General features: G+C 48.8%; 1 protein-coding gene across 2 annotated transcripts; it reads right to left on the bottom strand.

The window, feature by feature from the left end:
* Positions 1 to 6866: 6866 nt before the first annotated feature.
* LOC138102668 (butyrophilin subfamily 3 member A1-like) lies at positions 6867 to 42673 on the bottom strand. 2 transcript variants are annotated; one of them, XM_069000388.1, is made up of 11 exons: positions 42385 to 42673; positions 38794 to 38893; positions 37144 to 37485; positions 36261 to 36536; positions 16885 to 17160; positions 16440 to 16541; positions 11869 to 12036; positions 11381 to 11548; positions 10900 to 10938; positions 8595 to 8621; positions 6867 to 7637 (listed from the first exon to the last, which is right to left on the bottom strand). In XM_069000388.1, exons 2-11 carry the CDS (start codon positions 38852 to 38854, stop codon positions 7069 to 7071), a joined length of 2028 nt encoding a protein of 675 aa, XP_068856489.1. In that variant the 5' UTR covers positions 38855 to 38893; positions 42385 to 42673; the 3' UTR covers positions 6867 to 7068. The 2 variants fall into 2 exon arrangements, with proteins under 2 accessions (XP_068856489.1, XP_068856490.1); XM_069000389.1 differs by lacking the exon at positions 10900 to 10938.
* Between the last annotated feature and the right edge of the window lie 24515 nt (positions 42674 to 67188).

Here is a 67188-nt window from a genome sequence, read left to right as displayed (position 1 = left end):
GGGATCCTTACAATGGATGCATAAGAATGATACTGTTGAGAATTTTAATATCTCAAAACCAAAATTCCAGATCTGGAAATAGTCTCAGGAAATATTTATCAGCTGACAGACTGCACTAATACCCCTTGGGGATGTCAAATACCGAAAAATATGAAACAGCCCTCAAAAAGGACAATGGGAATATATCCAGCCAGTTCAGTGGTGTCTGGACTGGGAAGGGAATCCAGGCCTCCCAGAGGACCCCTTACAGGTCGGTATAAAATATTCTGATTTAATAAGGTCAAGGCAAAAGAATCCAAAGATAAAGGAAAAATGGAATTGCACTCAAGTATACACTTTGTAGTAGTAAAAATCCTGAGATACAGTGACTCATGACTGTGGCTCAAGCTCTAAGGTTATGTTTGTAGAAATTATTCTACCCTTCTTAATGACCCCTGGTCCCACCTAACAAACAACGAGACTTGGAGGGATATGGACTGTCAGCAGGACACGGTAAAATCATCATGACCCACAGTATGGGTGGAAGGAATGGGATTTGGACCACACTTTTGCCTTTAGGAGAATCAAGAGTACGATGGACACTGGGAGTATTAACATTATGTCCCTTGTGGAAGGAGTCACCATTGATGGCCCAACTGTGGGGAAAAGTTAAACGTGATGAAACTTGGAAACACCCCAGTACAGGAACGATAGTGGTGGATTTTAGAATCCATCTTCACTCTGCAAATATCTGCATTCAGAAATAGACCAGCCATTGGCTCTGCAACTGGAAACTTTAACAAGTGCAACTCAACTGGGGTTCACTAGAATAAAGGAACAATAGCAAGCCACAACTAGAATGCCCTTACAGAACAGATTGGCTTTAGACTTACTGCTGTTACATGGAGTATGTGGATACTTGAACAATACTTGCTGTGTGCACACTCCAAATGTGACTGCTAAAGTGGATGATCAAATAGAGACGATAAAATCAGTTGCTGCATCCAGCAGAGAATTAAGGGCACGATTAGGAAGTAACTGGCTAAACAAAATATTTAAAACATTTTGATATTCTCTTAACTGGTTGGTTGGCCTCACTTTTTCAAAGTATAATTGTGATAATAGTAATAATCATGATTATGATGTTTGCTTTAAGATGCATAAAAAACATGATTGCTAATGCAACATGAGAAACTTATATGATGTTAGTAAAAAGACAAAATGAGGCTTATGAAGGCTTGCAAAGACAAGCTTCACAAGCCTCAGAGCTGGGGAATGTTACCAGATTATAAATGGCTTACACCTGGTGAGCTAACACAATGCTTCTTCTCCAAAACTCCTGGCCTATGGAACTGCACAATGCCCATTGTGCAAGAAGAACTGGAAGTTCACCACCCTCTGTGTCCTGCCAACTCAGCCAGGTCAATTGGAACGCTGGGGTACACGACCACCAGGGAGATCCCCAGGACAGAAGAACGCATGCTTAAAGGGGAGGGGAAATATGTTAATGATTTTGGGGAAATTATTATCATACCTCTGTTTAGTCCAGGACAATCAGTGAATATGTATGTAGAATACAGAATACAAACAGAAACTTTCCTGTACTCAGGATGCACGGGTTTGGGAGGAGCTATGCCCCTGTGCATCTGGCTGAACAAAGAACGCTGCTTCTTAATACTACATTGGTGTCAAGGAGCTTTTTATTTTTACTGAATTTTTGGTAACATTTCCATCCATCTAATTGTATATGCTAATTGTGTATATTAATTAGTGTACTAATTGTATAACTTGTATATCAGTACAAGTTCATAATCATCATGTTCCTTCTGAGGCTGAAACCTGAACTGTGAACACTTTGCTCCAGGGTTATTCTGGAAACTTACACGTGTGTTTTGTGTCTGGTTCTTAAAAGAGCTTTTACAAAAATAAGAAATAAGAGAATGCACTGAGAGTGAGAGAGAGAGAGAGAGGCTGCTATTCCTTGTTCCAGGGAGTCTGTGCCTTGCCATCACTTATCACCTGACCATGGCAGGAGCAAGGAATGGGTTTCATAAGAACAACTATGACACTTCATAATAATGCAAAGACTTTAGTGAAAATTTTTAGTATTTTCTCTTCCAGGTGTTAGGGCTGTTCCCTCTCACTGCTGTTGTCAGTCTTTGTGGCCTCTGCCACGTGTTCCCCTTCTGGTTCTGCTGGAACATTGAAGGACATTGGAGAGAGGAGCTGCAGAGCCTGTTAGAGGCAGGAGCCAGGAACCACAGTGAAGAATTGAAGGAAGAGGGTGCAGAGCAGAGAACGGAACAGAAAGTGAAACCATCTCTGCAGAGTGTTAGTGACAATTTCTGGAAAAACATACATTTAAGAAAAACATCAAAACCAAAAACATACAAAGGAAGTGGCAGAGTCTGGTGGTAGAGATCCGTGGGCAGACAGCCAGCAGTGGAACAGGGTGTGCCTCTCCCATCCTGCAGAGATGTGACCACAGCACAAGCGGCTCCAGGAATTAACTCTGATCGCTGAGGAGGCGGCAGCGACTGTGGCCAAAAAGGCCAGAGCGGGTGCTGACATGGCAACACCAGGATGCTGGACCTGCCCTCCCTGGGCTTACTGGGCAAAGCTCCCACTGTTCTCCCAGATCAGCCCTCCTGGCCACTGAAGCAGGTCTGGCTCTTACAGTGTCACCAGAACAGCAAGTTGGGTTTATTCCAGTTCCATGATTTCTTCAACCCCAACCAGAATTAGGGAGTAAAATGGTACGGATTCCAAAAACTTTGGAATCACTTCCTGACTTTTCCTCCCGAGTGCCCAGGACTCTTGCTGGGCTCTCCCTGAACACAGGCAGCTCCCTGCTGCCCTCCAAGGTTCCCCAGGTCCTGTGTCAGGGTTTGGATGAATCCTGGCTGGACCCTGGTGCTCTTCAGTCTGCCCTGGAGCCTCCTCTGGTCTTTGCAGTGGCTCACAAGGGACCCAGTGTGGAATCCCACCCTTAACGGGGAGAGAGCACCCAAGATTTGCAAATGCTCCTGGTCAGAAAGAATGAAAAAGTCAGAGGGTCCACCAAAGCTTATGAAGATTTATTATTAAGTTACACACCTGTCATGGAAACTGGTATAAGTCAGCCCTTGACCTCCTCATATAAGCAATGGCAATGGGTTTTGGATAAAGGGGTGGGGTGAAAAGGGAGGAGAAAAACAGAGAGATTAATTAAAGAGAAAGAAAGGAAGAAATAGAGAAAAACAGATGACCAGTCCTGACTCCAGCGTTGATCCAGCTGATGGGGTGTCCAGGGTCCTGGGGCTCACACACATCTGGGCTTCATGGAGGTACCTTTTTATAGACAAGTTTTCCCCACCCTGGAGATCAGTTTCTTGCTTTCTATGCAAATTGGTTATCACATGAAGTCTGTTCTTCCTGACTTTTCTGGAAATGGGGCAGAGCCTTCAGGGGCCTTTGGTGGTCTTGATACCTCTGTTATGCATCAGGTGAAAACGTTAGACAAGACCTGCCTTAGGTTCAGATTTTTGGCAGCAGCTTTATTCAGGTGACCCACACCTAAACTGCTCTGGCTTGTACGTTCTTAAGATTGGCAGATCAGGTCTATTATAAAATGAGTTATTTATTGAATAAACAGGAGATTAACAGACAAAAAGCCTTAAACAGAATTACTTACTACACAGGTTAAAACCAAGAAGTAGGTTACATAAAACTGCATGGCATAAAGGTACCTAATATTATAGCCAGAAAATAAATACCATAGATTAGGAGTAACTAGGATCAATGTAAATTACCACCAAATTATTGATGGGGTACACAGACTCTTTTCACTCAACTTTTAAGAGAGTAACTTAGAGCTGGTATTCCAAGCCTTGAGTGATCCCCATGCATTTCCAAAGAATGCGCAGAAGAATTCTGCTTTGTGAAAGTTTAGTGTAGCTTTTATAGTTTGTAAAGTGACGTGTCTGTCAGTCAGAAATTCAAGCTTAGCATTCTCTGATCTCGTTCTCAAGGTAAGATGCTTATTGTCAGCTAGGAATGCCACCTCCATGGTCCCAGAAATACCCCACTACCAGACAGATGTCCTGGCTTGAGTTATTTCACAATTAGCAAATTCATGTGAGGGGGAGGATGCCCTGAGCTGTGGAATGAGCTGATTGGCAGAACATAAGCGCTCTTGTGGTAGGGGAACATCCTGCCAAAACCTCCCACAGTCCATTCCCACTTGCTGACCTCATTCTTGCTTCTGCACTGTCCTGTGTTGTGTTTCTCTCCAGGAGCCAGAACAAGGGCTTTTGTTCCAGGAAACTGCTGCCCTAACTTCCACATGACTGCTTCTCCAGCCTCATCCTGTTCTTTCTCAGTTGTGTTCTTACCAACAGTCCCTGCTTGGCTGCACAGCTCTCAGTAATGAGTGTTTGAGACATGCATCAGCCCTGATCTCCTAGGCTTCTGTGTCCAGGTGTCCTTGATGGTGTCCTGGTGCATCCTTTGGGGTTTGCTGGTACAAGAACCGGGCCCTGCTTCCCTCTGATACACCCTGGGTCCTTTGCTGGGCTTTATCAGGGACAAGCCTGCCTGGTGAGAATTCAGGATGACAATGTTGATAACACACTGATGTTTTGTTTGTTGCTCAGCTGTGCTCACTCAAAGTCAAGGAGTTTTCAGTGTCTCTTTCTCTGCCAGTGCAGAGCTGCAGACAAAGCTGTGAGAGAGCACAGCCAGGACAGGTGACCCAAACTGGCAAGAGGGATATTCCAGACCACAGAATGTCATGCCAATATAAACTGGGGGAGTTGACTGGGAGGTGCCAATCCTTACCGAGTACTGGGTGGGACATCCATCGGTCAGTGAGTGATGAGCAATTGCATTGTGCATCACTGCTTTTTCATGGGATTTATTCCTCTTAATCTTTTTCCTTTTCATTAGTATTATTATTACATTTTACTGTATTTCAAGTATGAAACTGTTCTTTTCTTTTACGAAGAGATGAAGAAGCACCAGTGGTGCATGAACTGGTAGGTCAGCTCTGGCAGTACAAAGAAAGTCTCTCTTGACTACAGAGAAGATGGTCCAGCATCTCAAAGAGGACAGATCCTGCTATCAACAGTAAGTGTTGTTTTGCTCGGGAGAGAGGATATAGAGGGTACACACCATGGGGTACCCTGTGCTTTTACCTGTGGGATCACGAAGAAGAAATGAGGAAATGGGATGGAAAATCTACCTCAGCCCCAGAGGCACGAGTGTGTGAATTGCAGGAAAAACTAGTCATGGATGAGGTTCTTCCAGGAAAGCTGCTGCTCCAGTCTCCATCTGGCAGATCTCCAGACAGAGTGGGCAGGCTGATCTTACTTGTGACCCCATCAAAAGAAATTCTAAGGTGTTTTTACAAGAAGTGAGTGAGGAATCCTATGACCAAGGCTAGGGGGCCCTGCATCCAGCCAGGTGGAGGAGAAGGATGGCCGGGTTTGCCGGAGTCTGTGGATCTGTACTCCCACAGGACTCCAAGACTCCAGCTGACAGTGGGGGACAGGGGACTCCAATGTCATCAGGCTGTAAAGGCACACAACCCATCTGTATTTCAGGAGGGACAGAGGCTTCCCAACAGTGACTCCCTTTGAGGCTGGAATCAGCCTGACTGGGAAGGAGTGGCCAAAGCACCCCACCGGACTGGCCCAGAGCTGTGCAAGCCTGGCTGCTTGGTGATATTCAAAAAATCCAGGACATCTGTACCACTTTCTGTGCCATTATTTATACACAGAGGTTCAGAGTTAGTAACTTCCCAAATACAGCTCCTCTATTATGACTGGATAATAATTTCCATACAAGTTATGTCATCCCAGCAAAATTTTACATGTGCTCAAGGAAGAATCTTCACTTGGGCAGGACCTTTTTGAACTGTAGGAGTGATTTTTAGTATTATATTGACAATGACTTGGGTGTAGGATATATGGACCTTGGGGCTTTTGCTAAGTTGAGAATAAATACCTAGACATACACCAGCATCCTGATTTCCTACATCATTGAAGAGATTTAGTTCCAGGATGTCCTTGACTAAGGGTTGCAGCTGCTGCCTCTTCTACTGACATACAACAACATCTTCATTTACTACATCCTTAAAGAGGAGCTAGTTCCAAGATGTCCATGAGGGAGGTCTAAGGGATGCAGCTGATGTCTCTTCCACTGATTGCATTTCCCTTCTAACAAAATATGCCTGAAAATACACAAAGATCTTATATTAAGGAATGCCCTGGCTTTAGAAAATTTTGACATTGTAACACAGGTGTTTCCCTCTGAATACCAGGAAATACTTTATTACTTGAGGGTGACAAAGCCCAGGTAAGAGTTCTCCATCCTTGGAGATATTCCAAAGCCGTGTAGACAGGGGTGGTTGGTTCATTTTGGATGGCTGCCACACGCCCAAAAAGATGCTCTGTGACTGTCCCTCCTCAAGAAAATGACAATTCACAGACTAGTAGGAAAAGAAGAGTAATTTTTCAGGAAAACTCACCTTCCACAGGAAGACTATTGTGGATACAATTATGCTGGCAGCAAGATTTTTTTCTTGCTTCTTTCCAGTCCCGTGGGATACTTTTCTCTCTCAGGGAAGATATTAGCAGAGTTCTATCAACTATGAACACCTGCGACCTTGCAAAGCCTTGCTTATAGTACAGTAGAAAAATACTTTGGCAATGGATGTTTTAGGATTTTAGCCAATCACCCCAAGGGGTGGCTGATCCTTTGACCAATTAGACTATGAAGAAAGAAGTCTATAAAAGAGATGTAAAATAATTAAATAAATCAATCTTGCTGCATAATGCCTGCCTGCTGGATCTCTCTTCTTCTCCCTATCACTGCGGGACACTGTGATAGACTTTTTTTTCATAAAATGAGGAAAAACATTTCTTTTTATTGAGCACATAAAATTTCCCTGACAAAAATGTTCATTCTGATACATAATGTTAAAACTTCACAGATGACCCCTATAACAGATCACTATCTTAGCGCTGGAGAAAAAATTAAGCAGCAGCCTGATTACAACATGATTTGATCATTGCTTGTACATTACTGACATTTGAAATGCAGTGTGAACTACTCATCATCATCATCATCATCGAACTCCTGCACTATTATCAGAGGCTCAGGGCCAGGGTTTTCAGTAGCTGGGCCTGTGGAGAAGAAGGGAATGAATTTCCCTTCCTGGCTGTTGCCATCCCCAATGCTAAAACTGTAGAGAGTTGCTCCCGTACGGGCATTGTAAAATCTCAGTTTCTTTGCTGGGATGTTCAGGAAGATCCCAATCTTGTGCAAGTTCCTACTCACACTCAGACGGGTCCAACGATCTGTGTAGGCCCAATAGTCTCGTCCATCTGCCAGCCCTATGGCCCAGAAGCCATTCTGAGGGCACAGAGTCAATGGCCCTTTGCGAGCCACAGATTCCCGGGCAATACCCAAGGCCCAGCTTCTCCTTCTCCCAACAGACACTTCCCAGTAGTGTTTCCCAGATGTGTATCCTTCCTTTGCCAACACAAAAAGATGGGAATCAAATCTCTTCTCATTGCTGGGAACTTGTCTGATGACACCAGTATCTTTCACTTTCTGTCCATCCGCAGAGATTTCCAGTCTGGGATGAGCCGTGTCAGCATCCAGGGTGACATCCCCTGCAATGGTCAGGTCAGGCCATGAGGAGCAGAAAACACAAGCTCTGCTTTTCTGAGCCTTTCCCTTCTGTGCCCTCAGCCCCTCCTCATTTGTCCTTCCCCCCTCCACACTCAGGAGCACTCAGCAGCCTCTTGCCTCAGGGCACCTCCAGCTTCTCCCTCCCCTCCCACCATGTCCCTTCCTTGGGCTGCTGCCAGAGAGAGTGGCAGCCTGCAGGCACCAAATGCCAGGCACTGCTCCAGCGCTGCTGGGACTGCAGCAGGCAGCTCCAAGGAGGCAGCTGTGGGGCTGAACCCCCTCTCCCTCCATCTCTGCATTGCTGGGGGGTGGTCTGAGGAAATGATCAGGAGTTGGCAGCAGCTGGAATGAGGTTTGGATGTCAGGATTAACTCCTTGGCAAAGTCTGAAGGGGATTTCCAAGATTTAAGCAGTTTCTCCTCACTAACAGGAGAGCACCAGTGGGGGATATTGCTTGCACATGAATTAGAGTGGAAGAGTGACCTGCAGTGCCATAAGGATAAGGGAATGTTTCTTGCCTCAGCTTTCCACACCCATCAGAGGATGGGATGAACTCCCGACAGGACTCAAACAAGGTGTAATATCATGAACTGAGTTCCTCTAGCTCAGCTCAGGTTGAAAGGAGAAGGAGCTGCTCCTGCTGTGGAGCAAGATCAGTTCCAGACACTTTTCCTGAGAGCCCCAAGAGGCCAAAGCAGGAGTGGGAGCTGGGGCTGCAGTGGCCACTGCAAGCCAGCTGTGCCTGCTTCCCACAGCTGAGAGGGCTCCTGACAAGCACAGGCAAGGCCTTGGGCAGCACATGGCAGTGAAAAAAGGCATCAAACCCCCCTTCCCTGTGCGTGTTCTTCTTCAAACAGCTCTCTGAGGGAGTGGGATGTGTTTTCCAGAGCTGTACTCAGGCTCTGAGGACTCTCCTCCATCATCTCCCCTGTGCTTACCTTTATAGGTCTGTACTTTGAAAAGCCCTGTGGGAAAAGAGAAAAGCAGGCAATGAGTAGATTTGTCAAGGCTTGCTGGGCCTCCATGTGCTCAGACACAACCCAAGCTGTTGGCCAAAAGGACGAGGTTCACCTGCAGTAACACACTTGTTGTCTAAGTTGGGGAACACCTCAGGTACTCCAGGCCATCCTCCAAAGGGAGCAAAGCTGGAGGCACTGGGGTGCTCAGTCCTTTACCAGCAAAAACTCCAAGCAGCCCTGAAATCCAAGCAGGAGTTCTTGAAGAGAAGGAAGAAGATGCCATGCTGGTGGCAGGAGAGAAAGGATGGGGAACAACTGTGTTGGAATTTAGCATTTTTCCTTTTTGTTTTCTTTATCTTAGGGAATTTTCTCCCATTTTGTTTTGAAGAAACAATTACAACTGGTAAGAGAGACAAAAGAAGTAACTGCAGAGAAGGGGGAGGAGTGTAGGTGGCTGCTCTATCCTAGCTGAGGGGCATTCTCTTGGGACGGGCAGAGGTACTGTGAGATTTGGGCTGGGGGAAGGGGCAGGGCACAGCTCCTCGCTGGCTTTCTCGCTCGTTGGCATCGGAGGGGGGAAACAGGCTGTGGGGAGAATTCACCACCAGTGGAGGCTCCGTCTCCTGCTGCCTTCTACTGTGAGTGAAGCTCTGCTTCTGGGAGTGGCGATTGCACTTGGACATTATTAACACCCTACCTCACTAAAAAAGGACCTTCACTATCTGCGGGGGTGCCTCAGGGGAAACCTCGGGACCCCGAGCCCCTCCCACTCCAAGGGAGCCTCTCCTGGCCATGTTTGGGAGCTGGGCTGCTGCTACCCAACCCCACCCTGTCTCTGCTACAGTTCTGGATTTTTTTGCTACACTAACTCAGCACTGAGTGCCTGCTGGGACACTCCACAGCTCCCAGTACAGCTGTGCAGTTTCTGATACATCTTGTTTATTACTCTGGGATTTTGCTCGTCTCTGCTGTTCCAGCTTGCTGCTTTCAAGGCTCTTGCTACAGCTCATTTCACTATCCAGAGGGGCACAGTCCCTAGGGGTTTGTGAAGGAAGCCCCGTTTCCATCCCTTCTGCCCGCTGTGTCCGCTGTTGTCCACACGGAGAGGAAGACAACTGAGCTCGCGCCACAGCGCCCCCTGCAGCCGCGGGGGAACCATCGCACCCGCCCTGCCCGGCTGGGAGCCACCCGCGCCCCTGCCGGCCGTGAGTGGAACTGCGCCAGAGGGGGAAGTTCCTGTGGCCAGGAGAAGGCTGTCATTGGGACTCTGGTTTTGTTTGTTGTTGCTGCTGTTGTTGTTGTTTGTTTGCCTTGATATGCATACTAGTAAAGAACTGTTATTCCTTTTCTCATATCTTTGCCCGAAAGCCCCTTAATTTCAAAGTTATAATAATTCAGAGAGAAGGGGGTCATATTCTCCATTTCAAGGGAGGCTCCTGCCTTCCTTGGCAGACACCTGTCTTTCCAACCAAGACAAAGGGAGATGAATTTCTCTGCAGGAGACCTCTCTGGCTTGCTCTACACTGGGAGGAGCTGTAGCTGCAGGGCTTTTCACTGGTCCCATCTGCTCTAGGCATGCTCCTTCCCCACAGCAGCCCAGCTGCTGCCTGAGATTCTTCTGGTGCCAACTGACCCTTCCCCAGGCCAACATGTCCAGAGTGACTTAAAATCTGCTGATTTTACATAGTAATTTCCAAGTTCTAAATCTGGAAGCAGAGATCCACACAGTGTTGTCAACTCTGCTCTACGTGACACTAAGGCCAGCCCCACACTCCCCTACTCTACCATGACACACACACACTGTTCTTTTAGCCACTTCTACTCACGTTTTTCAGAATTGCCAAGAGAAAGCAGTAAATCAAGGTGTGTGATAATTTTGTTTCCCAGACATGGGGCCTGTGGCTCCAGCTTGCTCCCTTGGAGGTCCAAGGAAGACTAAAGCTGTTGTGAGATGAGCTTGGCCTCTCCTTTCTTTCCAGATGGGAAAGAGAGGCCAGAGGAATGGCCAGACCATGCACTACAAAGGAGATGGCCTTTCACATGAGAAGGGGCTCCCAGGAACTAAAGGTGACTTTCCTGCACTAGTTTCCCCTGGAGACACTTGTCAGGCTGATCAGGAGCGTCTGAGCTCAGGAAGTGAGGCATGACTTGCCCAAGGCCTGAGCCCTTATGGTCCATCTGGGGCTCTCACACCCCTGTGCTCCTTCCCTCCACAAATATCCCACTCCCAGGGTTCAGGGACATGTTCAGGGCTCTGGGAAGAAGAAAACAAAGACCCTCTCACCTCCTTGGAAGTGGTTTGGATGGATTGACTGCTGGAGGGCTGTGGAAAGAGCACAGGACCTGTGAGTTTTCCAAAGGGCTTGGCAAAGGCCTTGATGGGCAGGATGGAGGGTTAGGATGATCCCCTCCCTCTCTCCAAACAGCATCTGTGGGCTGTGTGAGACACCACTCTGTTGTGAGGAAGGTGAGTGTGTAGGAGGACGTGCAGCTGGACATGTTTAGCACATAATGTGTCATGGAGAGCCCATGGTACACACTGCCTTCAAAGACAAGGGAGAGAAGAGGGACCTTGACCACCTGCAGCCGGCACCTCAGTGTTCAGGTGTCAGAGTGGGTGGGACAGAAAAGCTACTCATCCAGGAAAGTCTGTCCCTCTCCATCCCCTTGGAGGAGCTGTGGAGGACAACCTCACTGGATGATTTGTCTGTAGATCAGCTTTTGCCTAGAGAGATGAAGTTCTGCTGGGGAATGACCCTGCTCACCTCGTTTGTTTTCCAGCTCTGTTCTGAGGAGCTGTAGGTCACGCTGTATAGACTCCTGCATATTATGGAGAATTTGCTGGAGATTTTGCAGTTGATGGGAGATCTGCTGAAGATCCTTCTGCCACATGGATTCCATGGATGTTGTGGTATTTCCTTCCTCTGTCATTCCTGTGAAATAGACAGGTGTCACTGAGACAATTATTTTCCCTCCCCTAAGTGAGGTCTTGTCCCACTTACAACATGGAGCCTTTCTTCTGAGAGAGGACCAAGAAGATGCTGTTCTTACATTCCCTTCAGAGATGAGGGAGAGCAGAGAGCAGTTGCCATCACAGCATCAAAGGTGTTCCACATGCCTGGAAGAGCTGCTCCCAAGGAAGTTCTGCTCAAAGTGCCCAATTTGAGGAGGGAATAGACTCACAGAATGGTTTTCCTGTAAAGTAGTGTTTTCCTTCAGAGATGAAGGCCTGCTTGAGAATGGTCCTGCTCACCTTGTTTGTTCTCCAGGTCTGCTCTGATCATCAGTAGTTCATTCTGTCTTGACTCCTGCATGTTCTGGAAAGCTTGCTGCAGAGCTTGAAATTGTTGGGAGAGCTGTTGGAGGTCCTTTTCTGGCCTGAATTCCAGGGTTTGTGAGGTAGCTGCTTCCTCTGTTTTTCCTGTGAAGAAAGAACAGTATCACCAAAACACTGTCATTGCCTTCCTGAGGGTAAAGGGGGGTAGCCATCTGCATCAATATCCTGATAAGGACAGTAGAACAGAACAGCATTTACTCTTACCAAGGATGGTAGAACACAACAGCACAGCTTTGGAGAAATAAATAAAGGATGTAACTTAGGCAAACAGAAGTCATGCAAAAGGCAAGCAGGATGCCAGCTCAGCTCTGCAAAGCTGACAAAATAGAAGTTATGCAAAACAACAATATTGCACTTACTCACAAGCGGGGGTAGAGGAACAGTCACCTAAAAAGGATACTGGACATTGGAGACAGACCCCAAAGAACCATATAAGAACTTCCAACAACGGGTGTGACTATATCAAATAAAGTCAAAGGAGATGGTGATACCTACTGAACATGTAATCAGTGTGTCTCTGTTCACCCAACACTCATGGCACTCAAATGGAGGAAGGATCCCCCGAGTAACCAGCGTGCTGCAATAAAGGAATGCTTGCTTCATAGAATCAGGCTGTTAAGTCAATTTCTTTGAGTCAGCCCAAAAGTTCTGATTCAAAGTCCCTGGCAGGGTATCTTTCCTTAGGCCCTCCCAGTCCCTGTGAGCCCTCCTGAATGTCTTCTGGAAAGATGGTTGCAAAGTGTTGAGTTTGTTGGGAGAGCTGATATATGTTCTTCTGCCCCATGGATTCCAGGATCCCTGTGCTTTTTGCCTTCCTTGGCCTTTCTATGAAAAAGCTGTGCCACTGAGACACAGTCTCCTTGAAGGGGAGATCATCCCATCTGCTCTGAGGATGCTCAAATCCTCTCTTTTGAAGTTTGTCCTGTGTCGCTGAGCCCCATGCCGCTGCCTGGAGGGTAGGCACTGGGGTGCCAAACCCGGCTCTGGAGGACCTTGGGAGAAGCTGAACAGGACTCTAAAAATCCACCATCTTTCTCCACAAGAAGAAGGTTTATTATCTAACATTATTCATTTTCTCTTGTGCCTGCGTGCACCCTGCTTGTTAAATAAACAGGGTTTTTTTCACTTTTCTCCAGGAGCTTCCTTTCAAAACTGTTGGGGAGGGGCTGCTGAAAACTGCATTCCATTAGAGGACATGTTCATCTCAGGATGTTTCCTCCTAATTTGTCTCAAACCAAGACATCCTGGAACTCAGCTTCACAGAATCATTTCTGCTTTTTCCCCAAGTAGGAACACCAATGAATTTGGTTGTGTTTGCCTGCACGAGACTTTAGGATGAAAAATGTCCACTGCTTCCCACAGGAACCAAGAAAAGCTCACACAGTCTCCCCCTGCTCATCTGCTGGTAGCCTGACATGAGGAAGAGACTAAGGGAATCATAGAATGGTTTGGATTTGAAGATGCTTTAAGGATCATCTCATTCCAACCCCAATGCTATTTACATTGACACCTCCCACTCAGTTGCTCAGTGCCACATTCAGCCTGGCCTTCAACAATTCCAGGGATGGAAGTCACAGTTCGCTGAGCAAACTGTGCCTCACCACCCTCACAGGGAAGAATTTCTTCCCAATATCTAATCTAAATCTCACCTCCTTCAGCTACAGCCATTCTCTTTGTTCTGTCACTCCAAGCCCTTGGAAACAGTCTCTTCACAACCTCTTTAGAAGCCCCCTTAACTATGGGAAGGGGCTCTAAGGTCTCCCCAGAGTCTTCTCTGCTCCAGGTAGAGGAGCCCCAACTCTCTGAGCCTGTCTCCACAGCAGAGATGTTCCAGCCCTGTGACCAACTCAGTGTCCTTCCCCTGAACTCATTCCAGGAGGTCCATGTCTTTCTTGTGCTGGAGGTCCCAGATCTGGATGTAGCACTCCAGGTGGAGTCTCACAAGAGCAGAGTGGAGGGGTAGAATCCCCTCCCTTGACCTGCTGCCCATGCTGCTTTTGATGCGGCCCAGGACACAGTTGGCTTTTGGGGCTGTGAGCACAAACTGCTGAGATGTCTTGAGTTTCTTATCAAGCAATAGCCCCAAGTCCTTCTCCCCAGGGTTGCTGTCAATCCATCCTCAGTCATGCCTGTGCTTGTGCTTGGGATTGCCTTGGCCCAGGTGCAGCACCTTGCAATGCACTTACTGAACTTCCTGAGGTTCTCACAGGCACAGCTCTCCAGCCTGTCCAGGTCCCTCTGGATCCATCCCTTCCCTCCAGCGTGTGACTGCACAAAACAGCTCGGTGTCATCAGCACAATCTGCTGAGGGTGCCTTGATCCCACTGCCCTGTGTCGCCAACAAAGATATTAAACAGCACTAGTTCCAATACCAACCTCTGAGGAACTCCTGCTTTAGTGCTTAAAGAAAGGAGAAGGAACCCAAGAAGTGAGGGGCTGTGCCTTTGAAAGCTTTCCTCTACCAGGCACATGCTAGAGGAGGACACGTCTCTCCTCAAAGAGGGACGTCCCTCTGACCAAAGTCACCCCAAAGGCCAGGCCTCCTTCCGTGCACTGGAAGGAGTTCTGCAGGTAACGTGGTCTCGGGAGAGACCTCAACTGGCCTTGCTTCTCTGCAGTGACACATCCCATCCCAGAGGTTCCCAAAGATGGCCACAGCCAAGAGCAATGGGATCCAGTTGTCTTACTCTGGGTTCCATGGACTTTCTTTTTTTCTTGGACATGGCACTTCTTGCACTCAGGTTCTGGCCATTACAGTCATATGGAAAAAAAAACAGTAAAAGGAAATTTAACTAAATCTTTCCCACTGCATTTATGAGAACACACTGAAAATGTTTTGAGGCAGAGCATGTTACTCAGTAGCCCAAGAAACATAAAATCCTGTGAACCAAGAGCCTGACAGCAGTGCTGGAGGTTGTTGATCAATGTATCCCACTGCTCTGATGCTCTGCTATGCCTTGAAAGGGGCCTTGGCTGCCACAGAATTCAAGGGCAGCACCACATAGGCTTTCACAGGGAGGTTGCTTGGGCCTCACTCTGCCCCTTCTCCTCCTGACACCCCACACAGGGATTGTTCTGCTCCTGCCCTTCTCCCAGAACCTTCCCTGACAGCTCTCCTTCATGCCTGGGATTTCCTTAACAAGTCAGTTGGGTTCTTCAGGCTTGACTTAGAACTTTGGTTTTGCCTCTGTCAGCACATGGCAAAGCTGCTCAGGGTGGGAAGGAGCACAGGAGGTGTGTAGTGGGGTCTCCTGCTGAGAGCAGAGTCTGCTCTGAGGACCAAGCTGAGGGCTCAGGGCTTCAACCAAATGGGTGCTGAACACTCCTGGCACCAGAGAGGTCAGGTTTGTATCTCCCAGTGGTGCTGCAGAGAGGAACCCCACAGCCAGGTGAGAGATACTCCAGTCTGAACCTGGTATAAGAACAGTCCAAATGCCACCAGGAGTCTCTGCCAAGGTCACCAACACAGCCTGGTCAGGTGGGCTCTGCCAATGCCCAGAGGTGTCTGCCACAGCCCCATCTGCCATGGCTTCGTCAGCTGCACTTCTTCCTTCCCCTGTGTGCTTATGGTGGTCCTTCCCTGGGCATTTGTCAGCCCTTGGGGACCTCTCCAGATCGAGGTGAAGCTCCATGCACAGATCTCAGAAGCTGTGAGTGGTGTGAGCTCAGGAGAGCTGTTAGGGAAGGCTCAGTCCTGCCTTGCCGTGAGCAATGGTTTCCTGGGGCTGCTTTGGGCCCTTGGCCATGACACTCTGCCACAGGTTCTCCAGGCTTGGCAGGGCCCTGCTCCAGCTCCCAGCCAGGAAGGAAAACCATGTCCACAAAAGCCCACCAGAAAGGGCTGAGCATGGCTGTGCCCTCAGACACCACAGAGCTGGAACAGCTGGCACTGGACTGGGGAAGGGGGACCTGTCCCCAGCCATGGCTGCAGAGACAGAGATCTCTGGAGAGGCCCTTGCCAAGGTGGGAGGCACCACTGGCATCCTTTCAATTCATTCCAGGAAAAGTTCCCCAATCCCATCCTCCTTCCTCCTCTTGCCTGTAAACACCAGGATCCACCCAAGCTCTCATTTGCACATGGAGGCATCACCCTTCTGCCTCTAGGTGACTGATGAGCACATGGAAAGCTTCTACTTGCAGAAGAGCTCAGGGTAAGGCAGGTGCAGTACTTCTGTGGTCCAGAGGGAGACTCTGTTTGATATTTCATTCTACTTATCAGACCAGTCAAAAAAAAAAAAAAAAAAAAAAAAAGGCTGAGAAATGCTCCTTTGTGGTCAATGTGGGAAATAAAAATCCAGAAGTGATGTGTAAAACCCTCAGCCACTTCACCTGAGCCATCTGTTCAGAGCCACCTTTCTACCAAGAACAAGGAACAGCCTCTGCCAGAGCAGGTTCTTCAGAGAACTTTTCCACAGAGATTGACCTCCCACAGCCTCACTTATGAAAACCTCCAGGGTTCTGAGGTCCTGAGAACCAAGAGTCCTTACCTCGATACACCAGAACAACAGCAGCAGCCAATGTAAGAAGGAATAAAGTGAATACAGTCCAGAAGGCAGGGAGCCCTGGAGACACACGTGGAAAAGCATCACCTTTGAAAAGAAAATATATGAGTGTCATCTGGCAATATTCAAAATTTCCCCCAAATCTGAGTACCCACCCAAACACCTCCTGTGGAGATGAATGCAGAAATAGTCCCAGTCCTCCATGGGTGGGCAGGGCCTGCCTTCCCTCGGGATGTGCACAGCCTGTGGGGCAGGAGGGACCCTGCTCATTTCTCACTGCAGCCCGTCCTGCCTGCAGTGTGTCGTGATGCTCTGGGATGGGTCTGGCTGGACTGGAGAGCTGTCGCCTTCCCTGGCACTGGGAAGGGCCTCACAGGGCTCCTGAGACCATGAACCTCCAGCAAAGACTTCTCAGGATGATGGGACTCACCTGAGAGACTCAAAGTAGTTTTCTTCTCCACCTGCAGCAGAGGGTTCAGGATTTGACAGGTGACTTTTCCCACTTGCTCTCCTGTAACTGTGACTCGACTCTGCACACTGAAGAGTTTCCCATTGTCCTGGTGTATTTCAGTGTCTGCTGAAAGCCTCTGTCCATCCTCAGTAACCCACTGGACAGTAGGTTTGGGGAGCCATCCCTGTGATCTGCAGCCAAGCTCGAGCCCTTGCTCCCGGTAGCCCAGAACGTCAATGAACACTTCCCCAGTACCTTAAAGGCAAGAGAGTTTGTTAGTGGGAGAAGTTGGCATGAAAGCAGCTCTTCCTTGGATTCACAGCTCTTGCTTAACCCAGAGTTTCCTGCCAGTTTCTGTCAGTCTTTCACACAACCTTTCCAATGGTCTGTCTGTCATCCCACACTCCATCTGCCATAAATGCCAGATTCCCTTTGGCTGAGAAAGAGCTACAGTATGGGATGGGTTTGTGTCTTTGATGTCTTTGGGATTTCCTTAATGATGGTACCCATTGTGAGGAAGGAACATGGGGAAGTTTTCTCCCAGTCATTCTCCCACTTCTTTGGGCCTACCCCAACAGCTTTTGAAGGGTCCAAATTTTCTCTAGGTGCTAACCATATTGTACAATGGCTGGTGTTGCTGATATACCTAGTTATATTCTCTTTAGCATTTAGCGACAAGGTGAGTTTGCCTTGGGTAAACATCCTGACATCTACCCCAGAGACTGGGGTAGGGATTGAGAGGAAAGATGTGTGCTAATGTCTTTACAAATAATTTGATGGGTGAAGGTATGGGTGTTAACGTCTTTGAAATTGGTATTAATGTCTCTACTAACTTTGGGCAGCAGGTTTGTTGCAGAGCCCAGACAGCTTTTGGCTCCTGAAACAGACAAGTGGGTCTGCACAAGCCTGAACTTCTGAACTTTGGGGTAAAATGACAGGTTCAAGGGACAATATGTGGTAGGCGGTTCAGGAGGGCTGTACCTTCCTGGTACCTCAGCCAATGAGGAAAGGAAGAGGGTAACATGCTGCTGGGAGTTTTAGGATAAAAGGAGGCTGTGCCCTTCAAAACCTGGAGAGGGAAAACCCTGTGGGCATGTGCCCTGCTGGATTTCCTCCCTTTGTCCAAATAAAGTTGCAGGACTATTCTGTCTCCTTTATGGAAACTGGCTTTTCATACTGTTATTTTCCAAACAGGATGATGTCCAGTAGCATGCCACAGGGGCCAGGGACACTGCCCAACGACAGCCTGACACTGCCCAACAGCCCATCACTGCTCAACAGCCCACCTTAGAAATGTACCACACCGATTGGATGGGGGTATGGGAGGAGATAGGCTGGGTGCTTAGGGAATACTCTTCCCCAGCTGGTAGGAAACTCTCTTGCTGCCTCAAAGAGGGAAAGTCTGATGGTGCAGCAGTGGAACCCACAGATGTTACAACCGTCCAGGTTCCAGCTGAACCACAAGGGCAGCTACAGCCAGCAGCAGTCGCCCCTGTGCAGAGGAAGAAGTATAAAACCAAATCAGTACGACCAGTTAATGATGATGAGGTACCAGGGCCCTCACAACCAGGGGAGGAGCTGGAGCCTGAAATGATCACCGAGTCCCTGTCACATGACAGTCTCCGGAATCTGCAAAAAGACATAGTGTGGTGGGGGCATGAGGCTTTTTTGACTTGGTTGACTTGTGTTTGGAACCTTATGGGTGCAACTGGATAGTGGTGAAGCAAGGTATTTGGGATCCTTGACCCAGGATGTGGGTATTGATCGGGTGTTCATGAGGGAACCAGGGCCTCTTCCCCTCTGGGAGCAGCTTTTAATAAGTGTAAGAGAGGTTTGTTCACAGAGACAGATTGCAGGAGCACCATCATAGAATGCTCTGGAAAACCACTAAGGAAGGGATCCAACGCATGAGAAAAATGGCAGTATTAGAGATACTGTTTGGAAGGGACAGAAACATGATAACAACCCTGATAAGGTCAGGTGCACAGCACAAATATTGTGGTATCTGGCACATCTAAGGTCATCCCAATACTCCAGCTTCATGGCAACAATGAATGTCAAAGACAACCGTGAGACAGTGGGTTCTGTAGCCAGAAAATTCAGGAATTTTGAGAGCATAGTCCATAGCCTCATGCAGGCTCACTTCTCTGCTGTGGTTAAGAGTCTCAAAGAGGAGATGAGGGAGGAGATGAGGGAGGAGATGAGAGATGAGAGAGGAGATGAGGAAGGAGATGAGGGAGAGCAGTTCCCATGTGGCACCAGTGCACACCAGAGGGCCCAACATCAGAGCCCAACGTCCCCCAGCCAAGGAGAGGAGGTACAGCCCACAAGCTGACCTGTGATTCTTCTTGCGTGAGCATGGGGAAGATATAAGTAGGTGGGATAGAAAGCCATCTTCTGTTCTGGCAGCACAGGTGTATCTGCTCAAGGAGGAAAACACCAACAGAAGGAGTTTTGCCAAAGTGAATGTAGCCTCAGCTTCCAGCTGAGCTGCCAGGTATAAAAGAAGCGAGGATGATATGTCTGATTCCCTGGAAGGAACCTCCAGAATTTACACCCGGGGAGTGAATGGTAGCCGAGACTAGAGGGGCCCTACCTCTAGCCAGGTAGAGACATGGGAAAGTCAGGTCTTTTGGACTGTGTAGATCTGATGGCCTGGCACATCAGAACCAGAGAAATATGAGGCTTTGGTCGATACTGGTGCACAGTGCACTTTAATCCTATTGAGACATGTGGATCCAGAATCTGTTTCTGTTGCTGGGGTGACAAGGGGATTGCAGAAGTTGACCCTGTTGGAAGCTGAGTTGAGCTTGACTGGGAAGGAGTGGAAGAAACATCCAGCTGTGACTGGTCCAGAGGCCCTGTGTATTCTGGGCATAGATTTCCTCAGGAGCAGGTATTTCAAAGACCCAAAGGGTCTCAAGTGGGCATTTGGGATAGCTGCTGTGAAGACAGAAGGCATTAGGCGACTGAACACCTTGTCTGGACTGTCAGAAAATCCCTCTGCAGTAGGACTCCTGAGGGTGGAAGAAAATCGAGTACCGATTCTCACCTCGACAGTGCACTGCCAGCAGTATCGGACAAATCAAGATGCTGTGATTCCCACCCACAAGATGATCTGTGAGCTGGAGGGCCAAGGGGTGGTCAGCAAGACCCACTCACCCTTCAACAGCCCCATCTGGCCTGTGCACAAGTCTGACGGGGAATGGAGATTGACTGTGGACTATCGTGCCTTGAATGAAGTGACTCCACCACTGAGCGCTGCTCTGCCGGACATGTTGGAGCTTCAGTATGAGCTGGAGTCCAAAGCAGTGAAGCGGTATGCCACTATTGACATTGCTAATGCATTTTTCTCCATTCCTCTGGCAGCAGAGTGCAGGCCTCAGTTTGCCTTCACCTGACGGGGCATGCAGTACACCTGGAACCGACTGCCCCAGGGGTGGAAGCACAGTCCCACCATCTGCCATGGACTAATCCAGACTGCACTGGAAAAGAGTGAAGCTCCAGAGCATCTGCAGTACATAAATGACATCACTGTGTAGAGGAACATGGCAACAAAAGTATTTGAGAAAAGAGAAAAAAATCATCCACATTCTCCCAGAAGCTGGTTTTGCCATCAAGAAGAGCAAAGTGAAGGGACCTGCTCAAGAGATTCAATTCCTGGGAGTAAAGTGGCAAGATGGGCAGCACCAGATACCACCGAGGTCATCAATAAGATCACAGCAATGTCTCCACCGACCAACAAGAAGGAAACACAAGCTTTCCTAGGTGCCATAGGTTTCTGGAGAATGCATATTCCCAAGTACAACCAGATTTTGAGCCCTCTCTAGCTGGTTACTGGCAAGAAGAGCAATTTCCACTGAGGCCCTGAACAGCAACAAGCCTTTGCCCAGATCAAGCAGGAGATTGCTCACATGGTAGCCCTTGGCTCAGTCAGGACAGGACCAGTAGTAAAGAACATGCTCTATTCTGCAGCCAGGAACAATGGTCTTTCCTGGAACCTCTGGCAGAAGGTGCCTGGTGAGGCTGACAGGTGGCCTGGGAGCCTCACTGAGTCAGACCTGAAATCGGTCCGAATTTACCCGTGAGAATTTTACAGTGAAATTCTGCAGCTTCAGTGAAACCCACAGAGAAAGCCAAGAAGATAATCAATGAGAGAAGATGTTCTGGACACAAGGAGAGGATGTTCTTGTTTTGGGACGGTAAGTGTGTACAAGGAAGAACCTGTGGATTATATGTAACAACAATATCTTTGCTTGTATAGCTGATTGTTTTAATGCTTGAATGGTCATTGTTAGAAAGTTTTGTCATTGTTTGCTAAGCAGCCAATCTTAATAAGCTGCTGACTTCAGCGGGGGAAGATATGCAGACAATCAATGTGATTGATAAAGCAAGCTTCGTTTATTAGCAATACAGAGGCACTTATATAGTATTGAGTGTACATGCTTATCAGTTCTTTAATTAGTTTAAACTTACAAAAGTGCATTCTTACTTCTACATAATTGGGTTAGATAAAAGACTACATTTGGCAAGCTTCTATTATTTATGTCTTGACTTGAGAGATCAAAGATCTTCCTCCCTTCTCATGGTCAGTACATCTTATCAGCACTGCACTGTACCTCCTTAAAACTCCCTTTTGGTTCTCAGGCCTGTTTCTAGCACAGGCATTTTCTCATGGAGGCTTTTTCTTGTGCAGGCCTTTGCTTGTACAGTTCTGTTATTGATTTGTACCCTTTATCAATGATCCATGTCCCTGATCCTCTAACCATTCTCCAACAACTCCCCTTTTTTCTTTTTGTAAAAGCAATACTTGATTGGCTACAGATGTAGTAACTTTGTATATCATCTTTTGCAAGCATTGGCATAGACAAGGTAAGCACACTATTATTAATAATATTACTAGTCCTACAGTAATCAAATGCTGCATGAGTGAAACTAGCCATGGTCCTAAACCTAGTGACTTTAACCATCCTTCTAAGCTGAGACCATCTTCTTTCTGCAATTGTGTAGTTAATTAATGTAACTCACTTATCTGCTTATAAATTAGGACAGAGTGGTCAGAAAAATTTATACAGCACATACTTTGAAACTTTTCACAGCCGTGGCCGTGAGCTAATAGTAGAAAATCAATGGCTGCTTGATTTTGTAATATTGCATGTCTAACACTAGTAACATCTACACTTAACTCATCAAGCATCTGCGAAGTTATGTTTAACTTATCCCTCTCCCAGCAAGCAAGTTTATGCCAAATAGTGTAAGCCCTGGCTGCTGAAGCACCAGGTAAAAACATAAATGCTAGCCAAATGGACTGCCTTCACTCGATCTAAATGGGTGGACAGCTGATTGAAAATGTCCGCTAATGCTCTTGTCTCAAGACAGTCAAAAAACAATTTCTCACTCTACCTCTGTGTTTGGTGCTATACTCAAAAATTTATGCAACTTTCCTTCTTAGTTTTGTCTTTGGAGAGGGTTCCCCGACACCCACCACAAGTCACTAGCAACCACCTAGGGCAGCTGTTACATTCGCCCCAGGGTCTCGTTATTTCTCCTGCTACGGAGAGTGGTGGATCTGGCAAGTCCTCAGCTCCCTCACTCAGCCACGTCTGCAGCCTCCCCCAAGGCTTCTCGGGATGGAGGTCTCAGAGTTCCAGCTGTTGAAGTAGTGGCGTCACTTTCCTCAGGAGCTGATGCTGACTGCGCCTTCTCGCTTCGGGGTCTTGTATGCATAGCATGGCACCACTTGCTGGGCACCCCTCTGGTCAGTGCTGCAGCGATGACTTGTCCCTGTTGTTGCAGGACATTCTGCAGTGTTGCAGTAAAAGCAGCTGTTTGAGACAACTGTTCTGCACGAGTAGTACGTATGAGCATCTCGTCTACTCCTGCTCCTTGGGGCAGCATGACAAGAATTGTCTTAGTTTGCCTGTTAGCATTTTCAAAGACAAGTGTTCAGAACATTTGCTCTTGGAGCTCCTCAGAGAGCTCAGGTGCATCCTTTAAGGCTGCTGACAAACAGTCGATGAACTGACCATATGGCTCTGACAGCCCCTGTCGGACCGCTGCATATAAGGGAGACTTCTTCTTTTCAGGTACTGACAAGAAGGCTTTGTGGGCAAGAGTCTGTGACAGCTGAATGACTACGGGCATGATCAGCTGTGTTACTGTCACCCCGTAAGCTCTGCTTCCAGTTAGCATGTCGGCTTGGAGTGCATACAGTGGGTCTTGTGTGTCACCTTGATGTTTGCTAGCTTCTTCTTGGTGCTTCTCCCCCTCTTGGGGCTGACCCCCGGCAGCCCTGGCTGGCTTTGTCTCTGCAGGTGACGAAACCACAGAAGCTATGTCGCTGCTGGACATTACTCCGTTGTTCGGCAGAGGGGGGTTGCGCTCTGCTGCTTTTGGCTGGGAGTTAGGACCACACGTTTGCTCTGCCACTTTTGGCCGGGCACCAGGACTGCCTGTGTCTCCTTGGCCCGCCTGTGCCCCGCCCCCTGAGTCAGGAGGCTCTGCTTCCGTGTTCGCAGCCATTTCTCTCTCAGACGTCGGAAGGATAACTTCCTGCCCTGCTGAGTCCAGCAACTCCTGCAGTGAGCGGACGGGTGCTGCTGTGCCTTTAATCGGTTTTCTCGTGGCCAGCCCGAAGAACCGTGCTACCCTGGACTCCGCTCTGGTCTCTGGCTGTCGCTCTCTAAGACCCCCATCTGTTCCTTTCTCGGAGCTGCTACACCTGGAGCTGCCACTCTCTAAAGCCTCTATGGCGGCCGTGGCCACTGTCCTCTCTGTTTTCATCTCTGAGAGAGTGCCAGTTACTGCTCTCCAGGTTAAGCCGAGAGCTTTTGCTTCCATAGCTTTCTTTTTGAACGATCTTGGATCAGCTAGTTCCTTACAAAGGTTTACTTCTTTAACTCCCCGCTTTTCTAAAAAGTGTAAAAATAAATCAAGGGCCACTTCTGTTTCCATATCTGTGTCCTATTGCAATCTGCGTCTTACCACTGTCCCTGTCAACAGGAATTGTGCAGCCTTTATCAGGTTTGCCCTTGTCAGCCAAAATGGCGGACCCCTCTGTAGGTCAGTCCAGGCACGGATCAGACGCTTGCCTGCAGCTGCTGATCTTCTGCCCTCCGATCACTGCTATTGGTGCCTCTTCGGTCTCCCACCTAGTCAAGAAAACAACGTGCCAGTCTCTGCTCGGATGCCAAATGCTGACTTCGGTGGGGGAAGATATGCAGACAATCAATGTGATTGAATAAATCAAGCTTCGTTTATTAGCAATACAGAGGCACTTATATAGTATTGAGTGTACATGCTTATCAGTTCTTTAATTAGTTTAAACTTACAAAAGTGCATTCTTACTTCTACATAATTGGGTTAGATAAAAGACTACATTTGGCAAGCTTCTATTATTTATGTCTTGACTTGAGAGATCAAAGATCTTCCTCCCTTCTCATGGTCAGTACATCTTATCAGCACTGCACTGTACCTCCTTAAAACTCCCTTTTGGTTCTCAGGCCTGTTTCTAGCACAGGCATTTTCTCATGGAGGCTTTTTCTTGTGCAGGCCTTTGCTTGTACAGTTCTGTTATTGATTTGTACCCTTTATCAATGATCCATGTCCCTGATCCTCTAACCATTCTCCAACAATAAGCCACTGCAATTGTGAAGAGGTATAAGAATAGCAGTAGAGATAATAAAAACTTTTACGACTTTGGATTACAACAAATGTGTGCTGTTATGTCCACCTCGACAAAGCGACATCTGGTGACCCCATTACGTGATCCAAAGAACGTCCCTGGAGAGCAGGAGGCCTGCATGGAGATCAGGGGAGACGGAGACCAATGGGAGAAGAGTAGCAGGGAGAGCTACCAAGATCCGGATCAACTGCAACCTTTTAAAGGTGAGCCCGTTGGGAACAGAATGGGAGCAAATACATCCCAAGAGGAAAAATCAATAGTTAATATATGGATGTCGATGTTAAAATGACGTGGCATAAATTATGATAGGATGATATTGCAAAGACTGTTACTGTGGTGCAAAAATCAATGATTTGAGACTACATGTGTCAACGCTTTTAGCATATGAACATGGGAAGCAGTAGGATGGCATATTTTTGACGTTGCTTCCCGTGGAAATGATACTGTTAAAGAATTTATGATGACATGTAGGTTAGTTTTAGACTGAAAAAAGAACAAGATGCTGCAGCAGCTGGCACAGTAGAGAGGACAGAGACAGATAATGCTGGCAGGACTGTTAACATTGCAGCGGGAGGGGTTGGCGAGGCACAGGCTGGCATGGAAAAACCTGCGTAGTTTCCAATACCCAAGCCACGGAGGGCTTTGCCTCTTCCCTTTTCAGATCCTGCTTTTCGCTCATCTTCTCCCCCTCCTGTCCCCACAAATCTCTTTGATCCACCTTTACCACCCACCAAGTGGAGTGACAGTGATGGAATGGGTGGGAATGAAATTGCACCCTCAGCACCCCCACTGCCTGCTGCTGCACCCCTGCTGTCTGTTACTACTAAATCCTTTTGTACAAGGCGCAAAACAATCTGTGCCAGGGATTCAAAATGATAGCCTGCTTTATAAAGATACTTTAACTTTGCAACCCGTATCTGTAACTCGGAGAATACAAGATCCTGCCGCTTTTTGGAGAGAGATTAGGCTGGTAGCTTTATCTGATAAAGATTATGAAGCCGCAGAACAACTCGAAGTTATTTGGCAAATACCAGATTCAAAAGAGCCACGAGACCCTGTAGTCTCTGCTTTCCCAGTTGTTAGAGGCAGAGGCCAGGTGCCTGATCAGCATGTTCCATGTAAATGGCAGGTGCTATCTGAGCTACACCAGCTTGCTGCTAATTACGGTTTGGGGTCCCCTGCTGTGACAAAAATGCTGAAATTCATAACAAGTGAAGAATTAACTCCTTTTGATTTAAAGCAGATTGCTAAATTGCTCTGCTGGTTCAGTATACGGTGTTTAAGAATGAGTGGAGGGCTTCTTGTGAGGAGACTGCCTTAAATAATATGCGATTGCCTATAGTTGATCCTTGGTTTGGTGCAGGTTTACCCCAATTAATGGGATTGCACCCCTGTGGAGGAACCTCAGCTCCCGGCTTGCCAGAGCCCTTTGGTCTTAGAGCAGTCCCAGTGCCATGCTCTGCAGGCTCTGTTTAAGGTGGCGAATATGTCAGCTCCTGGGAAAAGCTACACAACTCTTAAACAGAACCCTAATGAGACTTTTATGGCCTTTTTGGACTGCCTTCAGGATGTGATAGAAAACCAAATTGTAATTGTAAATGTAAAAGAAACTTTAATTTTGCAAATGGCACAAGACAATGCAAATGAGGAATGCAGAAAAGCTATTGATTTGCTGCCTATGAAAAACTCCCCATTGAATGATATGATTAATGCATGTGCAAAAATAGGGACTGCACCACACCAAATGGCTATGCTAACTGAGTCTGTTAGTACGGCTGTTGCAGCAACTATTAAAGTAACACATCACTGTTATACCTGTGGACAGCTGGGCCACCTTGAATCTCAGTGCCCACACAGAACTCTGTCCTCCTGAGCAATTAACACAACAAAGCAGCCCCGGGAGCAACTTTGTGTAATCGATATGGTAAACCAGGACATTATGCGAAACAATGTAAATCTCAATTCCATTACAATGGGCAGCCCCTTAAGAATCAGGGGAACTCGAGGTTTGGTGCTTGCAGAAATACTTCTCCAAGAACTGCTGTGCCCAGCACAGGTTTATGTGACCGGCTTGCTGGACGAACAAAAGGTTCAGCAGGGATGGATGTTTGCACCACCAACACAGTAATCATAGACTTTGCTGCAGTTCATAAAGTGCCTTTGGATGCACATAGACCCAGAGGACAAAACTTAAATGCTTTGCTAATAGGAAGATCAAGTGCTACTTTGCAAGGGATTTTTGTGTATCCAGGAGTAATTGATGCAGACTTTACAGGACAAATATGTGCAATGGTGTTGGGGTTTTAGGAGCTCTCCTGTTTTTTTTTTTTTTTTCCTGTTAAAGGAATTTTGCCCATACATGTTGCTAGGGGGACAAATGGCTGGGTATTTAAGAAAAACAAAAGCGGTGGCTACTTTTTTGTTTCATCTGAGTGTGGGCAGTCAGTCTCCAGTGCTATGGACAGAGAGGGAGGCTGCTTTCTTCGGCTGCTTTTCCTTCTGCTGGAGAAGCCCTGGGATCCCAAGCCCGCCTTCCCTGCCCTGCTCGGAGCCGGGCCGTGGCCGCCCTGCCCCGCCGCTGCTTTAAGCCTTTGCTACGTTGTAGCCATGCTCGCCCTCCCTGCCCAGACCTCCAGGGGGTTCTCTGTTTGGATACACCTCGTCTGCCATCCGGGATTTGTGCTCGTCCCTGCCGTTCCAGCCTGCTGTTCCCAAGGGTCCGGCCGGACACTGGGATCGGCTGCCCAAGGGGTTTGTGAAGCTTTTTTTGTTCCGTCCCTTCCCGGGATCCCAGGCTGCCAGTGCCGTGTGCTCCCTGAGCTCGCTCCGGAGCGCCCCCTGCAGCCGTGGGGGAACCATTGCACCTGCCCTGCTCACTGGGAGCCACCAGCGCCCCAGCTGGCTGCGAGTGGAACTGCACCCAAGGGGAAAGGGCCTGACAGCTGAGAAGGCTGGGACTGGGTTTGTGATTGTTTGCTGTTACTGCCATAGTTATTGTTGTTTGTTTGACTTGTTATACACGTATAGATATAGAATAGTAAGGAACTGTTAATCCTATTTCCCACATCTTTGCCTAAAAGCCCCTTGATTTCAAAATTATAATAATTCGAAGGGAAGGGGGGTTGCATCTGCCAATCCAAGGGGGGCTCCTGCCATCCTTAGCAGACACCTGTTTTTCAAATCAAGACAAATGGTTTCTACACCCACTCCTCCTGCAGTCATACCTGCTCATACTCATATTGCTCAGCTTGTACCTTTCAAATCTTTTGTTCCCATCCCACTTAAAGAGAGAGGAGACCAAGGCTTCAATTCTACCGGCACGCCTCAGGTTTTTTGGACTCAACAACTCTCCAAGGAAAGGCCACAGCTGATTTATGAGCTAACACTGAAGGGAGCACAACCACAGACTGCTAAGATCAAAGGGTTGATTGATACGGGAGCAGATGTCACGGTGATTTCACATCATGACTGGCCAAACTCATGGCCTATCACTGCAGTGGAAAATTCAATTGTGGGTCTTGGGGGAATGATACAGTTATTTAAGTGCACATTTTGTGCTCATAAAAAATCCAGACAATCAGGTTGCTACAGTTCGCCCATATGTGACTGCTGCGCCTCTAAATTTATGGGGATGTGATGTTTTGGCCACTTGGGGAGTTACAATTGTCACAAATTTTTAATAGGGATCATTGTGCAGCAGGGCAGTTGCCACCCAGTAACACTCCTACGATGGTTAACTGACTGACCGGTGTGGCAAACACAGTGGCCTTTAACACAACAGAAACTTGCCACCCTGAACAATTTAGTCAATGAGCAGTTATTGCAAGGGCACATAGAGCCGTCTGTCAGCCCTTGGAATACTCCTGTATTTGTGATTCTAAAGAAATCAGGCAAATGGAGATTGGTGCATGATCTGAGACGCATGAATGAAGTCATAGAAGGTATGGGTGCACTGCAACCAGGCATGCCATCTCCTACCATGATTCCTGCAACATGGGACATTTTAGTCATTGATTTGAAAGATTGTTTCTTTACAATTCCCTTACACCCTGATGATAGACCAAAATTTGCATTTTCAGTACCAGCTGTTAAGAATGCTGGTATGAAAAACAGTCCAACTATTTGTCAAATGTATGTGGCCGGAGCTCTATCGCCTATCAGAGAACAATTCCCTAACAGTTATTGCTATCACTATATGGATGACATACTGATAACATCTTCTTGCAAACAGGATTTGCAAAACATACAGCCAGAGCTTTTAAAGGCTCTTCACACATATGGATTACAGATTGCACCGGAAAAAAACCAAACAGAAGGACCCTGGAAATATTTGGGATTAAAAATATTTGAACGTACCATATGCCCTCAGTCTGTTCAATTTGACACTACATTGCACACCCTAAATGATGCACAGAAATTGTTAGGAACCATTAATTGGCTGCGCCCCTATTTAGGACTCACCACTGCACAACTTTCTCCATTGTTCAATATATTAGCAGGAGATCCAGATTTAAACTCACCAAGACAGATTACCCTTGAAGCTCAACGGGCCTTCGATAAGGTACAACAAACTATTTCCAATCACCATGTGTACCGTGTGGACATCGTTGTTTTTGTTGTAATTCCAGAATTTCATCCAACAGGTATTATTGCACAATGGTCTGACCATTGGTCCCCTGACCCATTGCATATTCTAGAATGGATGTTTTTACCTCACAAACCTAAAGAAACTGTCACTACAATTTTTGAATTGATTGCTCAGTTAATTATTGTCTACACCGATGCCTGCAAATTACTGCCCAAGATCCTGCTAAATTTACTATTCCTATTCAGCAAGATTATTTTGAATGGTCCTTGGCCAATAGTTCTGCACTGCAGAGCACACTGCAGAGCTACACAGGACAAATTGATTACCACTTTCCCAGTCATAAATTACTACAATCACTGAATACCATCCCATTATTAGCAAAACCTAAATTAAGTTGTACTCCTGTAAATGGGCCTACAGTATGTACAGATGGGTCAGGAAAATCAGGAACAGCAATTGTTACCTGGAGGAATGAGGACAGATGGCAGACTTCTCAAGGTCAGGGTACTGGATCCACACAACTGGTCGAATTAAAAGCAGTTACTATGGCCTTTTGCCATTTTAACGAACCTTTTAACATAACTGTTGATTCAGCTTATGTTGCAGATGTCGTACAACGAGTAGATTGTTCCCTTTAAAAAGAAGTTAATAATGCTGATTTGTTTCTTTTGCTAAAGGCTTTATGGACAGCTGTTTTGCAATGCCTTTATTCTTTTTGTGTTTTGCATTTTAGAAGCCATACAAACCTACCAGGATTTCTTGCAGAAGGCTATGCCTGTGCTGATGCATTACCTAATCCTGTTTGGGCAGTTCCTCAGCCAGATAAACTAGCCCAGGCTAAAACATCTCATACCTTTTTCATCAAAATGCGCGCACGTTGTGTAAACAGTTTTCGCTACCACCTACAGAAGCTCATGCTATTGTTAGTGTTTCCCCAGATTGTCATAACTTTAATGGACCTTTACCCTTAGGAGTAAATCCCCGTGGTCTTTGGCCCTATAGCTTTGGCAGACTGATGTTACACACATTTCAGAATTTGGTCTTTTTAAATATGTACATGTATCCATTGACACCTTTTCCTCTGTTATATGGGATTCTGCTCATGCTGGAGAAAAGGCCCGTGATGTCATTTTGCACTGGCAGCAGGCCTTTGCTGCTTTAGGCACACCTGCCTGTGTGAAAACTGACAATGGGCCAGCCTACACCTCTTAGAAAGTTAGGAATTTTTTACGTCTGTGGGGTATCTCTCACATATTTAGTATTCCTCATTCTCCCACTGGTCAGGCTGTTGTTAAACATGCTCATCACACACTTAAAACTGTTAGAGGAAAACAAAAAGGGAGAATGCAAGGGGAAACCCCACAGTCCAGACTTTTGAAAGCTGTATATACCATAAATCACTTGACCATACTGGCTCATTCAAACAATCCCTCAATTTTAAATCATTTTTATTCCTTGCAGTCCACCACATTTGCCTCGAGCTAAAGTGTGGGTAAGGAATTTGCTCACCAGCCAGTGGGAAGGTCCCTGGGACCTTTTCACTTGGGGGCGTGGATACACTTGTGTTTCCACAGGTACTGGACCATGGTGGGTGCCAGCAAGGTGTGTGTGACCTGATTTGTGGCAGAACATCCCACCACCTGTTCAGCCAGATCCTGAGGATAACAGCAACACAGGCTGATGACCTTGGCAGCGTAGTTCAAGCTACTTCTGACCAGAGAAAGCATCGAGCACTGGTGACCAAGGAGGACTGTATTGCACTGTATATCCCTGTGATCGAGGGGTATTGGCTTGCATTGGGATGTACTGGAGTGCAAATGGCAACAAATAATAGAAAAATGCAGGTGCCAATATGGTCCTTGTCAGTTTTGCTGAGCTTAGTGCCTGCTGTTTCTGCTTGGCCTGTCAGTCAGCCAAGAACCAATGTGTGAGGTACCCTGGCCAATGTGACAGGGCAAGATACTCTGTGTTTAGCCACTGCTACTCCTGACAATCCTCTTTCTACCTGCCTTGTTGGCTTGCCGATAGATGACTGGCCAAAGCCTAAGACAGTTAGCAAGCTTTTAAATCATGCAATCACGCTGATGCTTGAGATCAATGGGTTTCATACCTTCCCCCTGCAACTCTTGAGCCGCAGGAAACAGAGCTTTTAGGATCCGTGAAAATGGACCTTTGTGTTAAGTTTAATTACTCTGGATCTGATCAGTCCAAAGTATGGGATGTTTCTCCTAACCAACCCATATTTGCAAATTACAGTTGCAATTACAGTTCACCACATATTTCACACTCTACTACTGTTCCTCTAGCTTTGCCACCAGGGGTGTTTTTTATTTGCAGAGACCAAGCATGGGCTGCGATTCCATCACACATCAAGGGAGGTCCTTGCAGCTTAGGACGACTCTCACTGTTAACATCTAACACATAGCTATGATTTTACAGCGTAAACCATGGAGGGGAAAACGCAGCACCCGTGCGTTTGCCCCTGATTGTGATGACAACACCAAATTTTGGCCACCAGGTACTCGATGGGCTGTTTCCTTCTTTTCTCCACAAATATCATCTGCTAAAGCATTGGGACTGTTAAACAAGTTAGGATGTTGGTTAGCTTGGCAGACTTACGTTACTTCGCTTGCTTTAGCTGGATTATTAAAAGATGTTGGTTTCAGTAAGGCATGCTACACTGCAAAATAGAGCTGCTATTGATTTTTTGTTACTAGCACATGGACATGGATGTGAGGATTTCGATGGAATGTGTTGTACAAATTTGTCTGATCATTCAAAATCTATTCATGCCCACATTAAAGAATTGCAAACGAGCGTGTCAAAATTGCGTGAAGAATCAGAATCTGATTGGCTTAATAGTTTGTTTGGCAATTGGCAAATTGCAGGATGGATCAAAAATCTACTTAAAATTGGATGCCTGATCCTATTGGGGTTTTTTGCATCCGGCTCATTGTGCCGTGTTTATTGTCTTTTTTGCAAAGGGCCCTGCAAGTCAATAAATGCTGCCTTTGTAATACAAAAAAAAAAGGGGGGACCTGATGAGGCTGACAGCTGGTCTGGGGGCCTCACAGAGTCAGACCTGAAATCGGTCTGAATTTACCCATGAGAATTTACAGCAAAATTCTGTAGCTTCAGTGAAGCCCACAGAGAAAGGCAAGAAGATAATCAATGAGAGAAGATGTTCTGGACACAAAGAGAGAATGTTCTTGTTTTGGGACATTAAGAGTGTACAAGGAAGAACATGGCAGATAACATGTAGCAACTATACCTTTGCTTGTATAGCTGATTGTTTTACAGCTTGAATGGTCATTGTTTGTTAGACAGCCTTGTCATTGTTAAGCAGCCAAACTCAATAAGCCACTGCAATTGTGAAGAGGTATAAGAATAGCAGTAGAGAAAATAAAAACTTTTACGACTTTGGATTACAACAAGTGTGTTCTGTTATGTCCATCTCGACAAAGCCACACAGGCCGGTGAGATTCAAGGCTGACCACTGGGATTCTGAAGCCGAAACTACAGCGGGTCAGAAGCCAACTGCACCTCAACAGAGAAGGAAATCCTGTCAGCCTATGAAGGAGTTCAAGCTGCCTAAGAGGTGATTGGCACAGAGGCAAAACTTTTCCTGGCACCCTGACTACCGGTGCTGGGGTGGATGTTCAAAGGAAAAGTTCCGTCTACCCACCACACCACCAACACCACATGGAGGAAATGGATCGCCCTCATCACACAGCGCACCTGTACTGGAAACTTGAATTGCCCTGGGATCTTGGAAATAATTACAAATTGGCTTGAAGGTGAAAATTTTGGTCTGATGGATGAAGAGGAGTAGGAACAAGTGACTCTTGATGAGGAAGCTCCACCACACAACCAACTGCCACAAGATGAAACATGCTACACTCTTTTCATTGGTGGTTCCTGTCACATCGTAGGGATGAACCGAAAGTGGAAAGCAGCCATATGGAGCCCCACATGACAGGTTGCAGAAGCTACTGAAGGAGAAGGTGAATCGAGCCAACTTGCTGAACTCAAAGCAATCCAGCTGGACTGAGACATTGCTGAAAGACAGAAGTGGCCAAAGCTCTGCCTTTACACAGATTCATGGATGGTAGCCAATGCTGCGTGGGGGTGGCTGGAAAGGTGGAAAAAGGCCAGTTGGCAGCATAGAGGAAGACCAGTCTGAGCTGCTGAAGCATGGCAAGACATTGCCACTCAGGTAGAGGAGCTATCTGTGAAAGTCAATCATGTGTATGCCCATGTACCCAAGAGTTGGGCTAATGAGGAGCACCACAACAATGAACAGGTGGAACAGGCTGCAAAAATAGAGGTGTCACAGATGGATTTGGATTGGAAACACAAGGGAGAGTTATTTCTGGCTTGATAGGCCCACAATGCCTCCGGACACCAGGGCAGAGATGCCACCTATAAGTGGGCACAAGACCGAGGGGTGGATCTAATCATGGACAGTATCTCCCAGGTCATCCATGATTGTGAGACATGCGCTGCGATCAAGCAGGCCAAGCAGGTGAAGCCCTTGTGGTATGGTGGGCGATGGTCCAAATACAAGTATGGGGAGGCCGGGCAAATTGATTACATCACACTGCCTCAAACCCGCCACGGCAAGCGCTATGTGCTCATAATGGTAGAAGCCATGACTGGATGGTTGGAGACCTACTCTATGCCTCAAGCCACTGCCCAGAACACCATCCTGGGCCTTGAAAAGCAAGTCCTTTGGAGGCATGGTACCCTCGAGAGAATTGAGTCAGACAATGGAACTCATTTCAAGAATAGCCTCAAAACACCTTGGCTAGGGGACACGGCATTGAATGGGTGTACCACATCCCTTACCATGCACCAGCAGCTGGGAAAGCTGAGTTGTGCAATGGACTCTTACAACATTGAAGGCAATGGGTGGTGGGACATTCAAGCAGTGGGATCTGCATTTAGCAAAAGCTACATAGGTGGTTAACACCAGAGGTTCCACTAACTGAGCAGGCCCTGCCCAATCTGAACCCCTGCGTACAACAGACAATGTTCTGGTGGTGCATATGAGAGGTATGTTAGGAAAGACTGTTTGGATTAATTCTGCCTCAAGCAAAGACAAACTCATCCATGGGGTTGTCTTTACTCAGGGGCCAGGTTGCACATGGTGGGTGACGCAGAAGGATGGAGAGACAAGATGTAACCCTCAAGGGGACCTTATTTTGGGGTGAACTGTCTGTCATACTGTACCTATATCTAGATCTAGATGTACATATGTATAGAGTTAGGGTAATGCATGAATGTGTACACAATTTAAAAGTCTAAGTTTGATGTAATGCTGGTATGGGAAATAAATTTGTGGTGGATAATGTTGTGGGTTATGCTTTTTCTTAGGGAATTTTCTTCCCATTTGTTCCACAGGAGATGATGAATGGATGGTATTTAAGAGATAAAAAGATATCTGGGTGTCTTGGAATTCCATTGAAATGGTTCTGCAGGGGAAGGGGAAAGTGGTGTGGTTTCAGCTGTTTCTTAGCTAGGGGTGGGTCAGTCTTGGCCCAGCTTGGAGGGGAGAAGGTGGTGGTTTTTGGTGCTCCACTTCTGCTGCCAGAGGGGTTTGGTGCTGCTGTGAAGTTTCTCCTGACTGCCTATTGGTAAGGCCACTGCTTACAGTGAATTGTCTGGTGACTGGGACTTTCTCTGCAGCACCCACTCTTGCCAGGGCAGACCCACACCTTCTCTCTCCTGAAAGAGAGAGATAGAGAGAGCACCTTCCCCACTGCTGATGGACTGGAACCTTACCGGAGCTGCCATCACCACGATATTTCACCGGACACATGAGGACACGGGGAAACCCAGCAGCCCCCTTTACACTCCACCTTCTCTCTCTTCCCAGGGCCACCATTAACCCCTGGGGAGGCTCAGGGCTTGCATTGGAGTGCCCCCTGCATCCATGGGGGAGTCACTGCACCCCTTCTGCCTCAATATGGGCCAACAGCGCCTCCTCACTGGTGTGGTCATAACTACGCCAAAAAGGAAAAGTGCTTGATTGGCAGGAAAAAGGCTGTTATTGGGTTTTCTGGTTTGTTGTTGTTGTTGTTGTTGTTGTTGTTGTTGTTGTTGTTATTGTTTGTTTTTCTCTATATAGATAGATAGATAGTTAGAAACATTCTAGTAAAGAACTGTTATTCATTTTCACATATCTTTGCCCAAAAGCCCCATAATTTCAAAGCTATAATAAGTTGGAGGGAGAGGAGTCATCTCTTCCATTCCAGGAAGGTTCCTGTCTTCCTTGGAAGACACCTATCTCTTAAAACAAGACAATTTGCCTCTTAGCTCCCCACTATTTCATAGCAGGCAGGGAGAAGGTATGTGGTTTATATTCCTCTTTTAGCATGAATCTGTAGAAGCCCAGAAGTTTTCAAGGCCATGTTGGACAGGACTTTGAAAAACATGGTCTAGTGAGTGGCATCCGTGTCCATGCAGCGATGCTTGGAATGAGGCGATCTTTAAGGCCGCATCAAACCCAAATCATTCTATGATTCCATAATTCTGGCATTCTGTGCTGTTTTTGATCAGTGAATCCAGGCTGACCAGCTCCACTTGACGTTATCAATACCTGCACACAAATGGTGTCGACTGTCCAGCTGGGGGGAACTGGCAGCCCGGAACATCTCCTTAGCCCAGCAGAGAAATCCCAACAGGTAGGGCCCCCATTCCCATCAGTCCCATAGCCAGAGATGCTGAGCACTCAGGCGTCTCTCAGGTGGGCTCACACCTCCCCAGCAGGGATTATTGCAGCTTGCCAGCCCTACGCGGGTCAGAACAGGGCTCAGGCTGGGCAAGGAGCATCCAGAGCATCTCTTGGCACAGGAACTCACCCCAGGCTCTTTTGCAGCTTAACCAAGCTGTTCCTGCCTGCTCCATTTCACCACACAGTGCAACTGCTTTCAAACCTAGTGCAGTCCAGGCTCTGGGTCTCCTGGAACATTCAGGTTTAGAGCTCTTTCTGTGCCTAAAACTACAAGGGCTGCCATGGCCTCACAGGGCTCCTGAGACAATGAACCTCCAGCAAAGACTTCTCAGGATGATGGGACTCACCTGAGAGACTCAAAGTAGTTTTCTTCTCCACCTGCAGCAGAGGGTTCAGGATTTGACAGGTGACTTTTCCCACTTGCTCTCCTGTAACTGTGACTCGACTCTGCACACTGAAGAGTTTCCCATTGTCCTGGTGTATTTCAGTGTCTGCTGAAAGCCTCTGTCCATCCTCAGTAACCCACTGGACAGTAGGTTTGGGGAACCATCCCTGTGATCTGCAGCCGAGCTCGAGTTCTTGCTCCCGGTAGCCCAGAACGTCAATGAACACTTCCCCAGTACCTTAAAGGCAAGAGAGTTTGTTAGTGGGAGAAGCTGGCATGAAAGCAGCTCTTCCTTGGATTCACAGCTCTTGCTTAACCCAGAGTTTCCTGCCAGTTTCTGTCAGTCTTTCACACAACCTTTCCAATGGTCTTTCTTTCATCCCACACTCACCTGCCGTAAGTGCCAAATCTCCTTTGGCTGAAAAAGAGCTAAAATGTAGGATTGGTTTGCCACCAGACAGTGCAACTGCCTTTGAACCCAGTGCAGTCCAGGCTCTGTGTCTCCTGGAACATTCAGGTTTAGGGTTCCTTCCTTGCCTAAAACTATGAGGGCTGCCATGACCCTCCTGGGGCTGGTAAGATTAGCAGTTCCTGGGTTCCCTCCTGGGTGGTGGCACATGGGTTGAATTTTCTTGGCTCTTTACAGACCTCTCAGTGATTTACAAATAAAGTGTGACATGGATCAAAAGGCAGCTGCCATGTGGCCCACGGGCTGCTGGGAGTGGGGACGTGATGTGTTGGGTCATATGAGGCGGCATCAGCTGGGGGACAGTGACCTTTCAGAGAGCTCTTTTCCCTCTGTAAGAACTTTCCCCCTTCCTCACCCAGCCCAGAAAGTCTCCAACCTGCAATGCTGAGCTTGGTGTCATTTTCAGCGAACCAGACACTGGATTCCACGCTGCAGATGTATCTTCCTTCATCTGCTGGCTGGACATTCTTTAATGTCAGGGACACATTCCCAGTGGCAAATCCATCTCCTGGCACTGATGTTCTCCCATGGTATTTCTGCATTGGTTCACCCCCAAAATGCCCATATGTATAGATGTCCTCTGTGTGCCCATCTGTGATTTTCCTCCACTGCACTTGAGGGTTGTCCAGTGGCTTTGTGGAAGAGATGGTGCAAGGAAGGATTGTATCCTGACCGACAATTCCAACTACAGTCAAGGGAGCCGTGACCCTGAAATGTTCTGTGGAAACCAAACTTGAGTGAGCATCTGGCTGAAATCAATCAGAAAATGTACTGGTGTGAAGGATAGAGGACTGGGAGTAACAGTGCTGAAGAACTGAAAGTTGCAAATATTCACTGACATTTATCTCTTCTGTTCATACACCTTTAGGCCATGATCATCACAGAAATACACCAAAATCTGAGAAAAAAAAAAAAAAAGCCCAAGAGTTCTTTCAGGAAAATTTTAAGTTTTGAAAAGAAACCCAGGAAAGCAGAATCAATGGTTTGATGAAAATTACAATACTTTTTCTGAAGTTTTCATAAAAGAGAAATTAATTCTGGTTTGGAGCATTCACTCCCTATCTCCTTATTTTCTTATCTCTGAGGCAAAATGGGAACTGGTGAAATTGAAAAGCCCAAAGTAATAGATGAAAGGTGTTGGAGAATGGTTAGAGGAGCAGGGACATGGCTCATTGATAGAATTATTGGATCAGTAATCCAACTGTACAAGTAAAAAGGCCTGTGTGAGAAAAATTCTACATGAGACAAATCCCTGTGTGAGAAACCAGGCTGGGAACCAGAAGGGAGTTTTTGAGAAGGTGCAGCTGTGCTGATAAGATGGACCATCCCTAAGAAGGGAGGAAGATCTTTGATCTCTCAAGACAAAACATAAATAATAAGAAGCTTGCCCAATGTAGTCTTTTATCTAACCCAGTTATGTAGAGGTCAGAATGCGCTTTTGTAAGTTTCAACTAATTAAAGAACTGATAAGCTTGTATTCAATACTCTATATAAGTGCCTTTGTATTGCTGATAAACAGAGCTTGCTTATATCAATCGTATCGGTTGCCTGCAATGTCTCTCCTCACCTAAGTCATCGATCGTTTGTAACAGAAAGGATTGATACAAGTTGTAGAGAATAGAAATATTTTGTGGAAAATTAAAAAATAAAAAGTATAAAAGCATGTCCAGAGCCATTCCATGCAGGTCCCCAGCTGTCCCTGCCCCTTTGCAGCCCTGTGCCACAGCAGCGGGGCAGCTGTGCCAATGCCAACTGCCCGTGCAGGCAGGGAAATGCTCCTGGCACTGGGGAGGGCTGGACAGGGCAGAGCTGCCTTGGCTTAGGGCTTCCCTGGCTCCACCAAGGGAGAGAAACTCAGGCTGCAAAGGGCTGGATTCCCCAAGAGCAGAGGGGCAGGGCAGCTCTGGCTCTTGTGGAGTTCAAATCAGGGCTGTTCAGGAGAGCATGACCCTCAGCTCCTGCACTTCTGATCATCTGCAGGCTGGAATCCCCCAGAGAGGAGCAGAACAGCTCCTGGAAGTGTTACCTGAGACAGGGATGGCCAGAAACAGTGTCAGAGCCAACAGGGGCCATCTCCTCTGCTCCATCCCTGCAGTCCCCGGGGTTGGGATGATCCCGCAGGTGACCTGGAACAGGCACAGAAGGGAAGTGAGCAAAGAAGGGAAATACTCTCCCAACCCCTTGGATCTCTCTCCCCTGGCACCTGGCACCAGCTGCGACTTCTGAAGGTGCCAAGTGCTCAAAGAATCGAGTTCAGACATCAAGAAAACTTGTGCCTTTCCAGAGATCTCAGTTACCCCTGCAGGTACAGGGAGCTTATCTCAGTCCAACGTGCTCCCAGGAAATTGCAACAAGGAATGCAAGACAGGAAAGTTCAACCCAGACCCCACTGCCTGCCGTGAAATTTAATGGACACCCTAATTAAAACACCAGCTTAAATCTCTGGTCTGGGTTGCAAGAGTCTCTCTGTCCAAGCTCTGAGATGGGGAAAAAGGAGGAAGAAACTGTTTTCACACTCCCATGCCCATGTTTGGAGGAAGGGGAATCCATGGCACTTGGTATCCTGAAATTGCAGCTCCCTGGGAACCATCAGGCTGCAGAGTGACAGTGCATCAGCTCAGCACGAACCTGGAATCACTTAGGGAGCTGTACCAGGCTTGGCTTTGATGCACTGCACTAAAGATCTTGCCCTTCTCTGGCTCTGGCTCCCTCTGCACTTTGGATGTGCCTGACTGCCCTTATCTCAGTCCTCATAGAAACACTTTTGGTGTGATATCTTCATTACTTTATGAGTGTATTAGTGTTCAATATTCCCACTTTAGTGACCAGTGAGGAAGGTGGGCCATCCTGATGACTGCCAAGCTGGAATTCAACATGCTGCACTGCATTGTCTGGATACATCTCAGCTTCTAGACAAGGCTGTCTCCAGGTCTCACAGCTGTGTCTGATGTAACTAAATCAGATGTTGTTTGAACAAGTGTGGTGGTGGATCAAAGCAGACATCAGTATTCCACATTCTGGATCAATTCTTGTCCTGGGAAGACACCTGCCATGTTTGGCCACTGGGGAAGCACAATTGGAGTTACAGGGCAAGTGTTTAATTCACTGGATTTTAATCACAAATTCTCCCTCTTCAATTGCTAAGGAGACACAGGAACTCCTGGAGGGATTTCATCCAATTCACCACAGACCACCACAATGGGGATTCGTCTCCACTCTGATCTCCACAGCACAGGCTTTCTCCTCTGAGCTGGTTACTCTGAGCTGTATTTATGGGACATGGAGATAAATGGGCACTGTGAGGTCTCTGGCCTGGTTTTGGCTGGGATAGAGTTAATTTTCTTCCTTGTAGCTGGTCCAGGGCTTTTTTTTTTTTTGATTCAGGATGAGAACAATGTTGATAACACACCAATGTTTCAGTTGTTGCTCAGCTGTGCTCACCCCAAGTGACTTTTCAGTGTCTCTTGCTCTGCCTGTGTGGAGCTGCACAAGAAACCAGGAGGGAGCAGGGCCAGGACAGGTGACCTGGATGGGCCATGGGAATATTTCAGACCACAGAATGTCCTGCCCAGTATATAAACTGATGAATTAGCAGGAAGGGGGCTGATCACTGCCCAGGGGCAGCCTGGGCAACGCTCAGTGAGTGGTGAGTAATTGGACTGGGCATTGCTTGGGTTTTATTCCTCCCTCTCTCTTCCCCTCTCTCCTTTTCATTGCAATTCTTCTTACTATATTTTTTTACTTTCTTTCAATTCTTAAGCTGTTCTTGTCTCAATCAAAAATTTTCTTTCCAATTCTCCTCCCCACTCAGGGAGTGCCAAGGACCAGGGAGTGAGCGAGCTGCTGTGTGGTACTTAGTGGCCATCTGGGGTTAAACCATGAGAGTCTCACATCATTCAAGAAGCCAAAGGTCTTGGGGTGAGATGGCCACAAACTCAGTTCCACTGACCACATCACCCACGTGTCCGTAAACTACACAGGGAGCTCAAGGCACTGAATGTCAACCTGCAGCTGGCACTGAACTCTGGAAACTGTCATGTTAAATTCTGCTGCTTCTGCTGTCCAGGGGTTTTTAAGGGTTTGGAAATGCACTACAGTTGTGCTTTGCAGGTGATTTTCCCATAAAGCCATAGGAAATTTTGTTGGAAGCATTAATTTGGAGAGTTGATATGGGAAAGAGGTCAGTTGTTCTTAGAAATGAGGGGTTTGCTCCTCAGTCACTTAAAAATATCTCTCAGGGGCTGTTTCAGATATTATTAGGGTTGGGATATTAATCCAGACATTTGGGGAGAGGCAGATGTGACACAGGACGTGTAGAAACCGGTTCCCCTCTGGATCAGCTGCTGGAGGCTTAGAAAAGGGAAATGTCACAAGACAGGAACATCTGACCCAGGAATTCCAGCCAGAACATGCTGAGACCTTACACACCTTGTTCGGGAACACTGAAACTTCTTCTGACAAATGTCATGGTCTTTTTTTCATCCAACTTTTACAGAATGTTCCTGTCATCCAAGGAGGGCCCCAAAGAGACCTCGCTGTCTAACAAGTTATCAGTTCCTACTTCAGAGACCAAAACCACATTCCCAAACAAACTGAATGCTTTTCAAAAGAAGACCTGAAAATAGGTCTAAAAAACTCAACACAACAAAAAACCAAATCAACAAACAAACAAAGTAACACACAAAGGCAGAGTTTTGCCATCCCCCAAGGCTTCATGGTCAACACTGCTGACAGACACAACCGGCCACAGTTTAACTGAGGGCAATAATCAGTGTTAGACCAGAAGGGGAGAAAATGGAGTGGAGTTGACACTGACTCTGCAACACCTGTGAGGTCTGAAAAGATCATTGAATGCTCTGGAATCATGAGAGGAATGATTTAATTGATAAACAAAGACAATGTCGTGATGACATGAGGTTTGCTGCTTATGAATTGACAACCTCAATCATTCAAGGAAATGAAACTAACCAGGAAATTTTTAAGCTTATTCACATTTCTGCAGGGGCTGCTGACCCCTGGGTGCTCTGGGAGTTATCATCATCCTGAGTTACCATAAATCAAGGCAGTTTCACACTGTTGCAGCTTCCAACAGGAAAGAGTTCCAAGTGGCCAGACTTGGAACCAGCCTTGCTTGCTGAGAAGGAAGTTCCAGCATTATCATCAGCCCTACTTTGCCTCAAGACCCTGCCCCAAGGGGGTGCCTGGGCCCAACAGCCCTTTCCAGAGGGGGAATTCTGCCCTTCTCTCCTGCTCTGCAGCCCCCCTTCCAAGCTGTACCAGGACAGCACAGCCAGCTCTGGACACCAAAGGCAGCAGAACCATCCTTGGGGAAACAAATACCAGACCCAGAGGGCCAGTCCATAGCTCAGCTTTTCTCCCAAATGACCATTCCCTGTCACTTTCAGTTCCTCTCTGAGCCCCCCTGGAAACACCTGTGCTGCTGATGCTCCCAGTTCTTGCCACCTTTGCCTGAGGAGACCTGGGGGATGGGAAGAGCTTGCTGGTCCCTGTGTGCACAGCTGGGGTGAAGGGAAGAGAGTGGTTCCTTTCCACCCCGACCGCAGCAGTACATTCACCACTTGTTCAGGAGAGAAAGAAACATCAGAGAGCTGCTTACCTGCCTCGGTCAGCAAAGGTGAGCACTGATATGGGACAGGTATTTTTCCTCTTGCCAGAAAAATTTCCACCTGTAGAAACAAAGGAAAATGAACAGAAGAATTTGTCTCATCTGCCATATGAGTGCTTTGTTTTGGTGTTGTGCAAATGGAGCTTCAGTGTTTCAGAGATGTCTAAGACCAGCAGGGATCCTGCTCAATGCCCACAAAGTGTGGTTTATTTAAGAATTAGAGCTGGCTTTTGCTTGTTAACAGGTTAAGAACTATCTCCACACATTCAGTTCAAGATGAACTTTGACCAGTCTGTTTAGGGATTGACTTTGAACACTGAAAAAGAAAAGACAAATAAAACAGTAAAGATTAAGCCGGTCTGTGGGTGTTCCAGAAGATCACATGTCATGTCTTTGTCAGTGGGTTTCCAAGAAGAATTTTTAGGTCAATATCAGAGAAAATGACCAAGTCACTCGTGTTAAGGATAGGTTTACATTATCTATACCAAATCCCATAATGGCAACGATCACTGAGGATAGGTTCATTTGTAAATAGTCACCATAGTCACTGTGAAATTTTGAAAGTTCCTTGAAATTTAGTTATTAATAAAATTTTAAAGAATTCCATTGGTAATTCCCTCTTCCTTGTTAGGTTTTTGCATTGATTTCCACCTCATTGATTGTCAGTATTATTTCATTTGCATCATTTTTTCCTGTCTGTGTAGTAAAAGTCTGGATTTCTAAAGATTTATGACATGAAGAGCAGAAAGATCCACCTAGAGAAAGAAAGATCAAATTAAAACAGAGATGGATGAGATAATGCAGGAGAAACTGCTGAGAGCTTCTCATCTCCACAGCTTTTCCCAAAATCTTATGGCAGACAGAGACACAACAGCAGAAAGGCAGAACACTCTGTGTAGGTCTCCACACACCTGTACTCCCAAAGCTCTGCCATGGCCACAAGTCCTTGCATCATTGCTATGGGTGGGTCCTCCTTTGCCCACCCCCCTCACAGCTCCATCCTGCCCCAGTTATCAGCTCCTGTTCTGCCTATCCCACCCCACAGAAATCTCCCTCTCCACTCGGGTGTGCCTGGAACTCCAGCTGCTCTCCCCGCTCAGTTCTCAGGTGGTGTCAGCACAGAGGCACAGGTGGGCTCAGGTCCCTGGGACAGGGGTCCCCAAGCCATGCAGCTCCACCAGGGGTGAACCTGGCTCAGCGTGGTTCTCCTGCTCATCCTCATGCTGGCTTTGCTGGGAATCAGAGGAGAACAGTGGAAGGTGCTGCTGGGAGTTCCTGAAGCAGTGGGCAGGAGCCTGGGAAAGGGAAATGTTTCAAGACATCAGCTTCCAGTGATCCCTTAAACTCTCTCTCTGGCCATCTCCTTTCTCCCAGCAGAACTTCCTGGCCCTGCTGAGCAACAAGGTTTGCTCTGTTCCTCTTCTCTGCCTCTGTCCCTTGCCCCCAGCCCAGGATGTGCTCAGGCAAGAAAGCAGCAGAGCTTACAGGTGCCCCATGTGCAGCTCTGCTCCTCCTTTCCCAAAGCCTCACATCTCACAGCTGCCCTGATGAGCCCGAGGAAGAGGGGCAGCTGCACCAGGGATTCCTTCCAGTTCCCAAAGACCAATTCCATTGCAATCCCAAGTGCTTTGCAGAGCAGAGATCCCCTGTTTGACTCAGTGGGCCCTCACTGCTGCCTGCAGTGGGCATCCACTCTCCTGGCATTGCGAATACAAAATTGAACAGTTCTGTGCTCTTTGGCTTGGCCAAGATATTTCACTCCCTCCTCCTTGTTTTAGAGCTTTTCCTGCTTCAAGCCCCATGTTCAGCTGCTGCAGAAAAGTGTGTGTCTCCTGTAAGCCTTGTGTCCTGCTGATCACACCTGGGCATGCGATCTCCTGGACACCCACACAACACCCAAGTGCCACCAGAAACCTCCGTGCACAGCACTGGAACTTTCAGGGTAGGATTCCCACGGCTGCCTGTGCTGCAGCCAGGAATTTCACTGCCATTCAGCCAGAGACACAGGACATGACAAAGCTCCCTGCATGGGGCCAGAGCCCCTGAATCCAGAGCCCTGTGCAGCTCAGGCAGATACAATGCACATTGTGCCCTGTCATTGAGCTTCCACCACCTCTGGTGTCAATCTCACCTCAAAACCTGCCCATGCTCTCAGGATACTCTCTGAAATCCCTTTTCTCATCTCCAGCTCCTGCTTTCTTCTACATGTCCCAGTCTAAGCCGCAAGAAGTTGCAGGAGGTCTTCAGCCCTGGTCAGATGGGCCACTCAAATCCCAAGATGACAAAATGGAATGGGAGAGACCCCAGAGACAGTGGGATCTCATCTCAGACCACTCCACGAGAGCCCTTCTGGTGTCCTGGAGCCCTGGGAGTGCTGCTGGGGATCTCTGATCTGCTTGTCTCTCCAGGGCACTCTTGGCCCATGCCTGAGAGCTCAATCTTCATGTCATTTCTGGTTGGCTCCCAGTTTTCTCCTCACAGTTTGCTTGAATTATTCTCCTGTCCTGGGCTGAGGTGTATTCTATTACCATCCTCATGAGCCGTTGAAATCAGGTGGGGCAGTGTTTTCCTTGCCTCCTCCCCCCAGACTATCTTTCTGTTAATGGCCCATCATTGTCCTGCCGCATGACTCAGAGATAACTCCCTCCAGACTATCTTCTGTTAACGAGCTTAATCAACACTTGGCCTCATGACTCATTACCATATTGTGAGATGCTCCACTCAGAGGGAGGAACCAAGCATCCCATCGTGGATATAATCTGGGACTCTGAGCACCAAAGATACTGGCTCCACTGGATTTCCAGAGGACAGGACCTACGCAGCCACCGCTGGACTTTCTGAGGAAGAGCAGACCCCTTCTACTACAGGATCACCACTTCAGAGGATTGCAGCCACCATTCCACCAGACTGCTACCACTACCCTGCCTAATAGGGACTCAGGTTGTATCTTGACTCTGTCAGTGTTTTCTTTTACTTTCTTTTACTTTTCTTTAATTTCCATTAAATTGTTATTCTGACTTGGTGCCTCCCCCTGGTTTGTTTTCAAACTAGCACATCTCCCTTCATCCCTTTACACAGAGATAAAAGAGCAACAAAATCAGGACCAATAAATAGGAAGAAGAATATAATAAATACATCACATAGAAATAATAACTGCAACTTAATGCTTAATTCTCCAGATTAAATGATTACCATGTTGCTGTACATCCCAGATGATTCACACACATTAAATGCTAAAATACCTAAAATCCAAGCTTCCCAGGGCTCTTACCTGAGATTTGGTGCAGAACTCTCTGGGTAACTCAGCTGCTCTGATTTGGGGGGCACTTTGGATGCTGTTTCCTTCATTTACATAAGCCAGGCACTCGATGTATCAGCCATGGCACAGGAGGATCACACACCAAGTCCCAGGAGGCAGAAATGCCCTAAAAATAATCTGAGTCTTCAGGCAGCACAAGCACTTCCCAGCACAGAGAGCCCAGGAAATGCAGGTGGGGTGGGAGGTCAAGCTCAGGACAAATGTAATGAAGGCTGGACAGAAGAAGTCAGAAGCAACAGACAATTCCCTTAATGGCTTCTCCTGAGGACATTGAAATTCCAGCTCCATTCTTTCTTCAACCACAACCAGAATTATGGAGTAAAGTGATACAGGCAACACACTAAAATGATTTTTCCAACATGTTGGAATTGCTTCCTGACTTCCATTTTGCTCAGTGATCAATACTGCACCAGTGTGAAAAGTCAATTTAATTTTGATTTCTGTCTCAACATTGTTTGTCAGAGGTATGTGGGAGAGGGGCTTCACACACATTAACTTGCAGAAGGCAGCTAGGAGAAGATGGAGGAAAGCCCTGTCTCTGGGAGACTTTGCCTGAAACCCATTTCAGTAATAGGCAGTCAGTAGGAGACCACCAAGGACACTCTGGTGGTCTCCTACTGTGTCTGTGTACTGTGTGGACTGTGCCTTCTAGAAAGGTTCTCCAATCGGATGGCAAAAGGTCTCCACCAACGGACTGCAATCGAATATTTGACTGGACCAGTGGTCTGCCAGCAAGCAACCCTTGGGAAGAGCCAGGGGGTATAACAGTAACTCTGTCACAAGCTCCAGGCTCTTTTGGTCTTTTGGCTTTTTTTGCCCTGGAGGCTTTTTACCTGTTGCGCTCGCTGAAAGCTTTTTGCTCTTTTTGCTTTCCATTGCTCACTCGCTCGGTCTTCCTCTCAGCTAGCTGGATGCCTGCTGACCACCTAGCTTGTGTCCTGCCCTGCCACTTTGTCTCCCTCACCTTCTCCACCCATCTCCTGTCCTGCCTCTCTGCATTCCTGCCTGATACCCTACGTGCTTCGTCCCTGCCTGTCTCGTTCCTGCCTGAGCCATCTGCTTCCAACCCCGCTTCACGGATCCAGCCCGCTACTGTGACACCACCATGGTCCTGTCCAGGGTTCTGCACCTCCTTCCCGATCCCCACTCACCTCGTGTTTGGCCGCCCATCGACGTGGGAGCTGTGCCTGTGGAGCCGTGCCCCTCCGAGAGCTGCGCAGGCTCCCCTCGGCAGGGAGTGTGCACACACCTTCTGCCGGTTGGACATTGACAGCACATTCCAGAGCTCCAGTGGTAACTCCTGCTGTTTCTCTCTGTTCTCTCTGCTGCTCTCCCCTATTCTTTTTTCCTTTTCCGTCTTCCTTTTCTTCCTTTCCTATTCTTCTTTGGTAGGGCAACACTCTTTTCATTACCAATAAACAATTCTCAGACGGAATATTCACCTTGTTTGGCTTAATTCTGTCCTAGGTCATCCATTTAAAAAGAACCCCCCACAGTTCCCCAGAGTGGAATGAAACAACAGGCTCAGAAGCATTCTGTGCCTCTGTATCACACCACTCATCTTCTTATGCACTTTCTGTCACCACATCTGCAAAGGTTAAACAGTCAAGAGGAAGTGAAAATTAAACACAAACCAGAATTGGGTATGCATACAGCCACATCTGACTTTGGAAATTCTGAAAACTATGGTTCCAGGTGTCACATGCCCTGTACAGGATCACAGAAACACAGAGTAGGTGAGGTTGGGAGTGACCCCAAGAGATCACCTGGTCCAACTCCTCTGCTCACCCAGGGACACCTGGAGCTGGTTGGCCAGATCCTTTCCCAGAGGCTTTTGAATATCTCCGAGGATGGAGGCTCCACCACCTCCCCAGGGAACAATGTCTGTCAGACCCAGGGAGCAGTTTGGGCCTCAATGGCCTTGCTGCATTTCTCTCTCCATTTGACATCTTCTTGGTGAGGTGCCTTGACTGGCTCAGAGACACAAGCTGCAACATGAGAATGCCCATTAAATATACAGAATGGTTTTGGTAGTATTTTGCCCATGAGGGTGATCAAGTGTTTGAACAAGCTGAGGTAATTTGATCCATGGAGGTTTTTTCCCCCTTGTTACTACCACGTAAAGTGGAGATTGTAAATGAAAATGAGACACCATTGCCTCTTGTCATTGCATTATCGCCCTAACTGGGGGCATGTCATAAAGTTTGTCAGGATGATGAGAGCTGGAACCATGTCCCAGCTGTGCTTGAACAGACTGAAACCCCACAATAAAGTAATATGGAATTAGAGGAGGAATGCAGATAGTGCCCTAAACTGGAAATTTAGGATTTTCAGTAAAATGGGAATTGAATGAGATGGGATGAGAGGTGCCTTGAGAAAGAAAAGTCAGGGGATTCTGATAATGATTCTGGTGGTGAACATGGGATAAAAAATTGGATTTACTCATCCGGCTTGAACTGTTTCATGCACAGATTAAGAATGTCTTTTAATGCTTAATTAGTAGTTAAAAATCTCAGTAAAAATGACTAACCATGAATGTTTCTGACATCTGAACTCAGAGCAATAATAAGAAGCTATTTTGCCATGAGACAAAGGAGGTGCAATACGGCAACATGTAAGGACATGCTCCAAACCCACCATATAAGATCAATTACCTGGGACATCTCTGCACAGGCTGAAGGTGTAAAAATTAAAGACTGTTTCTGATGAAAGCTCAGATTGTGGTTTCAGGTTTTGATGGCAGTTATTTCAACACTGTCTGCACCCTCTTTCTCACACCCACCTTTGCTCTCTGTTCATCTGTGCTGGGCAATAACTCACTGGCAGCAGGGCTCTGAACTGTGTCCATTTCATCCCAAGGATGTGCACAGGCTGCACCAAATCTCACCCTCTTCTCCCAGTGCCACCACCAAAGGGTGGTCCTGCAGCCCTGGACTCTCCTGTCCCATCTGGGACACTCGTGGCCATGACCTGCAGCTCCAGGCTGTGCAAGATCTGCAGCAAAGCCGTGTCTCCTCTTCCGTGCACTAAACCACTGCACAGGGGGACACAACAGAGCCTTCCCTCCTTCTCAGTCCCCAGTCTCCTTCCTTCACCTGGGAGGGACAAATGGCAGTGGGGGACTCAGGGCACCAAAATGTTCTCCATAAATAAAGCCAGGCCAATTGTGCTGCAGCCAAGGGCAGGTCCCTGGGCATGGGCCAGCTGGTCACAGTGCCCCTTGCAGAGGCACCTTGGGCAGCAGAACAGCAAGTGCCTTGTACTGGGTGAGCAGGAGATCCAGCAGAGCCCCGCTCCTCACTGGCTCCTCTATCACTTGGAGGTGGAAGTATCAGGAAGCTGCAGGATTGCTGGTGTCCTGCCCTGTTGTCCCTCCAGCAGCTTTTATGGCTCTTGGTATCCCTCACAAAGACCAGGCTCTGTGAACGAAGGGACAGGTTCAGGAGGGCTTTGCAGGGAGGAGGCTGCCCCAGAGGGACAAGCAAACACAGCTCGTGCTCCGTGTCAGAAACAGGTGACAATGTTGCCAATTTTAATAGGTTTTATTAACAGTGACTGAGAACAGGAACCGAGAGTAGCTAAAGAACCCAAGACAACAAGGCAGGCGAAGCAGCGCGCCCAATACTGGATGCTCCCCTAAAAAGCACGTCAGCAAAGGAGGACCCCTTGCCTGGCACCGGAACAGTTTATATAGTCTTTTGGCCCACTTCAGATTGGCCAGTCACTTTTGATCCTTGCTGTCATTGGCTCGTTTAGAGGTGCGTTCTTTATCAATCATTTGGCCACAGGGCAATTTCATTGGTTGCTCTTATAGTCCAATCCATGTCCTCTCTGGTGCAATAAGAGATGATGTAATGTCCACCTCAGAACTTTCCAGATACTCCAACCCACAGGCCGGTCCCACGTGTCATCCAATGGTGATACATAAGTGCTACCCCAAATACAAATAAATTTCCAACATTGAAATTCAGTTAATAACTAACTACACCCCAACCCCCAACCCAAAAAAGTCCACCAGCTCAACCAATTAGCTCATTAACGTTATTGATTAACAGGGACCAAACTGCTTATAACAGTCTGGGCTCACAGGGTGCGGAAATGAAAGCGGGGGCTCTGCAGCCGCAGTGGCCACAGCGGGGCTGAGGCAGGGCCCCCGCTGGCCACAGCCGCTCGGTGTGGGAAAGGCCCTGCCAGCCCCAGCCCTGCAGCAGGACCAGTCCCAGGCACGCTGCAAGCCCCGGGCCAGGCAGCTCTTGAAGCGCTGGGCAGAGCTCAGCCCACAGCAGACGCTGCAAGGAGAGGCTGTGGCTGCAGTGCCCCAAACAATGCTGGCCCAGGCGGGATGTGCCAGGCTGTCTCCTGCTCGCCCGGCCTTCCTCCTCCTCCTCCTCCTCCTCCTGCTGCTGCTGCTGCTGGGTGAGTTGGGGATGGCTTTGCCTTGGGGCTCAGCACTGCAGGGCTGCTGAGCGGGGCAGGACAGGGCCCGTGCTGGGCCCAGGGCAGGCCCCAGGGGAAAGGGTGTGTGGAGCAGCCGTGCAGCCCTGAGGGGCAGAGCTGCTCTGGGGAGGGCAGCAGGACCAGTGCTTCCTCCAGCTCCCATGCACCTCTGAGCCAAGGGGCAATTCCCAAACCCTTTAAGGTGGTTTGTCTGATAGTGAGAGACTTGGTATATGCTGAAGTGCTTTTGGGAGTCAGAGGCATCCATCTAGAACCACAAACCCACAAAAATGGGCGTGGGGAGGTATCAAGCCAGGAGACAAAGGAGATACAGGATGGAGCCACATGGGTAGGAAGGTGCTGGCCCAGCAAAGACTCAGCAATGGGAACATGGACAGGGGCACAGGGGCTGAGCTGGGTTGCTGCCCATCTGACCAAACTCCTCTGTGCCCCACAGTACAGGTGTGGCTGTGATGGCCCAGGACATCTGCAGCTCCCCAGGGCATGGTGACTACGGGGATAGGTCCCATCAAGGCATTTGAGTGGGGCTGAAGATGGGAATGGAGAAGTTCTTTGTTCCCCATCTGAGCCATTTTCCACCTCTGACAACAGAACACTCTCCCAAGTTGTCCCTGTGCCCTGTCTCCAGGTGATCTCCCAGCTCCTGAGCTCTTCTTGAATGCCTCCAATGCTCAGCAGGGAGAATGGGTTTTGCTTCACTTTCTCATTAAACATCAGACTCCCAATATAAAAGTAGTTTTCTGCCAGGATGAGGTGGAGATGCTCAGCCCAAAAGCCCAAGAACCTCAGCTGAGTTACTCTGTGACCTTGTCCATGATGATAGAGAGCTCAGGAACATTCACATGTGGATACCAGCATAAGGACAACAGCAACCAAATGAGGAACTCTGTCCTCAGTGCTCCCACAAACCTGAGTGTCACAGGTGAGTCGTGGCACTGGGGCACACACAGGAAACACTCCAGGGCTCCTGAGACCCCAGCTGAGGGAGGGGATCCGGCCCTGCCCCATGGCATGTCCCTGGGCAGTTGGGATGCTGGGGGTCAGGGTGCAGTTCAGCACAGCCTTGGGCACCAGGGACACTCCTGCCAGTCCCAGCAGAGCATCCTGCTCCTCTCCTGCCCCAGCATCACAGAAAGGGCAGAGTGGTGGTGCCAGATCTAATGCAGAGCCACAGCTGAGCAGAGCATTCATTTATTGATCCCCACAGTTGATAGAGGGTGGATTGGGGGTCCCCACAGTGTCTCAGTCTGTGCAGGACCTGGTGGAGCTGCAGACTCTCTCCCTGTCCCTTTCTCCTCCCAGGCAGCGGGTCCAGCTCCCAGGCATGGACATCCACTGCTGGTGAGTGATTCCCTCCCTCACACCCAATGTCCCTCAGCATCAGGCCAAGACTGCCCAGTTGTCAATACCAGGACATTGGGAGGTTCATAAGCTGGAAGTTTGTTTTCCTCTAAGGCCATTGGCTGTTCTCTGCTTCCTCTTCTCCAACAGATCATGTTCCCACAGCTCCTCATTCCAGGCAATCCCACACCTTTCCCACATGCATGCTAGTGGGAGTGGTGACCATCTCCCTCCTCCTCCTCATGGCTGCAGCCAACTACTGTGTCCTGAAGATTGGTGAGTGATTTGGGGAAATTGAGGGTAAAAGTTTAGGCCAAAATTGTACCCTGGTGCAGGGTTGCTGCTGTCTGACCCAGGGCTGTTTAGTATGGTTGCCTCCTAAAGCCCATGTCACAGGAATCTGAGTCTCTCTGGCCCTTCTTTTGCTACCTGGAGAGAGCTAAGTTTCTTGGTTGCGGAAGACTACCTGCAGCATGATTGAGCTCTAATTCAAAGAGGGAAGGGAGAGACCAAATGCATCACTGCCCCAGGCACACATTGGCTCCCATCCTCTGGGAACAAGGATTGAGGCTCTGAGCTGCCCTGAGTGCAGCCAGCACAGCTGCTCCACACTCTGGCTGAGCACAGCTGCTGAGAGCTTGGGAGAAGCCAGGCTGGGAAAGGGGAGTGAGGGTTGTGAAGGCTGGGACAGAAAAATCCCTCTGCCAGTGAGATGTGCAGGTTCAGCCCATCATCTTCACTGCACAGCCCAGAGCAGGGAAAGGCAGGGCTGTGCAGGAACTCTGCCTCCCACCTCTGCCTTTCTTTTCCTTGCAGGGGCCTGCAGAGAGAGATGCCAAAGGTGAGCAGCAATCCCTGGGGGCTGCGGGGCTGGGGCTGATGGAGATGGGGGCATCCTGGACACTCTGGGACTTGTACATGGGGAATTGCCAGCTCTTGGCTTGGGAAAGCAACACAAGGCCTGGCCAGGTCAACATGGCCACACCCAGCCTTCCACCAGGCACAGCCCTTGCCACCCATTAGAAATGTATTCTGGATTCCTTTAGCCAAAAGTGGTTTTGTTACTAGCACATGCATTTACAATATCTGATGGATGAACTCATATAAAATCTAATCCCTATATTGTAAATGGACACACGAGCACCTGGAGTGAAGCCATCTCCATCCCTCAAATGGAACATGTGTGTCCATAAACTGTGGGATCCAACTCCATGTGTTCCTCTTCTCTCTGCCCACCCCAAAGCTCACATGGATACACAGATCCACAGGGACACAGGCACTGCTATGCTCAAACCCCAGGACATGCCCAAGATGCTCCTTTCTCATTGTGTTCCTGGTACCGTTTCCTAGAGGTTCCTGCCTGTTCAATAGTGGCACCTGGGAGAGGAAGACACCCCTGGAGGGGATTCACCTGTCACCCCAAACAGGGACCTGTCTCCATCCCCCCATCTCTGAGGTCTCCTCCTGCCTGATGGGGAAAAGGGATGAGGATCCTTCACTCCCTGAGATGCATTGACAGTGCCCTGCCCAGACACTGCCCAGCCCACCCCTGTGCAGGACCCCCTGGGCTGGGGGGCTCAGGGCTGAGGAGGGATCCCCCTGGCCAAGGGCCCTGACAGCCCTGGGTACTCAGTCCCTGCCAGCCCTCCTGCACTGGCAGCCACCCTCATGCCTGGCATAGAAGGCTCCAGCCCTCTGGCCCTGCCCTCAGGAGCCCCCAGGATCATGGTGGTGCCTCCAGGGAGGCTCTGGCACTGCCCCAGGGATGTGGCTGCACCCACACCAGCACTGGCACCAGTGCCACCAGCCCACAGGGCTTCCACAAAGGCCAGGACACAAGGGGACAGTGTGGAAGTGAGAAGAGCCCAGAGCTGACAAGAGCACATCCTGCTCTATTCCCTTGCCAGCACTGCAGGGAAGCAGCAGCCCTGACTCCCAGGCAGCAGGGAGGCAGCTGAGGCCATGAGGGGCAGTGCTGGGGCTACCAGGGCTCTCCTCAATAGGACCTTGTGGGAATGGACACAGGCAGGTGGCCAGACCAACCACAAAACCATGGCTGCAAAGCAAAGAGTAAATTTATTTCATTACCTCAGTAACTGGAAGATGCCAAAACAACACCTGGGCAGAGACACACAGGTGGGAACAGGGCTGTGTCTGAGGAGAGAGCAGGGGCTGAGCAAAGCAGAACAGGGCAATGGCAGCGCATCCTTTGGGCACAGGGCCCCATGGGCTGGTGTTGGTCACACTCTGCTCCTGGTACAGAGACGCAGCGACAGCAGGGACAGCAGGGAGTCCAGGGCAGGGAGGGCATCAGAGGGCCCTTTCTGAGAACTCACTCTGTGAGTTATTAGACTGGGCTGCCCTATATGGTGTTTCCCCGAATAGAGACACCGCCCTTGATTTCGGGCTGTGGCAGGAACTCGGCTCTGCACTCTGGCGCGAGTTCCCATTTGGGGATCCGCCAGTGCTAGAATTACTATGCACGTGGTGGGGTTTGTTTAATCTGCTGATAGACGTTAATTGTGGCAGCAGAGCCAGCTTGCCTGTCTCAGTGGTGTGTGATGGAGAGATATCTGAAGGAGACCCCACTGACTTGGCTCTAGGGGCGTGTGGTGGCAGATCTGAAAAATCCCTCCCAGCTCCACAGGCGGGGAACGCCCCAGAGCCTGCACCAGATCACCCTGCGCTGCCGCAGGACCTCACGCCCCCCTGAGTGCACCATGCTGGCAGAGCAACTGGTGGGGGTATGTGGGCAGTGGGCTGTCACGCAGCCTGCCTTGCCTTTCGGCTCAGTGGTGGTTGCTGCTTTTTCAGCACCGTGTTTTAGTGGGCCCACGTTCTGGACCCCTGTGGCCACTCCTAGCCTTTCTGCACAGGCATCTGCTGCACCAAGAATGCCCGGATGGACACCTTTGGCTGGCGTAGTGCCAGACAGCGCTGTGCATGCGTTTGCTACACTGAGAATGCCCAGATGTGGCTCGTTGCCCTCCATAGCCTCAGACTGCTCTGTGGAGGCACAGAACCAAGCAGTCAACCTTTTAATACGGCATCTGCCTTTGTTGACAGAGCTGCTGAATGTATCACAGCAGCTGGCGGAGCTGCTCAGCTTGCAAAAGCAGCTGTTGCAGCTGCTGAAGACGCCCTGCCGCGCGGGGATCGCTGGGCCCACGCCGCCCATGAGGGCTGCTCTCAACCCAGAACCTGCAGCAGTGGTTGCAGTGTCAGCGACCAGCGCAGCACCAGCCTCCCAGCTGCCAGTGAAGCTGAGACCGGCAAAAGAAGCAGCCATCGCAGCAGCCGTGCCCCGGCCGGCAGCGGCTCCAGGCGCGACAGCAGCGCCGAAGACGGCTGAAGCAGCCCAAGCGCTGGATTGGTCAAAACCGCCTGAGATTGCATCCCTGAGAGCGGCTGCAGTTCAAACTCCTGCAGAGCCAACTGCAGCCTCTGCTGTCAGTTCCACTCCTGGTCAGGCGATTTCCTCCCGCCCACCTCTGTTCGTTCACGGCTCCGCAAAGCTGCTCATAACAGTGAGGCAGAGGAGGCTTTGGGCCCAGGGCGTAAAGCGGCTGTAGCCAGGCAGCAAAAGTAAAGGCTGCTCCAGTCTTGCCCCTGGACCTTCCCGGACTGCACTGTGACAGTGCACCCAACCACTACAACCGTTTCTGGGAGTCGCTTTAGATGCGGGCTCTGGAGGAGGGTGATTGGGATTTATTGGAAACACTGGGGATGCCAAGCAGATTTGAGGATTCTGAGAGTAATCGGGAAGCTGTTACACTGCATCCAAAGGCTGTGCCAGTAGTTCAGGGTGATAGTGACTCCCTGAAAGGGGAGATCCAAGCTTTCCCAGTGTATAAGGCTCTCCCAAATTCAGGCCAGCATGATAAGCATGAGGTAATTGCCTGCAAGGTTGCACAGGATCTGCAATTCAAGGTTGCATAACATGGGCTTGGTTCTGCTGAGGTTATGCAAATGATAAGGGTGATAAACATGCTTGCTCCATTTGATATCAGGCACAAAAATCAAATAATCCTGTTATTCTGAATCATTTTCTCTCATTGCAGTCTGCAGGCGACAGACAACTGCCCCGGGCAAAAGTCTGGGTACGGAATTTACTCACTAACCAGTGGGAAGGCCCGCATGAGCTTATCATTTGGGGTTGTGGGTATGCTTGCATTTCCACAGATACTGGGGTACGATGGCTACCTGCAGAATGTGCTCGCCCTGACCTAGGGCACCAAAGGCAGAACAGGCAACCTCCAAATGATGACCAGAATGCAGACCATCCAAATGGCGACCAGAATGTAGATCATCAGCCTAATGACTCTTCTGATGATGACCAGGATGTCAACCGTCAAGCGGATGGTCCTTCTACAAGCAGAGACTGGGACGGTCCTTCCACAAGCAGGGACTGAACTTTAAATTTCTTGTTATGGAGTCAGATAGTTAAAGCCCTTAAGGCTATATTTAGAATTAATAACTGATGCAAATTTCTATTTAGGATTAATACCTAGTAGAATTGTTATCTTATAAAACAAAAAGGGGGAATTGTGGATACAAATATTGCTGCGAGCAAGAATTTTTCTTGCTTCTTTCCAGTCCCGTGAGATACTTTTCTCTCTCATGGAAGATATTTGTAGAGTTCTATAAACTATGAACACCTGCGACCTTGCAAAGCCTTGTTTATAGTACAGTAGAAAAATATTTTGGCAATGGATGTTTTAAGATTTTAGCCAATCACCCCAAGGGATGGATGATCCTTTGACCAATTATACTATGAAGAAAGAAGTCTATAAAAGAGTTTGTAAAATAATTAAATGATGAATCTTGCTGCACAAATTCTTCCTGTTGGATCTCTCTTCTCCTCCCCACCACGATGTGACACTGTGATAGGCCCTGGGGATGGGGATGTGTCCAGGCTGGGCTGCCCCAGTGGCCTGGGGTCTCCACCTCTCCAGGATGAGGGTGATGATGGGGGCAGATGAGGGGAGGAGCAAGGTGAGGACAGCGCAGGATCCAGAGGGGAATGGCTGATTCTGGAAGAGGGGAGTCAAAAAGTGGAAAGGGCAGTTTAAGGAGGGAAGTACATGGTAGAAAGGGTTCAAGAACAACCACTTAGGTCTGAGAGGAAGCACTGCTTTGGTCAAGGGATTGCTACCTGTCAGAGAAAGGCAGGCCATTCTGTGTGTCCCTGTCCTGTGCAGGGACCACCCCATAAACTGAGTAGCCCCCCCAGCTCACACCTTGATTCAGTGAATGAATGTAGAAACACTCAGATCATGCAAGTATCCACAATTTCCCTTGCAGTGGCTTTCAGAATTAGAGGGGAGATCAGAGAAGGCAAGATGGGGAGAGGAAGAGGAGAGCAGGATATGCCTTTACAGTAGAGCCAGATTCCACTTATGACCCTTCCAAAGTCCTGGTGTTGGCAGCTGCCAGAGCTTAACCCAACGCTGAGCAACACTGAGTGTATGGAAAGGGAATCACTCACTGTTGCTGGATGTCTCTGCCTGAGATCTGACCCACTGCCTGAGAGAAGAAAGGGACAGGGAGAGAATCTGCAGTTCCCCCAGGTCCTGCACAGACTGAGACTCTGTGGGGACCTGATCCATCCTCTATCAACTAATAAATGAATCATAATATAATAGTATCAATAAATGAATGCTCTGCTCAGCTGTGGCTCTGCATTAGATCTGGCACCACCACTCTGCCCTTTCTGTGATGCTGGGGCAGGAGAGGAGCAGGATGCTCTGCTGGGACTGGCAGGAGTGTCCCTGGTGCCCAAGGCTGTGCTGAACTGCACCCTGATGCCCAGCATCCCAACTGCCCAGGGACATGCCATGGGGCAGGGCAGGATCCCCTCCCTCAGCTGGGGTCTCAGGGGCCTGGGAGTGTTTCCTGTGTGTGCCCCAGTGCCACGACTCACCTGTGACACTCCGGTTTGTGGGAGCACTGAGGGCAGAGTTCCTCACTCGGTTGCTGTTGTCCCTGTGCTGGTATCCACATGTGAATGTCTCTGTGCTCCCCTTTGTCATGGTCAAGTGAATGTAGTAGCTCCCCTGCCCCTGTTGGGCTTTCAGGCTGTGCACCTGCACCCTGTCCTTGTAGAAGATGATTCTGGTGACAGGAGATTTCCAGGAAATTTGGCACCAAAATATGACCTGTTCTCCTTCCTGTGCGGCCGTGGGGATTATATGGAAGGCAGGAGCTGGGAGGTCACCTGGAGAGATGGCACAGGGATGCTCAGGGCAGTGTTACTGGTGTCCGGGAAGGAAAATGCAATGGATCCAGAAGGGGAAGAGTTGCCTTTCCAGGGTTAACTCATTGGGAACAAAGAACTTCTCCCTTCCCATCTCCAGTCCCACACAGCTCCCTTTACAGGACTTATCCCTGTGCTCACCATGCCCTGGGCCCAGATGTCCTGGGCCATCACACCAGCTACTGCACTGTGGGGCACAGAGGGGTTTGGTCAGACAGGCAGCAGCCCAGCTTAGTGCCATGCCCCTGTCCATGTTCCCACTGCTGAGTCTTTGCTGGGCCAGCACCTTCCCACCTATGAGGGTCCACCCTGCATCTCCTTTTGCACCTGGATTTACACCTGCCTAAGCTCATTTTTTGTGGGTTTGTGGTTTCAGATGGATGCCTCTGGTTCTCTAAAGCACTTCAACATCTGACAAGTCTCACACCATGCCCTCAGCCTCCTTAGAGAGTTTGGGAAATGCCCCTTGGCTCAGAGGTGCATGGGAGCTGGAGGAAGCACTGGTCCTGCTGTCCTCCCCAGAGCAGCTCTGCCCCTCAGGGCTGCACGGCTGCTCCACACACCCTTTCCCCTGGGGCCTGCCCTGGGCCCAGCACGGGCCCTGTCCTCTCCCTGCTGCGCAGCCCTGCAGTGCTGAGCCCTGAGGAGGAGGAGGAGGAGGAGGAGGAGGAGGAGGAGGAGGACGAGGACGAGGAGGACGAGGGGGAGGAGGAGGAGGAGGAAGAGGAGGAGGAGGAGGAGGAGGAGGAGGAGGAAGAGGAAGAGGAGGACGAGGACGAGGAGGATGAGGAGGATGAGGAGGACGGGGGGGGAGGAGGGGGAGGAGGTGGAGGAAGGCCGGGCGAGCAGGAGACAGCCTGGCACATCCCCCTGGGCCAGCATTGTTTGGGGCACTGCAGCCACAGCCTCTCCTTGCAGCGTCTGCTGTGGGCTGAGCTCTGCCCAGCGCTTCAAGAGCTGCCTGGCCCGGGGCTTGCAGCGTGCCTGGGACTGGTCCTGCTGCAGGGCTGGGGCTGGCAGGGCCTTTCCCACACCGAGCGGCTGTGGCCAGCGGGGGCCCTGCCTCAGCCCCGCTGTGGCCACTGTGCCTGCAGAGCCCCCGCTTTCATTTCCGCACCCTGCGAGCCCAGAGCACGAGCCGTGTGTGCCTGTCCCTCTGGGGCAGCCTCCTCCCTGCAAAGCCCTCCTCGTCCTTGGCCCCCACCCTGCTCTGCCCTCTTCTCACTGCTCCTCCCAGGTCTTCTGCCAGGTTCATCCAAGGGATTCTGCCAGGGCAAACTGGACATGGGTGCAAGTAGCTATACAGCTCCGAGGGTGGTAGTCAAGGCCATGGGGGCCCTTATTGTTTTCTACTCAGTCCTGATGTGGAAGGTGGAGAGGGTATAAGCAGGACAAATCCAGTACTACAGGTCAAGAACTGGCTGTGATGCTGATTTGGGCAACAGAGCTTTGGGCTCTCTGAACAATGGACACTGTTTGCAGCTCAGCATCCACTGAACAGAGCTGGGACCCACCTCGCCAAGCAGGGAAAAGCTGCTTCTTCATGTGGGATGGGTGATTCTGTAAAGAGAACTTGAAACTGGGAATGATGGGGGAAGGAGAGAGGGACTGGCTGTCCTGTGAGGGAGTGACAGACAGGGCTGATGAGCAAAGGCCAGGGGGTGATGGGATACTGTTGTGGTTTGACACTGGCCCAGCGCCAGGCACCCTTGAGAGCCGCTCACTCACCCTTCCCTGCCACAGCTGGGCAAAGGAGGTGTCTTGGTTTGAAAGACAGGTGTCTGCCAAGGAAGGCAGGAGTCCCCCTTGAAATGAAAAAAAATATGCAACCTCCTTCCCTCTGAATTATTACGATTTTGAAACTAAGGGGCTTTCAGGCAAAGATATGAGGAACAGAAATAACAGTTCTTTGCTATTATATATCTATATGTGTATAACAAGTCAAACAAACAGCAATAGCTATGGCAGTAACAGCAAACAATCACAAACCCAGTCCCAGCCTTCTCAGCTGTCAGGCTGTTTCCCCTCGGGTGCAGTTCCGCTCGCAGCCAGCTGGGGCGCTGGCGGCTCCTGGTGAGCAGGGCAGGTGCGATGGTTCCCCCACGGCTGCAGGGGGCGCTCCGGAGCGAGCTCGGGGAGCACGTGGCACTGGTGCCCTGGGATCCTGGGGAGGGATGGAACAAAGATTTCAAAAACCCCCTGGGCAGCCGATCCCGGTGTCCAGCCGGACCCTCGGGAACAGCAAGGATGAGCACAAATCCCAGGTGGCAGACGAGATGGATCGAACTCCAGAGCTGCGGTGGGAACACCGTGGAGGTCTGGGCAGGCAGGGTGCGGCGGGGCTGCACAGTAGCGAATGCTCAAAGCAATGGCGGGGGAAGGGCAGCCACAGCCCGGCTCTCAGAGGGGCAGGGAAAGGCGGGCTTGAGAATCCAGGGGTCTCTCCGGTAGTAGGAAGGCAACCAAAAAAGCAGAAGCCTGCCATGCTGACAAATTCCTTCCAGCCTCTCTCTCCATCCAAAACACCGGGGACTAACAGCCCACAAGCCCAGGTGAAAGAGAGTAGCCAGATGGACCCCTCCCTCTCTGGCCATGTTTTTTGTTTTTCTTAAGCACCCAGTAATTTGTCCCCCTTGCAACATGTATGGGGAAAATTCTTTAAGAGAAAAGGAAAACAGAAGGGGAACTCCTAAAAACCCTATCAGGAGGGAAAAGGAAAAACAGTTAACGAAGGCTTTATGAGTGAGATAAGGACCGGGAGAAACACTTCAAGGCAAAACAGGCTCAATTTAAGTTGCAAAGTGAATTTATCACTAACAGAATCAGAGGAGCATAATGAGAAGTAAAATAAGCCCTTAGAACACTTTCCTCCCTCCTTGCCACCGACAGCCCAAGGAGACAGGGCATGGGGCTTTGGTCAGTCCTCACCAAGATTTCCTTCTGCTGCTCCAGGAGAGGAGTCCTTCCCCGGTGAGGCTGTGGGGTCCCTCCTATGGGAGACAGTTCTCCGTGAACTTCCCAGCGTGGGTTCACTCTCATGAGCAGCAGCTATACCACACCTGCTGCAGTGTGAGCCCCTCCCACAGGCACACAGCCCTCCCAAAACTGCTGCCGCGTGGGTCACTCTTCCACAGGGTGCAGTCCGCCAAGGACAGGCTGCTCCAGCCTGCGAGCAGGGCCCTCTCTCTCCACTGGGTCTCCCTCTGGATCACAGCCTCCTCCAGGCATCCACCCACTCTGGCATGGGCACCTCCCCACAGGATGTGGGTGGATCTCTGCATCCCTCGTGGTGGATCCCCATGGGCTGCAGGGGGACAACCTGCTTCACCATGGTCTTCACCACGGCCTGCAGAAGCATCTTGGCTCCAGCACCTGGAGCACCTCCTCCCCCTCCTTCTTCACTGACCTTGGGGTCACCACAGTGTTTTCCTCACATGTTCTCACCTCCTCCTCTTCTTTGACTAGAATCCAAAATCTTGTGACTTTGTTTTGATTTTCTTCTTACATATGTCATCACAGAGGCATTACCGACCTCTCTCATTGGACCAGTTTGGCCAGCAGCATGTCCATCTTCAGAGCCACCTGACAGACATGGTGGGAAGCTTCCAGCAGCTTCCTCACAGGAGCCATCTTTGAGGCCCCCCTGCAACCTAGAACCAGGCTGTGCCAAACCAGGAAGTGCTGACAATGCTCCACTGGGGAGAAACCCCCAAGCCCTTTCTGGGCAGTCCCTGTGCTGAGGGGTTCTGGGAAGGACCTATCACCTAATGCAGCCCTTGTAGGGAATAAAGAGGATGGGATAGTGAACTGAGTGTGGTTTCAGGTCTGTGATCTTGTCTGGATTGAGGAGACATAATTCAATGGCTCCTGTTACTGGAGCTGTGCAATGGAGCCACATGGATTTTAAGAAGGCCAGGCTGGGAAGATGAGAAGGAGAGTTTCCTGTTATGTGAGAGAGCAGCTGGAGTCCATGGAGCTTCCCTGGGGATTGGTGAGGAGTCAAGGGAGACCTCATGAATTAGGGCTAAAGAGAGCAGAGGTCTAGGTCTGATAACTGATCTTACATGGTGGGTTTGGATCACGCCCTCATTTCTTGCTGTATTTCACCTCCTTTATCTCAAAGCAAAATAGCTTCTTACTATTATTCTGAGTTCAGAGGTCAGGAATATTTATGATTAGTCATCTTTATTGAGATTTTTAACCACTACTTATGAATTAGAACAGACATTACTGACCTGTCTATGACGCTTGTCAAGCTGGATGAGCAAACTCCGCTTTGCATTCTTTCTTAACCACATCAATCTCGATCAGCATCCCAGGGTGTTCTTGTTCTTCAGGCATTTCTCAACCCTCCCCAATGAGTTTTCCATTTCACTGAAAAATGTAATTTCCAGATTTGAGCATCCTCTCGACTCTTTCCCTAATTTGTTTAATGCTATACCACTGAAATTCGGGGCATAAGTGTGTAGAAATACAGCAGAGACTTGGTTTCAGCTCTCATCATCTTGGCAAACTTTATGGCATGACACCAATTAGGGCATTAATGCAATGGCAAGAGGTAACTGCTTCTCATTCTTATTTACATTTGTCTTGGTTTAAAAGACAGGCATCTGCCAAGGAAGGCAGGAACCTTCCTGGGACGGCAAATACAACCCCCCTTCCCTCCAAATTATTATAACTTTGAAATTACAGTGCTTTCAAGCAAAGATATGGAAAAAGTAATAACCGTTCTTTACAAATATATATATATATATATATATATATATCTATATATCTCAAGACAAACAAGCAACAGCAGTGGTGGCCACAACAAACAGAACCAGAGTCCCAGGAACAGCCTCCCCTCGGTCAGAGTCACTTTCCCCCTCTGGTGCAGTTCTGGTCACAGCCAGCAGGGGCGCTGGTGGTTCCCAACTGGGCAGGGCGGGTGCGATGATTCCCCCGTGGCTGCAGGGGGCGCTGTGGTGCAAGTTCAGCCTCCTCTCCCTCACGCGGCAATGGCGGCTCGGGCGGCAGAGAGAGAGGAAATGGCTCCACTTGTGAAACTCACGGGCAGCAGCCGGTCTCAGCACCATTCCAGGCAGTGAGCTGGACTGTAGCAGGAACCTCGGAGTGGCAGGCTAGAACAGCAGAGGTGAGCACACCCAGGGTGGCAAACAAAGTGTAGCAAAAGCCCTGAAGTGGTGGCAGGAGCACCAGGGAGTCCGGGCGGACACAGGGTGTTAGGTTAAAGTGTAGCAAAAACCCCAGAAGCAAGGGCAGAAACCAGCGAGGGCTGGGCAGCAACGGGAGGAAAGAGAAGGTGGAGGGGGGTTTGTTTTGAGTTTTCCCCTAGCTCTCAGGTGTTAGTGGGATGTCCTGGTGAAGGCAGCAGCAGCCACCAGGCTCCCACAAGCAGCCAGGAGGTGCTCCCTCCAGAGAGAGGGAGTGTCAAAAACACTCTCTCGACATTGCCAATTAAATTATTACTAATTATTTATTCAACAGTAACTGGGGACGGGTATAGGGAATAGCCCAAATGCCATAAACGGCCAGGCAGAGAAAAAAAACAGCGCAGGTGCAACACTGGGTGCTCCTTTGGTAAATGGGTCACCTCAGGAGCACCGGGTGCTGGGCACCAGAACAGTTTATACAGTCTTTGTTTCGGTTCACGACTGGTCAGTTCACTTTCAATCCTTCATTTGCATGTTCATTATGATTGGCTCATTCCGTGGTTCATTTCTGACCAATCATTTGTCCAGGGGATGATTCCATTGGCTGTTCTTTTTGTCCAATCCACACCTTTCTTGATGACGTGTAGGATGATGTCATGCATTTGAGGAAGCAGTGTCATCGTACCTTTGGGAGTTCCCAGCTCCCTAAACAAACCGAGCTAAAAGAAAAAACAAACCCAAAGCACCCTCTCCCAACACCAATCACTAGGCCACAGAACCCTTCTTAACTTGACCTGACAAACCAGCTTAACACTCTAATTTCTTATCTTTATTACATTACTTACTAACTTGTTGTAGAGGGTTGGGTTTGTAACCGGGCAGAAACACCAATTTAGTGTTGTGGTTTGGTTCAAAATACTCATTACCGTTTATCTTCTGTGAGATAAGAATTAGGAGAATGTTGGAGAATGGAGTTATTGGGATCAATAAAGGAACTGTGCAAGCTATTGAGCTGGAGGTTTTTGGGCCTGTGTGTATGAGACACTTTCCGTGGGAAAGTCTCTGTAAGCAGAACAGTTTCAGCCTGAGAAATTTCAGGGAGTAACGTACTTGCAGGTGTGATATCCAGGAGTATAAGGGAGGCAAGGGCAAGATTCTTTTGAACATAACAAGACTGTGGAAAACTGCCAATGTAGTCCGATTGTGTAGAAATAGAAATATGTCCTGATAAGTGTTAAACCACTTAGGAGCTAACAAGCTGGTATACTATTTAAGTGCCTTTAGACTGCTAATAAATGGGAGTGTATTTTTCAACCATATTGGCTGGTGTCTGTTTTTCTCCCGCCGCCGGGGATCCGAGCTCCCCGTCCCTCCACGGCTTCCGATAGGAGAAATGCAAAGCAGGCACCAAACTTGAAAGTGTTACAGTGGGGATACTGTAATGCCTATATCAAACCAGGAGTCCCGTGGAAAAGAAATATATATATAGACGGATTCTTGATAGATGTTTCAGAGATGTTTATTTCTCCAGCCGCATGGCCGGGCTCTGCTGTGGAACCGCTAGAGTCACGGGACCCGAGGGTCCTTTGCCCACGCAGGAAGCACAAACCAACCAATAGGGAACAAGGCTGACCAGGGGCAGGGAAACCCCGTGCCTCCCCTCAGGGCTCCCAGGGCTACATGGCGGGGGAGGGACCCCGACATTTCCCCCGTTTTATTTTAATAAAAGGAGAATGAAGACAACTGGATTAACATAACAAGAACAGTTTCAAAACAAAACAAGCCACCCTCCTGAGTCTTTAAATGTCCAAACAGATTCTGTGGAACATCTTAGGGCTGACAGAAGGGAGACAGAACTCTCTGAGCATGCTTTGTGGGGAAACTGAGGCAGGAGAGGGTTTAATTTCTTCCCTCCCCCTTTTTCATCCCCCACTCGGCATTGGAAAGGGATTTTTGGGGAAACAATTGGCAAAGGCATGGTTTTGTGAGGAAAACCATGGATGAAAAAACGGATTGGGAATACACTGGGGATAATAGGACATAGGATAAAAGGGAAAGGTGGGATTAGGAAAGGGAGACTGTAGGGGGGGTTTACAATGGAGATATTGTCTAACATGACTACGATTTCTTGCATATATACTGCCTTTCACAGGAACACCATCAGGCCCAGTGACCTGCGATGCTTGTAACCCTTTTCTACCTTGTATGATTTTGAATTCCACCACCTCTCCATCTCCCAAGCTTGGGATGCATTTTTCAGGGTTATTCTTTTTAATAGCAGTTCTATGCACGAATATGTCTTGCTGGTTATCACATCTTGTTATAAAACCATAATTTTGTTTAACATTATACCCTTTCACTATCCCTAAGATCTTAGCTACTATGGTCTTTTCCTTTTTCCGAGTGGCTGCTGTTTTCTGTCTCGCTGTGTCTTTGCTCTCCCTTTCGGTCCCTCCCGTGTTGGAACTGTGGGGACTGCTGGTTTCGGCGCGCTTTTCCCAGGGTCGCGTTCGGGGCCGCGCGGGCCGGGCCGGGCCGCGCCGCTCCGTTCACCGTGCGTCACCTCCTCTAGTCGCAGCTGCGTTGCCACTGCCAGGCGCTGCATCTCGGCCGGGTCCCTGAGCGATGACCCCCCTGCACTCTGCTCCAGCGCGTGTTTCGGCTGGGCACAGCTCCGCTCCACCGCTGCCAGCCGCCCCTCTCGTTCAGGCTCTCACGGGGCTCGCTCCACCACGCGCTGCGCGGGGCCGGGCGGGCACTGCCAGGTCCCGCCGCTCCCACTGCGCCTCACTCTGCCACCGACACTGCGGCTCGCGTGGCTCCGCCCACGCGCGGGAATTGTCTCGCTGCTGCTCGCAGAGCGCTCGGTGCACGTGGCCGAGGCCGCACGGTCCCTGAGGCAGGCTTCCCTTCGCCAGGACACAGCTGACATTGCTCAACAGTCTCGGTTATTAAATAATATTCACTAAAATATTCTTCCATCGGCATATATTTTGACTCAAATATTAACTGTGTCCAAACAGTCTTCCAAAAGCCCTTGGTAAGAATTAAATCCCAAGAAACATAGAAAAAGTTCTTAAACAACCATGCCAGGAAGTGTTTCAGTTCTTTCTGAGCTTGGATCAAGCTAAACATTACAGAGAGATGTTCAAGAATCATTTTAAGTTTAAGATAAATGTCCATATGCGGCTCTGAGAGCCAAGAGTCTTCCCACGGTTCCTCCATAGTTTAGATATGGAATAGCAAAACAAAACCAAGAAGAGGAATCCAAGGTTTCTAGGGTTTACTCACACAAATCAGTCGCTTAGGGATCAGGGATCGTTCTGCTCACAATTCTCTACCATTATGTTACAGTGGGGATACTGTAACGCCTATATCAAACCAGGAGTCCCGTGGAAAAGAAATATATATATAGACGGATTCTTGATAGATGTTTCAGAGATGTTTATTTCTCCAGCCGCATGGCTGGGCTCTGCCGAGGAACCGCTACAGTCACGGGACGCGAGGGTCCTTTGCCCGCGCAGGAAACACAAACCAACCAGTGGGGAACGAGGCTGACCAGGGGCAGGGAAACCCCGTGCCTCCCCTCAGGGCTCCCAGGGCTACATGGCGGGGGAGGGACCCCGACATGAAAGAATATAAAGTTTATTAACAGACCTAAAAGAGGGAAAAAATATTATACCACACCTTCAGAACTCTTCTCCTCCTCCCACCTTCCTCCCTTCTCCCACTGACAATGTAAAGACAACCCTTAAGATGTTCAGTCTGTTTACCACTTCCATAATAACCTTGTTCAGTCCATTTAGAAAGAGAAGTCTCTTCTTGCTTGTGCTATGAAAACAGTATCACAACGAGACAGCCGCCCACTTCCAAATATTGTTCAGTCCATTTAGGAAGAGGTCTCTCTGCTCGTGATGTGAGTCCTTTCCCCCGACTTGCAGCTTTTCCCACAACTGCTTTCAAGGGTCCACTCTTGAAGATTTTTGGGGTATAATTTTAAGGTTGAGCCATTCAGAAACAAAAAAACAGAGGCCCTTCTCCTTCCCTGGGAGCAAAGGGTCTTCCTCATCTTCATCGTTAGGACTATCTCTGGGAGCATCTCTAGGAACTGAGGTTTTCTCCTTTCCCATTTGGAGCAAAAGTCCTCATCTGGTCCATCTGTCCCTGTCCAAACTTCTCATGAAATTACAGCTGTGTCAGCATCTGCATATCTCAGCGCAGGTGCTTTTGCTTATGAGTTGAACACTCCACCCCCCATATCTTCATGA

Source organism: Aphelocoma coerulescens, unplaced genomic scaffold, assembly GCF_041296385.1.
Source record: "Aphelocoma coerulescens isolate FSJ_1873_10779 unplaced genomic scaffold, UR_Acoe_1.0 HiC_scaffold_97, whole genome shotgun sequence".
Classification (NCBI taxonomy): Eukaryota; Metazoa; Chordata; class Aves; order Passeriformes; family Corvidae; genus Aphelocoma; species Aphelocoma coerulescens.
This window is presented reverse-complemented; position numbering and strand designations above follow the sequence as displayed.

Excerpts from the sequence above, each read along its gene's own strand:
- LOC138102668 (XM_069000388.1), bottom strand. The coding sequence starts at position 38,854 with ATGGAGCAGAGGAGATGGCCCCTGTTGGCTCTGACACTGTTTCTGGCC. Across the intron at positions 37,486-38,793 it reads TCTGGCCATCCCTGTCTCAG|AACATTTCAGGGTCACGGCT; the intron begins GTAACACTTCCA and ends TGGTTTCCACAG. Across the intron at positions 16,542-16,884 it reads AACTACTTTGAGTCTCTCAG|GTGATGCTTTTCCACGTGTG; the intron begins GTGAGTCCCATC and ends TTCTTTTCAAAG.